Below are 72089 nucleotides of genomic sequence, written 5' to 3' on the forward strand. Positions count from 1 at the left end.
CCGCCAAACTATACATCTTGTTTTCATAGGTAGGAATGCTCTCTCTTTCTCAGTGCCCACCAAAGCACTCTTAGCTACATGTATCTAAGAAGTGTATCTAGGATGAGTACATATCCAGAACCTTACATTTTTAAATACTTTGGGGTACTATAGCAGTCACTCATGCTAAAATATGTGTATCTCAGACCTTAGGTACAAGGCCCAGTATAGATGCCAGAGCTTGCTCAAAGTAGATAACTTGCCAAATATATCTTCCACAAGTCTCCCAATACATTGCTTATGTCTACACAGTGTTTCTGGTTTGGAGTTAGCCTCCTCATAGGAGTTTTCACTGCTGTTAGCAATATATGACTATAGGTTTTGTGCTGCTTAGTAAATGTATGTGGATAAACAGGTTGTGGAAGGTGAATACGGTTGATGTTGACTACATCCACCAAGGATTTTGTATTCAGACAGGCTACACAACCTAGGGGTAGCGCTCAAACATAGACCTGTTGAAACAAAAATGAATGAATACTGCAAACTGTTTTTCTTCTGCGTGTATTGTCACTGGCAGTTGCTTTAAGTGCATGTCTGCTGTTTCTTCGAATGTCTAAACCAAATATTTCATTGCAGTGGGCTGGCTGGAAGGCATTTCCAACTGCCAGCTCTCAGACATGACTGGCAGAGAGGTAGTTTTCACTTTGTAGGGGAAAGTGGCTTTGCGGGAGTCTCAGTATAATGCATTCAGTAACTGCATGTGCAGGAGCATAGTGAGGCATAAAGCTCTGTTGGAATGGGAGAAGTCTTAAATTATTGACAAGTCCATGAGCAAAGGTCTTGTCAAATGGAGTTTTGGCATCAAATCTGATGCCTGCTATCCTTCGATGCTCCTTGTTAATGGTTCCTCTCTGTATGAAACAGTAACTTGGTGATTGCTGATTTGATGCATCTGGTCCTCGCTCAGGATGAATTTATTTTTCCCAGACCTGCTAGTGCGGTAGAACGTTTTACCTGTACAGAATAGCTTCTTTGCATGGAAGGGTTTCAGATGATTTTTGTATTTGTATTGTAAATGAAGAGGGGTAAGACAGGAAGGAGGCACTGGCTTTGACCAGTGAAAGAGCAGTGCGACTGCCTCCAGTGAATCCAGCAGAGAGCATCTGGTAGACCCAGCTGGACTGCTATGTTGTGCCTAGATGGAGTAGCTGATACTTTGGCACGATCTGCTGTGTTTATTCAGTGTGGCCTGTAATGATTTGTTACAGTCCCATTACTTATGTTGGTATGCTATAGTTTTCATACCTTACAGACGTTACACGCTCCTTCAGTGTCACACTGGTGATTCAGGATCAATATGTAAACTGATCAGAAATTTGCAAAGCGAGGGAGGGGAGAAAAATGAAAAAAATCTTTACAATTTTTGATGAAAGCTTCTGCACAGTTGAAAAAGCAACTTCTTTTTTGTTTGTTCCCATGATAAATCTTGGATTCTGTAATGAAGCACAGCAGGTAGGAAGATTCTGTACAGATTTCAAAAGAGATTTTCAACTGTACAATAAAGCATATTTTTAAGCACTGGTGCATTGTATAATGTGATTACCTTCATAAATAAAACTGCTAAATGCCTATTTTGGAAGTCATTCAACTTTGACAGGAGTTGAACAAAATATAGTTGTTAATTAAAAGTACATTTGCTGAAGACAATACAAAGCAAGAAGGCATGCATGTGTAATTCCCCACAAGGTCTAAATCATAATATTTAAAGAAACTTGTAAGATGAAATAAAACAACAGAGAAATCTGTGCATCAGTATCCTAGTTTGGCTCCAGAATTGTTATGGTCTATTTGTTGACTCTTCAGGATATTTGAAGATGTTTTGTAGCTGCCATAAGATAGCTGTTTGATTATGATTTTAGACATTTACTGACATGGGGGCTGAATATCATCTACAACTCTAGTTCAGCTGGGCCTAAGTTTTCCAACTTGTTTTCAGAACACTGAATCCGTTGCTGCACTCAACACTAAATTGGAAAGAGTTTGTATCTTAGCACATAAAAGAAGGAGCTGTGATTCCAGGATATGTAAGTGGGTGTTTTTTCTGCACATCAGTTAAATGTCTTAATACTTACCTGTTATCTGTCAGCAAGGTATGCATGCAGTAACTTAGGAAGCAATTTGTAATTAATTAGGAGGACCTGTACTGTACACTACAAGTGAAAAAGAAGGAAAGATTGGAAAGAAGGAATTACCTCAATGTGCAACATTGTCCTTCTAGTTCTACAGTTCTTATCCATCACTTGATAAAACTAAAAAAGACCAGCTTCTTCACAGGTTAACTTTGCAAACTCTCTGTTTTCCTGCTCTCACACTGAATGCCTCCTGCACTCCCAGTTGGCTGTTGATTGCCTGTCCCTGCTTTTGCTTTGTCCTTACTGTAATTTCATTACTGACTAATTTTTTTTTTTTAATTTTGGGGCGCAATTTTCTTTGATGGTCATTGGGTTGTGGCAATATAAGAATTTTCACTGATTCTTTTGCCACTTCAGTCTGATTTCCTTTTGTTCTTTGTTAGTCTCCTAATGTACAGCTTTGTGTTTTTCCTTCAAGTAGCCCTAGCTGGTGTGGTCTTCCCTCACATTAGGCCATTTTTCTGTTTTATGTTTGGAGCACTCCTCTGACTCTAATTTTACTCTTCCTGCACAGGTTCCAGCAGCTTTCATCATGTCTTATGGTTCTTGTCTTCCATTTCCATTGTTCATTCCTTTTGTGATATTTAGTCAGTAACAATGCTCAGGTGTTAAAATTGTTTGATGATGAAAATTCACAGGTGTATCCCTAAGATACTGCAGCTCAATGACATATATTTGAATACCTCATTAATTAATTGGCTCAAGTAAATTAAAGCAGCTGTGTAGAGGTAAGATGAGTTAGCTGAGAAGATGCCTCCTGTTCCACTCTCACATTTTTCACTCAACAGTATGTTTCCTTTGGGAATGGTGAGCAGTGCCTAAATTTTTCTTCTTCCTTTGCTGGTTGAGTAGCAATGTATAGAATTGAAAAAGCTAGCATTGATTCTGGGTGTCATCATTTTCAGCGTGGTTAAGAGGTCTTTGCTCTGCTCTCATCACCTGCCACTGCAATTTGAAATTACACCTTTTAAAAATTCATCTGTCCAGCCTCAGTCCATGGCCCGCTGAAGCCTCCTTCTATTGCTTTGTTAATGTTCTTTGATCACATCCTTCCTTTCGTCTTCTCTGCATCCATTCCCTTTTTTGTCCTTTTAAAGTCTGTGAGTTTAGAAACTTGCTATTCTAAGGCATAAGATGCTAACAGAAGAAAGAGCTTAACAACAAGAACTAGATCACCCTTTTGAATTTAACATCTATGAATTGTATATAAAATGTGCTCAGGGAGAGAGAAACTAGCAAGATGCCTTACTTTTCACCTGGGTATTTTTCATGTACATGTGGACTTCCTTTCTGAAATGGTGCAAACATTGGGAAGGTGAACAGGCTTTGCACAAATGGTGCTAAGGCCTAGCTAGTCTTGGCCAATGGCCAAAATTTGTTTGTCTGCTCTACCAGCAGCATAATAAAAGGGTAAAAAACTAAAATGTCATGCTATTTTTGTTAAATGCCATAGAGCAAGGTAGCTGCCACATGTCCTTTCTCACTAATTGCATTTCCTTAGCAAACCCATGAGCAGGGTTAATACTTCTGCTAATAGCGATCTCACTCATGACAAATACTGCGTCTCAGACCTCTGAAGCTGCAACAACTACTCAAGCTCATGCAGTAGTCAGCTGCACAAGTGCACAGTGGTTTGCACCTTGGATATCATCCTGCCATGAGCCCACTGTCAGAGAGTGCAAAAAATGGGTGGCAGAACACTTTAGATCTGCTTTTAGGCAGCATTATTGTGAAACATGCACCAACAGTGTCCAATAACTATCCACTTTGGTTTTATCGTTTCTTTCCAACGGTATTAGTGTTATGTATCAAAATATTTCTTAGCTCTCTATTTAATCATCTTTATTAACAAAATAACTGAAGCAGGTTTGCTGCATGGGTAAAAACGATATAAATTAAATGAATACAAATAGATGTAATTTAAGGAATTAAAAAGCAAGTATTTGATCAAATGGCAAAACTGTAATGTTGAAGTTTGCAGCACGTGAGCTGAGCAGGAACATTGACATGTTCCACTCTCCACTGAAATGATCTAGGCTCAGTGTCTAGGTTAAAATTACACCATTTAATTGTGACTCTTTAGACTTACCGGGTTCTAAAAGCTCAAAAGACAGCTGCAGTGTAGAGTGCTCCTGCTTTTTGGAAACATCTGAGGCGGTTGCTGGGCTGCAGTGGGATTCCATAGGAAGGTACACAAGGTAGGTCCATCCTATCAAGTGTTCTAATAGTACACAAAACCATGCCGCTCTGCTACAGCTCTGTAGCTGCGTTAGTGTAGCACCAAACCCAAGATAATAACCCTAGGGGTGTAATTACCTCAAGTGCAATGTAGTAGAGACAGAGTTATACTGTCGCTGGCTCTGGACTTACTGTGATTTTTCTCTCCCTTTGCTCTGTCTTCACTGCAGTCAATAAACTTGTCCCCTTTCTTTTTTGCTTAAAGGGAAACTTTGGTTAATTGGCCTGAGTCACGTTTCTCAAGGAGAGCTTTCTATTTGTACCTGTAGGTGGAGCTCTAAACTCATCTTCTACTAAGACAAATAAACTAGCGTTAACAAGCAAATCGAAACGAAAACCTTAAAAGACCACTTCTAAATACAATATCCAAATTGTAAAATTTTACAGAAGAAAATACTTAAAATTTTATAACAGAATGCTTTCAGTTTTAGAAATAATGAGAACTGATAGCAGTTTTATGGTTAAAAAATCATATTCTTTGTTTCCTTTAGTTGCTCAATCATCTCCGTGGAAGCAATTTCTTCCTGTTCAGGCACCTTATTTAGTCGTATAAAATTTTAAATCTTACTCAGGAAAAGGTATTAAAAAAAAAATATTTTTTCCTTCTTTTTAATGAGTGCTCTGTTATGAATGTCTAGTGTATTAAACATAAAGCTATGACTAGCTTCCTGATAAAAGGATGTGTCTGGGGTCTGCTTTTGCCTATGAAACTGATCTGATTTTCTGCTGTGAAATATTATAGATGTAGCAAACATCGAAGCCTGAATCTGCCCTTTGCATGATTGTCCATCATTCAGCAGGAAGTAATTTCAGAATCACCACTGTCCCAGTGAGCAGTGTGTGAACTACTTCAGGTTTAATGGAGGGATTTGGATTCTGTCATGAGAACTAATGCAACCATGCTACAGAATGGCTGTTGTTAGTCATTCTTGTGATTAGCTTAATTATCTCTTCCTGTGAGGACTGGGAGAGTTGGAATGTTGTTATGCTGAGAACTGAATTTGTGTCATAACATGGGAGTTTTCAGGTGATTCCTCATGTATGTGTGTTGCAGGTGTTCACTGAATGCTTTTTTTTCTTATTGTTTAATCAGAGGAAATAAAAAGAAATCTGTCTTCTTAATGGGTATTACTGGAAGAACTATAACTTTGCCTTGTGTGTTTTCTAGTGACATAATTTTTTCCATTCAAATATAGACACAAATGCTGCAGCTGAAAGAAATCTCTTCTCCATACTGACTTTATCCATTCTTCTCTAGAAGAGTAATGGCGAAAAGTAGCTGTTAGTGTGCTTGGAAGAATGGAGGTGAGTAAATCACTAGTATTCATGAAGACAGACCAACAGAACACCCCAGGTATTGAACTTGTACAGTGTAGGCACTGTGCAGGAAGATGCATTATTGGTTCTTTTAATGTACTGCCAGTCCATTTTCATGTTATACTATAAAACAAACCAATTTTTTTTCTGGGACAAATGGATTTTTAAGAATGGACACAGGATGTATTTTGAAGCAGGTTTCGTTTTGCAGTGCCTTTTATATAGAATGTTGATATTGTCCATTGACTGAATTATGCTCTCATAAAAAATGCATTCTTCTCATGATCTGTTTTGTTTAATTCTTTACAGAAATGTCATTTCAGTATATGGTAGTATATTTATCTGGGTTGAAGGACTACTTGTGTGTCTGCAATAAAGATTTGTTAGAAGAAAAGGAAACTGTCCACTGGGTTTAGCTATGTGGCAAGGAAGGGCTAGCTTGAAAGTAATCACCTAAAAATAGAAAAGCTGTAGTCAAAGTGGTAACTGAGAAAGATAGGGTAAAGGCAGAATAGCTGCAAATGAAGGGAGTGGTGTAGAATGACTTAAAGCTCCATGAGATCTAGGAAAGAAAGTATGTCATATTTTGCATTGCTAAATTAGATCAGCAAATAAAGTATGTTTTGTTCTGTGATATGAACGCAATATGACCATTAGGCATTTGGACAATAAACAATAAGAACACTAAGAGAGCCATTAGTACTTATAATCTTGGTAGATTTTTTTTTCTGTTTAAACTAGTAAGCATTCAGGTGATAACTGTTAACTGCTGCCTTTGAGCCATTTTTATTTATTGAAACAATGAGATTGTTCAATGTCAGTGAAACAGTTCTCATCAATTAGGAAAGAGTAAAATGGCTGGAATAAAAAAACCACCAACCACTATTATTGTTCTGTCATGTGTCTTGCCTCTATATATGAGCTAAAGATTTAAAGTTCAATCAAAACCCTCTGTGATAAGTTTCAACCCATACCTTGTGAATTAGGGCTCTTTAATAAACTTTCCCAAGTCCCTGCATCTGTCCTGAAGTCAGGGAAACAGCTTCAGATTGCTTGCAGAAGTTGTAGAGTTGCCTGGAGGTTGCAGAGTTAACTAACAAAACATGAGGGAGGGTTAAGAGCTGGAGATGTTAAGAGACTGGAAAGACAATTGAGGACTTTCCAAGCAGAGGAAAGGTGTGTAAGATGTTGTCAGATGATACAAAAAACCCCACAACCCACTACCCTCTCTAGTGTTACAGTTTTATTTACAGTGATTGTTCCAATCTTTTGAACATCTGAAATAGAGCCCATAATACTGCTAGGAAGATGACAGAGCTCTTGTTTCTTTAAGTTTTGAAGGGCACTAAGATTTCCTTAACATCAATATGACGTAAATTCATAGTGTAATGAACAAAACTTAGAATACAAAAGTCCCCACAAAACAAACAAACCAAAAGCTTCTTATGAAATTAGTGGCTAGCCTGGTCTTGTGAAAATGAGGGAAACTCGAGATAGTAAGAGGAGGAGGGAATGGCTTTTCCCAACTAACGGGTGATAGCGTGATCACATAGCTGAAGTGCAGTGTGATGTTTGCTTTCACAGGTATGCAGACTTGTTACTCATGTGGTTTTGACATTAAAGAAAAAAAATGTCACTCTGGTGCCACTAATGTATTTTGGGTTTTGTGGGTTATTTGATATACATAAAATACAGAGAAATGCGTATTTCATGTTGAAATGACATAGGCAAAAATTTTAGGATCATAGAATGACTTAGGTTGGAAGGGACCTTAAAGATCACCTAGTTCCAATGACCTGCCATGGGCAGGGACACCTCCCACTAGACCTGGTTGCTCAAAATCCCATCCAACCTGGCCTTGAACACTTCCAGGGATGGGGTGTCCACAACTTCCCTGGGCAACCTGTTCCAGTGCCTCACCACCCTCATAGTGAAAAATTTCTTCCTAATATCTAATTGAAATCTACCTTGTTACAGTTTGAAGCCATTACCCCTTGTTCTATCACTATGTGCCCTTGTAAAAAATCCCTCTTCAGCTGTCTTGCAGACACCCTTCAGATAGTGGAAAGCTGCTATAAGGTTTCCATGGAGTCTTCTTTTCTCCAGGCTGATCAACCCCAACTCTCTCAGCTTGTCCTCATAGGAGAGGTGCTCCAGCCCTCTGATCATCTTTGTGGCCCTCCTCTGGACCCGTTCCAAGAGGTCCATGTCCTTCTTATTTTGGGGGGTCCAGAGCTGGACATAGTACTCCAGGCGTGGTCTCACAAGAGCAGAGCAGAGGGGCAGAATCACCTTCCTTGCCCTGCTGGCCACACTTCTTTTGATGCAGACCAGGATATGGTTGGCTTTCTGGGCTTTCAGTGATATGTGTCTGCCCAAAGGATGATTTTAGGGAAGGTTTTGGCCAAAACAGTTTTGGTAGTAGCACGGAGACTAGGAGTAACGCTTGCCACCTCAGCTCTGTTTTGTTTTCTTTTCCCTTTCTTTCTTATCCTATTTTTGTCTTTAAGGAGTTCTCCTGTACCTTGCTCCACTGCAGAAGGAAATAAAAAACAAGGCTCCTTGTACTTCAAGGCAGAAGATATAATATCTTCCCTTCTGCCATCTCTGGACTACAGGTTAGCTGATTCTATCTTCACTTTCCTCTGGTCTAAAGTTCAGGCTGCAAAGCCTCGTGATTGTTGTAAAACATGCACTGCTCTCTAGATACAAAATTCACCTAGCCTGTCTACTCCACCAAATTCTTAATTTTGGTCTGTATCTTACATTAAAGATACGGATATTAGGGATTTGTGAACTTTTTTAAAATCCTAGAGACTGATTAGGTCTGTTGAAATCTGTTCATGTTCATTTGTAGTTTTTTCAATAGGGCTGGGACAGGGAAATGGATCATGTCAGTGTGTTTCACGCTGATAATATCTGGAAGCAAATGAATGCTCTGGGTGCAAAGCCATGTCAAATCTGTCTTATGGGACTGATGCTTGACTGTTAAAATGCCAGTTTTACTCTTCCCCTGTGGAATGCATGTTTCTGAGGCACTGTGGGGAATGGATGTATCGATATATGGCTGACTTGTGGGAAAAGAACAGGAGCTCCAGAACTACCATAAAATCAAAAGGAAAAAAAAATACAAAAGAGTGGGGAGATCCTAGAAACTAAACATACAAATCAGATGAAAAATAAAAAAAGAATATTTATTAAAAGCATATTGGTGAGATTCTTGCTCTCAAATAAATGTTCCCTTAGTTTCAGAGTATGTGATAGAATAGTTATAGGAATTTTCATTCTGAACGTTTTTCCCCAAAAGTACTTATAAACCCCAAGGTTACACAGTATAGCTAGTTAGTCTTTTTCAATTTATTTTTTTTTACCAAATCCAACTGACATGCTTGTGATATTCCGCAGACTTACTGTAAGCTTAAAGTGTGTGATTTTAACTTTGTAGTATTGATCATGTTGTAGAAACAGAAATAGAAGGGGTTTTTTCCCTCTTAATCTCTAATTACTGAGTATTGTACTTTGTCAGTACTGCTTCTTGAAAAGGTGAGATTCTGTTATTGGCTCAACATGTTTTGAATGGAACACTTAACTGTGGTTATTGTTTGTGTCCCTTTGCATTGTGGTATAGTTCCGTGTATACATTCTAAATGTGCTTGGCCTGTAGCAATGTCATGTTAAATAAAAGTCACAATGATATCAGCAAAACAATTAAAGATCTATTCCAAAGTCCACATAAGTCACCCAAAAGACTCCCATTCAGCACAGCTGTCACTGCATTATGCACCACCAGCATAAATACTTGTTAAAATAATTTCCCTTTAGAAGTCTTTATGATATGAAAATCCTAGAAAATGTAGTATATATGCAGTTCCTTTAGGTAAGTTTATAAACTAGTCTTTAAAACTTTATGGAAAGGAGACAGGTTATTCACTATTAATCTCTTCATTCTCTAAAATAGTCACTGCTGGAATCCTGTTGCAGGGTCTAAACCCTATGAAATTCTGTGACACTTTTCCATTTGTTGTACGCTTAATACAAGATGCTAGTCATTTTTGCTGATATCTTCGTGTTAAAACTTGTAGTTGTAGACCATTGTTTTCTAATGACAAAAGTAATTAGCACTAAGACATGTTAATGGCTGTGTTATAAGGTAATGATGTCTTCATTAATGCATGGCTCTAATCTCTGAAATAACTTTGTCAGTAGCTGCCAGTGGAAGGAATGCTTAGGGAAGAGTGAACGCTTTGATGTATCAACTGTCCAAATTCATTAACTGCATAAAACTCAATCCTGTCTACTTGATGGTGAGGCTACATCACAGGTCTTTAAAGGCCAGGCTTGAATTCCCATGAATTTACACTAGAAACCCTCAGTCATATCTGTTTTGGTTTTGTATGTGCACACATTTTTTGAATTCAAATGCCGTATAGCTGATCGGTGGGGGGTTATTTGAATATCTAAGGGTTATGGAGACTAATGTGCTAGAAGAAATCTTTGGGTTCTGAATTGAATTTCGTGTAAGCACCTTGTCTCTGCAGTGGACTGAACCAGACTGTTATAGCCTGGGCCCTAGAGACAAGGTGAAAGAATGAAATCTGATTATGGATTACAAATGGCTTGGAGCAACTTTTTTTTTAAATAAAAAAATTTTCTAGAATTATCATGGAGACTGCATGGGATTCAGAGGAACCACTAATGTTGTTAATGTACCAGTGACTTTTCGCAAGTTGAAATGGTTTATGGCCTTTAAAAATATATACGTGAGTGAGGATGTAGGTGTGTATTTCTCCTAAAGAGAACAAACATTTTGTTGAAGATACTGTGGCTAGGAAAGCAACAGAATCCTGTAAATTGTAATACAAATAAGCCTGTACATCCTATGGTATTAATCCCGTAGTTGACAGAGGGCAACAAAACAGGGAAATCCTCACGTAACTAGTTTTGCGATTCTTTGTTTATGTATTTTTTTTGTTTTAGGGCCCTTATATACTTTTGTTCCTTTTCCATTTTAACTTACAGCTCTTGGCCATTCTCCTGCAAACTGTAAGTGTACTTTAAACACTAAAATAAGAGGGAATTTTTGTTTGCAGTTGCCTACATAGTAGGTATTTATTAAGCTGGAGCTACATGATGGAATTTGCATAACTTTTCTCTAGCTGCATGAACTTGTTTTCTAAGTAAAATAGTCACAGCTTGCTGTTTATAAATAACCACATTTTTATTTCTGATGCTTAAAATGAATAGGTTTCCATTGTAAATACGTTTTTGATTGCAATGTGAAAAATATGTATTTGCTCCTATTAAAAGTATGCTTTCTGAGCATTTCATTGGAGGTGTGATACTCTAAAGGAATAGCTTAAGGTGAAAGCAACACTTTTTTGTTTTAGGGTTGGGTTTTTTGGTCAATCTGGAGCCCCCCCTGCCTTAAGTAAGGAAGTGGTTAGTTATCAAAGTATTCTGTCCTTTCACCCTCTATGCCTAAATGCTTTCCCCCCAAGCTTTGAAGAAAACCCAACCTGAAAGTCTAGCATCCAAGGCCAAACGGTAGAAACAGCTTGCCAGGAAACAGATGTAGTTGTGAAGCTTTGTTGTGTATTTTTTCCAGTAGTATCATCTGTCTTGGCTAGTTTCCTCGTAGTTATACGGAAAACCAGTGACCTGTCATTGTTTTTGTTCACGGAAGTGAATGCTACCACTTGCTCCTGTGAATTCTAAACTTGTTTTTTCTCTCATGTTGTCAAGTGAAGCGTATGTCAGCTTAAAAACTACTCTATTATCTTTAATGTGAATCTACTGCTGCTTTTAAGATTGGGGTGTTCTAAGACTATCTATCTGTGGATATCCGTAAAAACATTCATGGATTTGTAAAAAATTATCACCAGCTGTTGAGAATGTGCTAGTTCCCTGTTTAGAAATGTTGATCTGTGAATGGTTCTGAAAATGTAAACCAGTGTTTTAGTACTGATGATTACTGTTTTGCCATCTGGCTGTAGTAGAACACTCAATTTTCTGAAAAGCGAGGCAAGCTTCTATTGTTTCTCTTTCATAGAAACATCACAATTTCAAGACTTCTCTAATGAAATAAAAAAAATGCACCTTTATATCTCAACTATCCTGTGTCTGATGATAAAGAAATGGAATCCTATGTTTTCTTTTCTGTACCTTTTATAGGTGATATTTTCAGAGGTAGTCTTGGGACTGTTTTACTTCTTCTTACTATGGAGTTTCATTTGCGCTTGACCAGGTAAACACACAGCAAATGGAGATTTTTGATAGCTTAAATAATTCACTGGGAAGGCAATGAAGGCTGTTGGCAACAGCAATGTTATACCGGACTGGAAGATTGTTTTCCCTGATTTGTTAACTTCCCTTCCTCTAAAAATTAATAATGATACCTCGGCCACTGTGGAGGTAGTGTGACCCACTGAGGCATTCCCTTTTAAGACAAAATGTCACACCGGAACTTAGACATTCCAATTTTACAACTCTCCTCATGGCTAGTAAGTAGTATGAGGATAAGAATGTCTAAAAATGTATTGTGAAAGTGATTAAGATAGGTTATAAGTCATGTCTGTTAATGTGCTGTGGAGGGAGTGAGAATAGCTGTAAAGATGAGAGAGAAAGTAAAAAAGAAACTCAATGTGAAGAGGAATTATGCCAGGTTTGTGCTTTATTAACTGTCAGGAAGCACCTCTCGCACTTTGTGGACATCCTTAAAAAATATGGCTCTATTGGGTGAAAGTTTCACATGAAAAGAGCTTGTTTCTGGTTTGTTCAAATGTTAAACAATGTTAAAATTGTGTAGTCCCTTGAAATAACTGAATCTGAGGACTGGAGTTTAATGTCATGTGAAACTCACTGAAGAAGATGTTTGCATGTGGTTTGCTGAGGATTCTTTCATCAGTTTCATGATGTTCTAACCTTATAAAAGAGATTTCTTTATGGCTTGTTGATTATTTTGCAGTTGAGAGACTCCTTAAAATAGTTTCCAGGATCATTAGATCATTTATGGACCATACGTTTGGTCATTGGGATCAGTGGTAAAAATCTTGCTGTTCTATGCAACATTATCAATCCGTTGGAAAAGGTTTTTGTAATGTAAAATGACTGTAGTTTAAAACAATAGAGGCAATCTGCACAGTGTATTCAGCACACAAATTGTTCTTCCTGTTTTGGAAAATTATTATTAGTGAAAATAGAAGAGTGAATGAGAAAAAAAGGGTTTTTGGGGAAATTGGGAGAATAACTCAATAATTTAAAAGTGCAATTACATTGAATGTTTTGCCATCAGTTACTGATCTCCATGTAGATTTTTTACACCTTTGTTTTGCATGTATTGTGTTTGACTGGCAAACAAAGAACAGTTGTCATTTTTGTTCCTTGAAAGCTTTTTACCTTTAGAGAAAAACAGAGCACTCCGTACAACACCATCACTATGTGTTTATTTTTAAAGTTCTTCCATATAGCAAAGATTTACTAAGTGTTTCATAAAAGGCTCTCTTTCTTTTAGAAAGCTTGTCACTTACATATTTTTCTTAATCATTCACAGGCTTTTGGGCTGCACCTTGCTGCACTGTTGCACATGGACTTAAACATTAGCAGTTCTCTGAAGACAGCCAGATTTATTTTGCCAAAGTATTATTAGCCAAAAGTATTATTAGGTAAATGCTCAATGGTATGTACATCTTTTTTACTCTTTGTGGCTATGGAAGCATATGTTAGCCCAATTCCTTGTGAAATTTCGCAGCGAATTGCCATTTTCTTGTGGTGAATGACCTGTCTTCATATCATGTTTTTTACTAATCTTGTTTGGTGTTAGAAGATAAACCAAAAAAAGTGAAGTCCTTCTCGTATTTCAGACAATATTTTTCTGGTGTTTAGAGAATTCAAACCCAGAGATTAGTTTCATAAAGTCTAAGATCTAATTATTTTGTGTTTTGCCCTTTTAATTGTGTAGTTGGTGACTGGAGCAAATGTGGTGGTGTTCATGGTCCGTGATTAGATAATCTCAAATTTCTGAATGGAAGGAATGCCCAAGAAGAGCCATTAGGATTATAACTCTGAAGAGAGTACAGGGTGATTTTTTTTTTCAAGTCTAAATTTTTAAGTAAGCTCTAAATCTTTTTTTTGCTTTTTGAAGAAGCAGAAGTATGTTTAGCAATGCCTGCAGAGAGATCCAGACCAAATTAATCCAGGCTGTTTAGCAAGGCTCACACTTCATCCTCTGTGGTCACGATTACTGCATTTTTGTGGTCTTAGCGTGTTTGTTGCCTGTATTGTTACATGTGCCTTTTTTTTTCCGCACAAGGAAACAGAGACAGGAAAGATAGGTTCTGTCAAGTGTACCTGCCTCTCTGTAATGTGATCACCAGGCTGCACCTTTTAGGCAAACTTGCAATAGTAGCATCATTTCAATTTTTCTCCCTGTTAAGCCAGGCAGTGCTAGTAGCAATTGTCCTGTAGGAAAGAGCTATAAATGTCAAATGCGCTTAACAGTTTAAACATGAACTGAAACTCTCTGTGTAAACATTTCTGGTTGACTGAAATAGAGAACAAGAGGGATGACAATCCAGGTGGTTGGGCATGTTCTTTGCATGCATAGACACACAGTCTGTCCTTTGGTCAGCCGGGTGCACTCTACTTCTAATTTAAGGCACGTGAATGAAAAGAAAGAGGTGCTAACAGAAAACCAAAACTTTTTCTTAAAAACCTGCTTGTAGGCACCATGATGCTGCATGGATCATGTGCTTCTCCTTGAGTGCCCAACGTACTTGCCACTGCTACCACTGGAGTGGCTATACGTATCCCTGGACCAGGGTACATATCATGGCTTAGTCCTTACGGCTGAGCCAGTGTCTCTGCCAGGAGATGGTAGGGGCTCATACTCGATTCCTGTGATTAAGATGGATAAGAGTCTCAGTGAACCTCCAAGGCAAGTTGATAATGTCCAGAAAAAGCAAGTTAGTAGCATTAATCAGACTTAAAGGGCATGAAATCAAGAGGAGAAACATGACAATCTTGAGATGAGAAACTGTTGTAGCAGCAGATAAATACTTGCAGCTAATCCTTTAATGGACAGCATGTCAGGAAGACTACATGATGGCTTTCTCTGTGTACAACCTTTGTGTTTACCAAGTTCCCCATCTTATGCTTCACAGTTGTACCACATGCCACACTCCAGTGCCTTTGTTAGTCTACCACGTAGAGAGTCATTGGAGATTTATCTTTATTTGCAGCCTGACATTTACATATTTTTAGATGTCTTTTCAAGCCTTTTCCTGCTTTCCAAATTCTCAAAACTGTTGATTTCAGTATGTAGATGCAACTATATAGTTGTATTTGCTGGTTATGACATTTTAGAAAACAGTATCTCGTGTTTTTTTGTTGTTTATTTCTCCCCCCACCCCTTACTGCTTTATACTAAAAGAGATTATTAATGCTTCATTAATCAACTGTTCAAAGTGTGATTGCTCCTGAATAGCTCTCAAAATCTGGCTTTTTACTACTTACTTTCATTAGTGCTTAATTAACAGAGGAGATGAAAATGAAAATCTTCAGCCCTCTCAAGGATGAGATACTGCTTTTCAGAAGAGGGTTTCAGAACATGGTCTGGTTTGCAAGTGAGTTGCAAAAAAGCTGTAAATTTAGACCAACATTTTCTGTATAGACTAGAAATATCCTTGAATTACTGCAAGAATGAAATAACATTTGAGATCAGCATCTGGAATCTAGCTTGCTTAATGTATTTTATACTTATTACCCTTTGAAAGAAGAAATCTACGTATAATGTACATATACACATCTACATATAATGTAAAGTTTAAAACTACAAGAATACAACTAAGATATTTGAGACACTGATGCTGGAATTTGTGCATAAGTTATAAGGTGTTAACCTATTGTGGAGATACTGAGTTGAATATGTTTCCTGATTGTTCTTCAGCGAAAATAACTTTGAGTTTTCTCTGATGCAGCATACATGTGTGTTTTTCTTTGAATCCTTTTGTTCATATAGCGTCACCATAACAGCTGAAATCCCTGTAGGTCACTAAGTATGGTGAAATTGAGGTAAAATTTATATCAAACCTATTACAAACTAGTTAGTCACACAGTTTATTTTCCCATAAATGGGAGTTTTGGTTATCCTGGTTGATTACATCATAGATATATGACAGTCTTTTTAACATGGGTAATGTCTTTAAGTATGAGGGAACAGAATATTTATTTCACCATTTTCATTGTTGCTTGACACTATGTAACTCTTTAGTTTAATGAAGAAAACTGCAAATACTGTATCTAAAAATGTTACCGGACATTAGAATATGCACTAGTGTTTAGGACTGACTTTTGTGTTGTTGCTCCAGACGTTTAGGTTGAAATAAGTACTTAGGTTTCAAATACTTGAACACTTTGCCTTGTGGGTGCAAATTGGGAAGTGTCCTTAAATGTGGTTTGTTAGTGTATTTTATGACAATGCATTTTGTATTTTTCTACTCCTCTGTAGGTGTATACACATATATATTGTTTTCCCCTTCCCATAATGTTCTAAGGATTACCTTAGCAAGTGCTTTACCACGATGCTAATAGTAAATTTTTTTTGGTCCTGTTCTAGTTCCCATTATTCAATATTCTAATGCTTTAGATATGCGTTTAGGAGAGAATGTCTGTGAAAAACTCTAAGGTGTCAGACTATTATAAAATTTACAATAAGCATACGATAGCCTCCCTGCAAATAACTCCAACAGTTTTTAGAGGGAAAATGAAGATAATGCTTCAACTTATGGACAAACATCAGAACTGGTTATGGCCTCAGATCACTGAATCTGTAGGTGTTTAACTTCCTTGAGTCTGTGACGATTAGATGTGAAAACAACTTTAAAGATTTAGCCAGAAATTTGGAAGTGATGATTCTCCAAAGGTAACCTGTCATGCGCATGAGCATGTGCTCTCCCTGCCCCGCTCCGCCCCCTCTAGTTCTGTTAGGCATGCATTTTTATTGTAAGTAACAAGAAATCCCCAGGCAAGGGTAATTTTTGAGAGTCGTGAAGACAGATTGGAGAAACGGGCTGCCGAGAACCTCATGAAGTTCAACAAGGGTAAGTGCCAAGTCCTGCACCTGGGGAGGAACAAGCCCATGCACCAGTACATGCTGGGGGCCCCCCATCTGGAAAACAGCTGTGCAGAAAAGGACCTGGGGGCTTTGGTAGACATCTAGTGGAACATGAGCCAGCGATGTGCCCTTGCTGCAAAGAAGGCTGATGGCATCCTGGGCTGTGTTAGGTAGAGTATTGCCAGCAGGTTGAGGGAGGTGTTCCTTCCCCTCTGGTCGGTGCTGGTGAGTCCACACCTGGAATGCTGGGTCCTGTTCTGGGCTGCTGTTATGTCCCAGTCCGACTACATCAGGCCAGGGAGAGGTTCGCAATAATTCCAAGTGTGAAATTAAGATGCAAACGAGGTCAGATGCCAGTCACTGCAGGTCTGCAGGTTTATTGTTATTCCCCACCAAAAGTCACTGAGACAAGCAATAGAGTAAAGGCAGAAGAAGAGGAAAGGCAGAGAAGAGAAGCAATGTTACAGAGCACAGCAAGAGTATAGTCACCACCACAGGCCTGACGACGTCTCGGCGGTCCTCCATAAGTTCAGCAGCATCCCATTGATCCGTGGTTGATGGTGGTGGGGGTCTTGGTCCCGATTCCCAAATTGTGGTGGGCCGCCGTGCCAGTTATAGTCCAGGTAGCCCAGGTCATTCCGTAGCTTGACCAGTCAGCGTGACGGTGGCCTTTGCCCAGCCAATTGTCATTTTACATGATTGCCATATAAACTTTTCCTGCTCCCTTGCTGTTTGGGCAGTGCTTGGCACAGTCATTGTGCTTCAGCAATTTGGGAGTTAACAACAGAGGCTCGGGTGGGCCCCGGGCTGGGCAGGGTCTGGCCACTCTGACAGCCAGAGGCCTGTACCCTTTCCAGCTGGGGGAGCAACACACCCTCCTCAGCTGCTGGCCATCTTGGGTGGTGACTGGCAAGCAGGAGGGTGGTCTGCAGAAGATGCTAAATAGATACAAGCAGGCTTCTTATCAGCCTGCAAGCCTGCTGTTGATTTGCAGAAGCTTAAGCAAGCTTTGAGACAATTATTTTAAAGTTCCAGTCTTTCACAGCTGCCCAGTACAAGAGAGACATAGACATACTGGAGAGAGTCCAGAGAAGGGCAACAAAGATGTTAAGGGACTGGAGCATCTCATATATGAGGAAAGGCTGAGCGAGCTGGACTGTTCAGCATGGAGAAGAGAAGGCTCAAGGGAATCTGGTTAATGTATATAAATACCTGAGGGCAGGGTCCAAGGGGGACAGAGGTTCTTTTCAGTGAGTGCCCAGTGACAGAAGTAACAGGCACAAACCGAAAAACAGGAAATTCCATCTGAACATCAGGAAATACTTTTTCACTGTGAAGATGACCAAACTTGGGGATGTTGTGGAGTCTCCATCCTTGGAGGTATTCCAAAGCCATCTGGAAATGGTCTTGGGCAACTGGCTCTAGGTAGCCTTGCTTGAGCGGGGTTTGGAGCAGATGAGCTACAGAGGTCCCTTCCAGCCTCAACTCTTCTGTGATTTTGTGAAAATTCTTGTAGAATCCATTAGCTGTTTATTCTTAAGAGACTTGCTGCCTCTTTACAAATTCTCCATCAGTAACCCATAGGAATGCTGCTATGGATCAGATGTTCTTTTTGACCTTCCTGTGTGATTTTTCCTTTCTGAAATTTTTGTGATTTAAAGCTGCACAGCTGTCGGAAATGATTGACATGCGTAAAGAAACCATATGTCATGGTTGCAGAAGAAACAAGTATTTTTAAAGTCACTGGAGGTCAGATGATGTAGGACACTTGGGCTAGCCCTTTCTCACTTTAAATGACTTGAGCATATTTTTCTGTACTTAATTGATACTGTGAGGTTTTATGGGAAATTTAATCAGTCAGGCTTTGCCAGTTTTCGAAAACAACCCTGTGGAACAATATTTATGTGATACTAAACCACTAGGAGTTACCAGAAATGCTAATTAAAGCAGAATTATTTGCTAGTTTAAAGCTATATTACATTTTTGTATTTCATTCATGTCTGAGCAGTTAAATATATGTATAGAGGAACATCAAAACAACAAACTATGTATATGTGTATATGTTCTATATATTTAACTTGTGTAGTGTATCATGAACCAGAGTTAATTTGATGTCTGAATTTTTTGTAAATTAAGTGTGAAGTATGTGCACCAGACAGGATCACAGGTAATTAAACAGGTACTACTTGGCTTGTTTACCCCCAGTGCCAGAAATATTTCCATATCAGCTGATAAAGGATGGAGTGTGGTTCATTATGTATGTTTGTTTTAACCAAACATTTTAAAATACAAAATTAATTTTTACATAGCTCAGTAGTATTAAAGCTCTTATTACAGAATGAGAGTACATACTTTGCAAAAGATGACAAGGGGTTAATGTAATTTGTGGCATTTAAAGTATGATTTCCAAACCTCAGGATTTTTTGGGTTATTTTACAGAAAGGGATGTTTTTATTGACCTAGAGATGGAGCAATAGGAAGACCAATCTCTGCACTGTGGACAAGTGTAGAAATGGTGATGGATGGTCTGGCAAGATGCATTTGGCTTTCTGGGGTAAATATACCTATAAATGCCAAATAATTCCTTTCCTCATGCTGTAGATGTGTCATTCAGTAAACCATATATTCCCGTCAAGCATGGTAATTTTGCAGCAGACTAAAAGCCTGGTGTGTGATGAAGACAAGTGAGCTTATTCTTAAACATCTTCCCATCATCAATAACAGAGGTGTAAAAATAATAAAAGTAAAAAGCTGCCTGTAATATATTTTTATTTTTGTGTCGTTTAAAAAGAAAAGAAACAAAGAAAAACCTATGTTGCTACGAGAGATTGCTCAGGTGAGGGTTGATGTGTGTACGCCTATAAATCCAAAGAGCTCTTGAACTCTTCACTGGCCAGAGGAATGCAGTTTTGTACGGAAAACCTGATAGGTTTTACATTAAGAATGCAAAGATGCTGAAGTCAAAAATAAGTCATGGTGACTTCTCAGACAATTAAGGGATTTGTCTCTTTATTTTTTTTCTTTTTTTTTTTCTGCAGAACAAATGCCAATATCCTGTTTTGATCTCTTTTCTTGGGAACATTATAAGTTATGCACTGCATGTAGTGCATCCTTTTATATTGAAGTGAAGTCTGTATGAATAATGTATGCTAACTTGAAAACTGTGTTGATATTGATATAATCACTTTAATGCTCTATGTTTTTGGCGTTTTAAGGCATGACCCACCAAATGTTTCTCAAATATTCACATTTGAAGTGAGGATATGTCATACTGCAGAAAACATGGAAAATATTTTATTAATCACAGAGCGCCAGGTAGGTAGTCTTGAACCGGTTTCTTTATCTAGCTTGAGTCTTTTCAGTGACAGTGTTGCATGTCGTGACTTCAGGTGAGAAGTCCTTTCATGAAATTGATTAAATTCAACCTGAGTTTAAGCAGGAGAAACTCCAAAGATTACAGCTGGTGTTATGCCCCACTTATTCCAGGGCTTGATGTTTATTTGCTGACTTTGTCACAGCAGTAGTTCAAGTCATTTACAGTAGACAGCTGTGCAGATGAGGATCAGATGTCTGCTAAAATAAACATTTGCATTTTTACCCTAAATCTGTGCCAGGGTGTTACAAAAAAAGTACACTAGAAAATACTGGTTTATGAATTATTAGTGTCTGTTAAGCTGATATTTCCATGAAGTTTTACAGGTTTAATCTCTGGAAAAAAATACATTCTCGTCATTTGAAAGCGTGGTGGATTGGCACTGGCCAGCAGCTAAACCACCACCCAGTCACTTGCTCGCTTTTCCACAGCGGGATGAGCAAAACCAAGAAAAACTTGTTGGTCGAGATAAAGACAGTTTAATAAATGAAGGAAAAAACCCAACAAACCAAGTGGTGCTAAAGCAGTCACTCGTCACCTCTGGGCAGCAGACCGATGCCCAGCCAGTCTCAGAGCAATGGCTACCTCGGAGAAACTGGCCTCCGCCAGTCTTATAGCTGAGCATGATGTTAAATGGTATGGAAAATCTCTTTGGTCAATTTGAGTCAGCTGTCATGGCTGTATCTGCTCACACCTCTTGCCCAACCCTAACTTACTCCCTGGAGGTGGCAGAGTGGGAAACTGAGGCTGCCTTGGATATCCTGGAAGTTTTTATTGGAACTTGTGAAGAATTGGATTTGGCCTCAGAAGGCAAGTGCTCAAGTCTTTTTGTCAGGCAATGTCTGTGAATTCTTATTTCCTATTTCCAGTTAGCATTTCCACCTTTAAGAAAAAAAAGAAACTCAGGTGAACACAAACTCTTTTAATTTAAAAATATGCAATAAATAGGAAAGAGGCATAGTTTAGCAGAAATGTAAGCAGTAATATTACTGAACTTCTTTAACTTGTTCAGATGCAACTTCAACGTGAAGTTGCAAATATGGACTAACATATACTTCTGAAAAACACTTACTTTGTATGTTAATCTTGATCTTCCAGTATCTTTTTAAAGTCATAACCTTGTTCTAGATTGGTAAAATTAAGCTCAAGTACTCTGTCACAAAATAAAGCACAGTATAGGTTGAATGGCAAACCCATTTCATTGTGGTTTATAATAACCAATATTGGTCTTTTTATATTACAAATTCATGAAACAGTTGAAGGAAAATTCTTGCTTCTCTTCTGTACGTTGAAAAGTCTTTACTTTTCTAAAATAATGAGGTAAAATCCGCATAATTTCATTTAAACTTGTCTCTCTTTGTCCAGTGAGTTCAAGGAGGTTTTGCATAGTTTAGGTAGGCCTTGTACTTTCAAATATCTTCAGTTTGATGCTTTTTCTATTGGATCCTTTAAAACCTCCTATATAGGGGTTATAAAACTCTGGAGATTTATTTAATGCAGCCACATTAATTTTTCTCAGTTTCTTTTACGGTTACTTCTCCTTTGTCCTTCTTTTTAAAAGTAGTTGCTGAAACGTCTCTCTTCCTAGAAGAACCAGCTTTTTTTGGTATATCGTAACAAGAAAGAAGAAGTTTTATGGCAACAATTTGAGAGAAAACTGTTGGACATTCTAATAGGTCTGCTCTCCACTGGCTGCGTTGAATGAGATATTTAGACAGTTCTTTGATAAAGAATCAATTTCCATTGTCCCTGAGAATTTGTTTTCCAAAACACCCTTGTGTTTCTTATTTCTAAATTTCTGTATGACTTACTGTTTTTTCTTTGTTGTTGTTTTTTGGTTTTGTTTTTTTGTTTTTTTGTTTTTTTTTTTTTTTTTTACTTATAAGTCTTTGTGTTTGAAGACCGCAAATTTAAATAGTTCGAATCATAAATTGTGGACTAGAGAAGACTTTTCTTGGTCACGATGACTTCATGTGGAGGAATTGTTGCATTGAGGTTTAATGGCAAGTCCTCAGTGGGGGATAACTAGACCAAAGAAATACCTTAGAGCAAATAGTGAAATGCAGTTCTCTTAATACAGCAATCATTACATAAGTAGCAGTATGGTATAGAGTATTAGAGTGATCAGTTCTACTTACTTGATTCCAAATGGTGATACGACTGCAGTGGGCTGTTTCTGATGTAGACTTACATATTCTTTAAAGGAAGCTCCACCAGTGCTATCAGTTACAGGCAGTTTCCATAAGTAGTGATTCTGGTATCATCCTATTTGAATACTTTCAAAGTGACTGCAGTCTTACACTCTAGGGGAGGGTCCTGCTGCAGCCTTGTGTCTGCCCACTTTTACATATATTCTTATTACAAAGTCATATATAGTTCACACTACACAACAGTGGTGTTCAAAAGCATATATATTTGTATGAATATAGATAGATATATGTGAACAAACAAGTATGGGTATAATACTTTCTAAACTGCTTTTTATTAATAGCTGTCTAATTGTAGCGATGTTACTGGTATGAACATAGAATAAGATTCTTTTCAAAGAAAGAGAAAAGAATGGAAAGTTGTAAGAAAATGCAATAGACTAAAGAGTTGGTGAGTGTATTAACTATGTTTTGCGAGTTCTGCTGGAGTTTGTATAAGTGTTTAGAAAATTTTTTTTTATTATCTTTTATTTTGAGAAAAGCTGATAATGTTGCTTGAGATGGAAATTCCTGGGAAAGTGGTTAAGGCTCTGGCAACAGTCAAAAACTATTATTAGACTCGTGTTTAATTCTAGCATGATTCATTTACCTATGTTTTTGTTTCAGAAGAATTTTTTTTTCCACAAATAGTAGTTGTTAATTTTTCTGAGTAAAGGCTGCAGTATTCAACATGTGTTACAGTTTTCCTGTATTGATAAGCTCACGTTATTTTCCATGCTGGTTGTTGCCTGGCAATAATGTATTCTTCGGTGTTCTTAGTAAAGGTGGCAATGCAATATTGGTTTGCAGCATTGCCGTCTGTTAGAAGTGTTTATTAAGCTGTGGGCTCCTTTTGCCTTCCTTTGCTAGTCACGTATCACTGCTGTGGTTTTTTAGGCCTCAAGAAGGGTAAGCAACAGGTTGTTTCTTTGCAGTTGCCAAAGAAACCCCTCAAGGTTGTACAATGGAACACCTGTATTACTGGCACCCATTGCACTATTCCACCAATACCAGAGCATACGGAGTAATTGAACTTTAGAGTTGCATTTCTTTGGTTCTTCATCTAGGCTGAGCATGATTTTTTGCAACCAGTGCTTATCAACAGGAGTGGCCTTATCCATGCCATCTTTCCATCTGATTGTTGGAAAGTCTGGGTCTTAATCAAGCTAATAATAATTTTGAGGCCTTTGTTATTTTTATTTTGTGAGCTCAGATTTTTTATGCAGGCTGAGGTGATGATTTGACTCCCTTTCCCCCTTTTTCTTTTTTTTCAGATGCATCAGAACCTTGAGAATTTTTGGCATTGTAGTTGCAAAGGTGATGTTTTGCTCAATGTCATCAACACTTCTACCACATTGGTGATTCCCTGGTAAGCAACTCAATCTTCAAATAATTCTATCCTTTTTTCCCCACATCACCTGTAGTCTGTTCACCATCTGAGATCAGTGTTTTGCCTTACCCCCCCTTTCTTTTTTTTTTTTTTGTTTTGTTTTCAGGGGGGTTTGGGGTGAAGAGTGGTAAGATTTTGGACCTGAGTAGTGGATGATGAAATAGTCTTTCAGTGGACATCCTCTTGGACTCTTTTCTCAGTGTTTTTTTTCTCTTGTGCAGTTGTTTGTGAGAATTATTAATGTCTGTCTTGGCCCATCTTATGTGTGTAGGCAAAGTAAAGCCATTTTAGCATGTGTTCTCCAGATTAAAAGTGACTGTATTGCTTTCTGTCTTGAGAAACCTCTGCCCGGCAAAAAGACATTACTGCACAAACGTGCAAACTGGAGCATGCCAGTTACAGCATGTCACCCAAGTAGTAGTAGCCCCTTAACTTAAGGAGGCTTTGAATTGATTGCTTTTGATGACAGGAAGATAATAGGAGCTCTGTGTTTTTAAGGAGAGAATTCATTTAGGATGTAACATTTGTGTTCTATCTCAATATCTGTTTATAAATTAGAGGAGTCAGTGTTTAACTGGAATGTATAAAAACATTATAAAAACATTAACATGTCTGTGTTTTGTTGGAACTGATCTGCTTTTCTGAAGATAAGTATGAATAAGTAATAGGCCATGTACTGGAAAATTTCATCCACTCATACTACATTTTGTACACTTTGCCCCTTGTTGTGTTGTGATGTGAATGGATAATCCTAAACATGATCTCTTTCCCGTTCATTTTATTCTTCCTATAGAGTGTTTTGCTTCAGTGTGAGATCTCCTGTATCTCATTTCCATCAGATTACATCCTGTCACTTAAATCCAAAGCGATTTATCTTTAGTGAGATTTTAATAACATGGTCTGGTTCTAAACAGAACATATTGGAAGAAAATATTGTAAGCTGTACTTTCCATGAGACTTGCACACATCTCCACATCCATTTTCTCACACAACAGTTATAGCACCAGCTTAGTAGGCGATTAGTAGTAACTTGTATTTTGTTGTATATTTTTCCACTGGGAGTGTTGGTGGCTGAAAATGATTATATTCCTGTTGGTAAGAAATCTGATGCATGGGTAGTTTTGTCCTATATTTCCTTTCCTTGATAAAGCTTAATTCCAAGCAGATGTTCTATGCCTTCAGAGCGATACTGTATAATTTTAATCATGTGGTAGATGCTGTGTGGGTTTTTTTGGGTATGATCAACACAGGTGTTGTAGAATGTGTTGCTCTCAGTATCTGTTGGCAGTGTTTTCCTGTTGGTGATATTTAGCTTGTCCACGTGGAGTGAAACAGCAGGCTTTACGGGGTAAGAAGAGAGCTATTACCACTGCTGTTGCTGCCTCCGGCAGTTTTGTTAATTCAAACTCTGGGTTCCTTTGACTTTTAGTACAAGTTCCTGAAAATGAAAGTTTTCAGCTTTGTTACAATGTGCTGGTTTTTCACTTCCCAAAATGTATAGTGTGTTTTGGCCTTAGTTTTGTCTGAATCAAAAGGGAATGCAAACTTTTTGAGAAACAAAGGGAAACAATTTTCAAGATCTATCTTTTGGTTTAGGAGGTGAACCAAAATCCAAATTTATTTTTTTGCTCTTGGTCATATGTGTGGAAAGACAGTAAGAAAAATATACTTTATTTCTTCCCTTCTTCTCTACAGCCTATAATTTGAGATTTTTATACTTTTTTACTTAAGACCAGGAAATTTTTATCACAAAAGTGATAGCTTCGAAAGGAGGTACACTCTAAGAGTGGGAATTGACTTCCATAAAAGGCCACAGGGCTCTGAATTGATATTTTTGGTAATAATGCAAGAACTATGTCCTGAGGGTTATATTCTCCTCATGTTCCTTTCTCTATAAGTGTTCATTGGGTTTGACTTGAATATAGGATGAGGGATTGGATAATATTTTTTCCTTCCTGTATGACTCTGACTTCTAAAAACCTCAGGGGAGGTATTCAACCCGCTGACATATCTTTTGAAAAGTTGAAATGTTTTATATAGAAAATGTCAAAAATGAAACATTTGGACTTTTCAGAGTGAAATGCCCTATTTTGAAAATGTTGCTGTAAAATGTGTCAATATTGTCAAATTCCTTCTTTCATTAAGGCTAAGCTACTCTGCCAAATTTGACTTGCATATGTGATTAGTTTTTTCTTTGAGACAGAGCATCTGATTAAATTACTATTCCCTGATGTGTTCTTTGAGCTTTAAAGAAAAAGTCTGTCAGGTTTTTTTACTTTTTTACAATTATATGGCATTTAAGATTTCATTTGGTCTCTCTTATTTTCACAATTAAGTAGTACTGGCAATTGTAGCCTACATTTATGCATATATAATTTTAGCCTTTAACAGTTGTATCACGACCGAAACTAAATTAAAGCATTAACAAGTAATGCTAAAAACTATCAGACTAGACACAGTCTGAGGGGGCTAGGTTGTTTGAACTCTTGAAACAATTTGTGTTTCTAAAGTCTTTGTGCAATCATTTCACACCTCCCATGACTTTGTTTTAAAATCAAACTTTTACCTGAAGCAATTAAAAACTGTTAAATGTTAAACTGCCATTTTGATTTCAAAAATACACGGGAAGTGATGTCGGACAGCATTTTCTAATGAAGCTATTTTTGGGGAGTTTGTGAAATGATTAGTCAGTGTATTGATGGTGCTGTTGCTGTTGAGGTAAAATGATGAGAAATCTAAGGTCTTCCTATAACTGTTGATATAATAAAGTTTACCATCTTTCCTACATATTCCCATTATATGCATGTCTGCTATTTACAATTGCTTTGAACTGATCCTTTAGATGTTTAAAATGTTTCCCCCAAGTAATTCAACTTATTGTGTTTTTTCTTCTTTAAAAAAAAAAAAAAGAAAAAGAGCTTGCTTCACCAATATTCTTTTATAATCTGTCTGTAGTTTCCCTTTTAACATGAAAAAATAAATCTGTTACATAGAAAAAAGTATATGAATATGGTAATGCCTGTGTTCTTCTAGTATGGGAAGCTCAGAGGTGACCTCTGAAGGCCAATGAAATCAAGGGAAGGGAGAAAATTTCCTACCAGAAAAGGGATATCTCTAGTCAGAGAAGGTATATCTGTGTAAATAACTGGTACAGTGTGAAGAAGGGAGCCTTGGAGTAGTGAAGGTTCAACTTGAACGTGTACCAAAAAAGAGAACTTACTGTGCACTTATTCACGTAGACTCACTCAGCGTCCCAGTGATGGACAGGTGTCAAGTGTTAAATGAAGGGACAGTAAAAATTTCTTCCTCGGGATGCTGCATCAGGTCTTCCAGTAACTCAACCAGAGCTGACAGATCCCCACAGTGTGCCAGTCCTTTCTCTGTCACTCAGGAAACATGCTGCAAGGTGGCAAGAGTTTTTATTTGCTCTGAGCTTGATGGGTATAAGTTTCTATACATGCCGAGGACAACCTCTGTTCTGTAATGGGGGCGCCTACCACCTGGCGTCCTCTATAGATCGTTTACCAATTGCAGAGCTTGAGAGACCTATAAAATGACAGGTCCTTTGTCCGTGCAGCTGGATTTCCTCCCAAAGGAAACCAGCTTATATAAGATGTGCACTTATGTCGTGTCCCACATACATTTAGGAGGTGCAAAGGGTGTGCTCAGGAATGAGGATGGTGAGTGCATCAGTGCTGCGGTACAGGCACAGCGTCTATTAATATTACGTATACATCTGCCTGCCTCCTTGCTAACTACTTCTTCACTATCAAATAATTCTTTTTCTCCGATGATTTGAATAATCTCTAATGAATGCTTCTCCTGTAGGAAAGGAGAGAGATTAACAGACGCTTCATGATGCTTATTTCTACGGAACTGTACTGTACAGCAGAATCAGTTCATTTTGCCAAATTTTAGAATTTTTATACAACCTAAAAACTTTCAAAAGAACAAGTTTGGCTGCTTTAGCTTCTTTGTAAGTTATATACATGTGTGGATAAGCTGACAAAATCATAACTTTGAAAGTGTTTATTTTTAAACCAGGAATAATGAAGTGATTGTAAATATTTGTGTATTATTGGAAAAGGGTGAGAAATGTTCATTGTCTTTCTTTTCTTCATATTGAAATTGATAATTTAGTTGTGAAGTTTGTCATTCAGTATTTCTTATTTTAGTAGTAAAATTTGCCATTTAGTACTCCTTTAATTGTAAAAGTATGAAACATTGTAGTATGCTGATTGTAAGAAAAAACACTTCTAAGTTAAGTTGTTAAACCAAAAGACGGGTTGTCAGAATTGGAATGGTGAAACCTATGTCCACATATTTTGTTGCCTATACTGTGTTTACTGCAGTTAATGCTGTACTAGAATATATGCTTTATGTACTTAATTTGAAACAAAACCCCCCACACTTTAATGTTACTTGTAAATGCCACAAATTCTAAGCATTTGGTAAGCTTGAATCAGATCTCCTATGTTTGTATTTTTGTATTTTATTTATGATGTAAACACAAAGTATTCACAAGTCAAATTTTTATTATAATTAGTGAAGCCATGCTTGTTCCTTCATGCCAAACGGTTGCCTTTGAGGGAAATGAGGGTATAAAAATGAACGTGACATGCATCTTTCATTGATTAGCTTGAAACTGAGGTTGTTATTGTGCTATGGCAAAAGTAATTTGACTTGGATTCAGCGTGTCTTTTAAGTATAATTTTTGTGGTTGCTCTTCATGTAGGATGTAACCTCAACCACTCTCTCCGTGCAGTTTAACAGGGTTGCAGGGTATAACTGAATAACTGACTGCAGAATTATCCACCTAATGCAAAGCCAATGGAAGAGGTCTGGATTACAGTAACCTTGAATTATGTCTTCAGAACACCAACTTGGCGTAGGGCAGAAAGCAAGATGTTTTTGTGTTGCTGGTGCCGTTCTGCAGTGGTCAGTGTGCGCAAAATTAATTGCTACGAGGTCAAGAGGCCATCATCATGCAGGCAACCTTCCTTGTGAGGAAATATTTGTTTCTTTTATAGGATGATTTAAGACTTCTTTTCCTCCTTTTTTATGGTAGCACTCACTCCTTCTTTCTAACCTCATACCTCTGTGCTGATGTAAATATCTTTTCCAGTTAAAAACAACTCTGACCTCTAGGGTAAGGTAAGCAAGCAAGGAGACATCTGGTAAACATTAGGGCTTTTATATGAAATCATCATGGATGCTGCCAATTTTTTTTTTGTAACTTTTTTTTCCATTGTGATAAGAAGGTCAGTGACATTTCTATATCAATTTCCATAGTGGTGAAAAAGGTATGCTATTGAAAAAGAGAATTATTCGCTCTTTGACAGGAGTCCCACTTGATGACAGGAAAGCATAAGAAATACCCTCCTAGCTCAGTGGCATCTGTCAGTCCTTGCACTCCATCTCCAATGGTGACAATGGGAGATGAGGGTTAGGGAGGTCTTGTGTGCTTGTATGTGTTCTCTAGCCCTTTCTCCTTGTACTTTTCCAGGTTCTACAGCTGTATTAGACATGTTAGAGAGTACATCGTCGCACAGTTCTTTTAGTACCCACCATGCACGGTGCCTGAATTTGTCTAACCTGTCTTTAAACCAGCTAGTTTAGTCTCCCTCCACATCCTCCTGCAGCAGCAAGGTCTACTAGTTCTCTGCTTGCTGTCCAAAGAAGCACTTTTATCTGTTTTGGGCTGTCGCCCACTGGTTTCATCAAGTGGCCACTTCATTCTTGTGTTGCAGGATTTGATGAATGGCAGTTTATCTATTGCTTTTGTGACTTTATAAACTGCAATTCGACCCTCCTTCAGGCTTCTTCTATCAAGATCTAGGGTCCCAGTGGTGGTTTTTGCGGTCCCCAAGCTCTGCGTGTGTATCCCGCTCATCTACCTGTGCTCTGTTTACGAACAGAGCATGTGTAGTTAGAGTCCAGCCTTTTGGTGTTCAACAGTCTTGAGGTAACGGGGCTGCTGGTAATGAGTTTCAAGTATGATTTCTGTGGTGTTACTATAGTCTACCACTTCTCAGATCAGCAAATGTTATTTTCCACCTCTGTAGAAGTTTCCATATGAAAATCTGGAAAAGTTTATATAAATCGTAATGAGTTCTACTTTAAAGGAGCCTTATGAGGGTTGCAGTAAGAAAGAAAGAGAAGCATAATATGTTTCTAAGTGGAAAGTCCTAAAATATACCATACTTTAAGTGATATTCTGCACTGCCTAATTCTTTTTACATAAACTATTAAATCTGATTTTATTACATTATCGGTTAAAATTGCTTCAATCAAGACATTGCTTTGGGATTTGAGTTTTTTTAACTATGATCTTTTGATTAGACCCATTAAATCTGCAGAGTAAAAGTGATTGAAATGTTATGTTCTGCATATGTCCCCCAAGTATATGGAGTTTTTACCGCTTGTTAAAATAGAAAAATGATGACATTATTATGAGGTAGCCTGTATATAACCTATTTAATATAAAATGATACTGAGAACACATAGATTCCTGTATTCTAAGTATTTTTAGGATTTCTTAGAAATTCGTATTGTTTAAATTATGAATATAATATTACCCATATTGTGGTTATTAAGATACAATAACTAAAATTTCCAGCTGATAATCCAAATGTTTTGAGAACTTCTTCTTGAAGCTTGATTAAATGCTTGCCTAAAATTCAGGTTTTGTCCACACTTAAGTGTAATTCTCGAATTTATCTGAAGTTACTCTAAGAATACTTTTACTCTAGAATAATAATTCTTAATCTGGAGTATCTATCCTAGAATTATTCTTATTATCCAGTGTCATGACAGTCTAAAATAGGTTATGGGAAAGAGGAACATACTCTGAATATACTGCTACTGCAAACTAACTTCAGATTTTGGGAGAAACGTTTCTCTCTAACTCCAGGAATGTTCACAATTGATGATGAGGAATACATTGTATTTTTTTTCTCTTTGCACACCATAGCCAACAGGAATGGGGTGATCAGGGAGGGGCACAAAGGTACTGCTGCAGTACTGCAATTCTAAATAAACCTGACAATAAAATTATTTGCTGCTATTGAAAGACACTACCTATGCAAAGTGGGCACCTGTTTTGTCCAAAAGGCTTAGTAGTAATGTCGCAGTACATTTCAGTATTGAGATATTTTTTCTTATATATTGTTTTGGAAGCTTTCAAGTGGCATCTTCCCTTTCAAGTATGCACTTAAATTTCTGGTGACTCGTCCGTTTTAAATTGGCTCCATGCACATGTGGAATAATGCGTGCTTCTGCAGTATGAAACTGTTCATGAAGCAGAAAACAAAGGTTATTTCAAGAAGAAATAGCTGTTTCTTAGGATGCATTGGTTTCCTGGCATTATGTTGCCCACAGATGCTGCAGATTTCTCTTGCTCGCCTTGTTTGATGACTGTTTACACACTGCAATTTTATTCATAGATCTGCTCTGAATATTTCTTTTTTCTTGGTAGCTTGCTTCTTTACCCATTTCAAGAAGAGCGTTTCTACATGTGATTTCAGACTCTGGACTGCACTAAATACAAATCACTTGCCTGTGCTCTGGGTTATAAGAAAATATTTGTTTGTCACAGGCAATGCTAAAAAGAGAATTTGCATCTTAAATATAGGTAATGAAGAGCTGACCCTCACCATTTTGCAGGGGAAACCATTTGGGCTTCATGGAGAGGAGGGATGAAGGAGGGCAGAAAGAAGTCAACTCAGTTTTAAGATATGTACTGCTTTTAAATTCCCCTACTGGCTCAGTGCATTAGCTGGCTTGTCACATCCCATTTTCTGAGCTTCTTTGTATTATGTCACATAATATGACAGAGATAACCCTTATGACAAATCACACAAGCCAGTGTGTCAGCAGGGAAATAGGAAACTGACAGTTTTCTGAACAGTCCCATAAAAACACTCAATAAAATTCTGTAAAAATTAACTTTTTGGAAATCTAGACCTATGTTTTTTCTTGCTGAAAACCTTCTCTTCAAAAAAACCTTCAGAGCACAAAATTTAAAAAAATTAAGAAAAAAGATGAAAATAACTGACATAGTAGGGTCTCTGGCTGATGCGTGGGAAAAGCTTAGACTGGGATGGTGGAGAGGGGATCCAGCCCCAGCTTTCTCTTCTGCTGCCACTGCCCAGATGTCTGAGCTGCTCGTCCCTCGCTCGTGGCCAGCAGTTTTGCAGTCTTAAAGCACAGTGCTGGAAATTATATTGACTCATGAGTAGCTCATGAGCAGCTTCTGTATGAGGAGAGCCAGGTAATGTTTTGCCAGCCATACTAAAATAAGCAGCTATTACTTGCCCTCATACAGACGTGGACTGAATTGGTAGATCCTCCCTCCCATCCCCAACCCACTTTCTGTCTTTCTCACTAAACGGTAAGGAAACTTTTAGTCACTCTTTTCTGTTGTAAGATGCTGATGTTGTCTGTCTGTTCATACTTATTATTTGTATTCATTCTATTTCAAAGACCCACCTTTTTCCTCCTTAGTTTTCTATGCAGCAAGTGGCTCTATAAATGGGGGGAAAGAGTGGTTTTAACAAAATGTCTTTGGGTCTTGGGTGGCACAACCCTGCAGCTGTTATTAAAAGAGAAAGCAATTAGAGGTGAACTTTCACATTTTGAAAAAAACATTTGTTGCTTTTTTTTTAAAAAAAAAACGTGTGATGTGTGCTTACAAAATAACCAAAGCAACATATATGTCTGGTCTAATCTAGCTGCAGCATTCTCACTGAAATTACATGGACAGTCACAAATTTAGAAGTTTGGGGGGAACCTTTGTCTTGAAATCAAGAAGAGGATTTCTGGGTAACTGGGAGCGGTAGTTATTTATTTATGAAATGGGCTCTGTTTATTGCTGTCAATGACTCTTTCCAAGTAACAATAGGAAAAAAACAACTTCACTATAGTCAGTGATAAAGTTAAGTTGTATATACAAATATAGGACCTAGAACAACTGATATACCGTTGCTCTCATTGGTTTCTCATAGTTTTAAAATTTAAAGGAAGTTGACTGATTGATAAAGCCCTCAGGCTGTCTTAAAAATATGATCATGTTTCTCTCTGCTACAATTACTTCTGCCAGTTCGTGTTTTCCGTGTTCCTGGACAGCTAAAGCAGTAGCATTACTTAGAGAGCTTTATGATCAATTTGACAAACTCATCTGTGGGTGGCATATCCCCATTTATTTTCCATTATTGTTTAAAATAAATAAAAGATAATGTAGTAGCTCCCTCTCTCAGGGCTGTGACTTATGTTCCCTAAAATAAAAATATTACAGTAGTTCGGGATGCTACTGCAACTGTGAATGCTACCCTCGCCTTCCCCTAAAAGTTATAATCCCCAGGGTAGTCAGCACTTCCATCAATCCTGTTACAAAGCAATCATCTCTGGCAGAGGGCTATAATGGACGGTTAGAAGGGATATCTTCTTAAACTCTTGCAATTAGATATATATACCAGGGTCTGTACGGAGTTCAGTTTAACCAGGTTTGTATGGATAAACAAAAGGTTTGTTGCTGTTATACTCTCTTGTTGTACTGAGACCTGAGAGGATGAGTAGTGATAGGGTGTTTGTTTTTGTAGAACTTCTGTGTGTGAATAATGTCTGCATCCTTACTCTGCACTGGGAGGAAGTAGAAGATGAGAGGGAGAGAGAAGTGGTGCAGGGTTCTTTCTGGAACTCAGTAAGAAAGACCTGATAACGAATGTTTTAATAAGATAGAATTAGAAGAGGAACACAGATGGCAAGTAAATCTTATGTCCATTCAGATGCTGGGAACCACAGTTTCATGCATCATCAGGCTGATCCTGGATGGACTTTCCCACAGCACGCTGCGCAGATCCTGTTCATGGAGAGGTTCCTCCTCCCTCACACACCCTTGTGCCTTTTATTTTGCGTAACAATCAGAATCATGCATCTTCTCCTGAGAGGTTGGATGTTATCTTTTCATAACATCCACCAGTGTGCGGCACAGGCTGGCACAGGGCATTCCAGCAGATTCCCTTACAGCAGCTACTTATGCTAACATATGGGTTTCTCAAGCTAGTTACTCATTAGCTACTTATGCTCAAGTACGTATTTCTCCCAAGGTATAAGGACGAGTACAGCAGACATGGCCTATTCAAGACCTTGAAGTCTTCTGCAAGGTTCACAGTACAATCCTCTAGTTGATGTTAGCTACTGGTTTTCAAAACAATGTTTTTAACTAGGACTATGTTGAAGTTGCATGGGGAGGAGAGGCTGGAATCCTGGAGAAAAGGGGGAAATTAAATTTTTCCTGGATCCTTCATGAGTGGTCATTTGTCAACTTGAAAAGCCATAGTTAAGTATTTTGCAATGTCTACTGTAGCGAATCTTGATGACGTGCAAAAAAAATCTCTGATGGAAACAGTTTAGGGATTATTCTCTGATCAGATAACTGCAAACATTATGAGTCAGAGATGTAGTTCTCTGTTCCCAAATTTATTTTCTGTGATGATAGAATCAATTGCATTTACTCATGCTGATTCTGAAATAGGAAAATAATTTGTTGCATGACTCTTGCTGTTGCCATCAATATTTAAATGTTGCTAAAAATTTGTAAAATAAACTCCTGTTTTGCACTTGTGGAAAACTTTCCTGTGCTTACAGAAGACTATATAGGAGGTCCTGTAGAGCTTGTTACTGACTTTTCTTTAGGAAGATATTGCAATCTGTAATCCAAACCCAATCAAATTCTGCACCTGTATGGACAGGAAATTCAATAAGGTGTATGTGCAGCAACATAGTCAATAAAAGAATTCAATACATTTTAGGGGGAGAAGGATCATTTAGTGTAATCTATTCTAGATCATAGGTTGTTAAACTTCAGTTATCTCTGTTTTGAGCCCAGCAGTTTCACTAAAATACATCCATCAGAATAGGATCCACTATTAACTTCCTTACTTCCATTAGCAATCCCATATACATGTTCCATAAGAGGAAGAAATAGAGTCTGAAATCACAGTTTCCCTGCATTCATGTGGTTTGGTGTGCCGTTTATGTGAAAAGGCTTTAGCAGTGTATCATCCTCCCTCCAAAACAGCTTAATCTCGGTTTTTGCTTGTTAATATTTATAAATTGCTCTATATAAAAAGATTGCTTGCAGTTGATGATGTGTGGTACTTGCATTGGTTAAGATAACTTCATTTTTCTTCGTTTTCGTTACCTGATGCTTAAAAGCACTATCAGACCTGATACACTTATGCAGCTGTTGCAGGAAAGCATGAAAATAGCGCCTTTCTTCCTGGTGTTCAGTGAGGATGTTTTGGGAGTCACTTCTATTAGACAATCTGCTTCTTGACCTCTTGTGTATTTCCCTTTTGCAGTCCAACTGTGTGCAATTCAGTGGACTTCACCTTCAGCTGTATCTTTCATTCTTCTGAGCCAATTCAGTCTGTGACAGCACCTGGCATTTGAAATTTATGACAATTCTGTACTCACTTTCAGCAGTGGTGTTATATTCCCTCACTGTTAACCATTCTGTTGTACATAAACACTCTTCCATGAAAATACTAGCTAGACAGGAGTTTTCAAAGTTCAGTGCTGTGCTGTATCAGTCTACAGGTGGAATAGTTATGCAGTACTGTAGAGTATTAGATAATTGTGTCAAGTGCAGTAGGTCCATCCATTTGTATGATACGCTATTATAACTAACACTTTCCTGGTCTGATTTTCGTGATTTTTCTATGTGGTTTTGTAGTATCTGTGGTACAGTTAATTCCTCCCAAAAGCGAGGTTTTGCACATTAATCCCTATTTGGTTTTAGTACTCGTTGCCTCTCCTACTTCATGACTGTTTTCATTTTTGTAGTTCTTACATGTATAGCTTTACCACAGCTTTTCACAGTAGTAACATGATATACTGAATACTGTGTTGAATTCACCCGTTCTTTTTTTCCCTTGGAGAGGGGCATTTTTTCTGGTGGCGATGCAGTGACAGAAAAGCATTAATGAATAGTTCCTTCACATAAATGAGACTGTTTAGTGTATTGCATACTCTGTACGCAAATATTACAAAATCAGCGTGCTTTTTTTGTATTATATAATTCCATGAAAGCTTGAGATCATGTGAAGGATATTTAGCTGACAAATTCATAGGAAGATAAACTGATGCTTAACTAAAATCTTAATCCATCTTTTGGGGGTTTGAGATAAGGGACAGTTAGTTGAAAAGCATCTCAGTAAAGGAAGGATATATATTTTCACTATTCAAAGTACTTTTATCAGTTCTTAGCATCAACATAACTGTGCAAGTGCAAGTGTGAAAATTTTAGTGTTTACATACTTGGTATTTTGGTTGTGTACCCTGTAGTGCATACTCCCAGTCTTCAAAATGCCCCAAATGAGGTGGGAGATCTCACATCTGTATGTTGGTTTTCTTGGACGGGCTAGAGAGTTGGGCAGAGAGGAACCTAATGAAGTTCAACAAGTCCAAGTGTAGGGTACTGCACCTGGGGAGTAATAATCTCATGCACCAGTACAGGTTAGGGGTTGATCTGCTGGAAAGCAGTTCTGCAGAGAGGGACCTGGGAGACAACAAGTTGACCATGAGCCAGCAATGTGCCCTTGTGGCCAAGAAGGCCAATGGTCTCCTGGGGTGCGCTAAGAAGAGCATGGCCAGCAGGTCGAGGAAGGTCATCCTCGCCCTCTACTCTGCCCTGGTGAGGCCACATCTGGAGTACTGTGTCCAGTTCCGGGCTCCCCAGTTCAAGAAAGACAAGGAACTACTGGGGGAAGTCCAGCGGAGGGCTACAAAGATGATCAAGGGACTGGAACACCTCTCTTATGAGGAAAGGCAGAGAGACCTGGGTCTGTTTAGCCTGGAGAAGACTGAGAGGGGATCTCATCAATGGTTATAATTATCTAAAGGGCGGTTGTCAAGAGGGTGGGGCCAGGCTCTTTTCAGTGGAGCCCGGCAACAGGCACAAACTGGAACATAGGAAATTCCATCTGAACATAAGGAAAAAATTCTTCAGGGTGACAGAGCACTGGAACAGGCTGCCCAGAGAGGCTGTGGAGTGTCCTTCTCTGGGGATCTTCAAAACCCACCTGGATGCGTTCCTGTCCAACCTGCTCCAGGTGACCCTGCTCTGGCAGGGGGGTTGGACTAGTGATCTCCCAAGGTCTTTTCCAATGCCTGCCATTCTGTGAAATAGTAGTGTACTTCAAGTAAGAATGTGCTGTTAAATATAAATTTTATTTAGGAAGTTTCTTGCTATTATTTCTTGCTCCCCCTCCCACTCCCTTGTTTTAATGAAACCCTGGTTGTTGTTTTTTTTTCAGGGATACTTTTACTGCCGTTTACTTCTTTAAGGTTATTAAACCCACAGGGTCTGACTGACTCTAAGCAGTTTATTCCCCATTTGGCTTGGTCTTTCTACTTTCTGTTTATAATTCTCTTCTTTCTGACAGATACGTGTGCTTTCCTTGCACTTGGCCAATTTGTTCTTTATTTCCCTTTTCACTTTGACAGTTCTATTCATGTTGTGAGCTTGCTAGTTCATTCTCTTTTTAATGATTATGAATAATTGAACATAGCCTTTTTAGTTTATTTTCTGTTTTCCCATAAGAAAATCTGTGAGAAAAAATATCTTGCTGGATTTATTTTGGTTTAACACAGTTATGTTTAAAGTCAATATGGAAGAGCTTTTTGTATGTGGTGTTCTCTGTTTGTTCACTTATATACTTGTTTGCCAGGTGCACAGAAGTCTGTCTTTTAAATATTGCATGACAGTTGAAGCTGGCTATACCTGATCCCACTTGTTTTTATATAGCTATGATATTAAATGTCATGAAAATTTTGCACATAGGAAATTCTGTACAGATTGTTTTCCATAATTTTTGATTTTTCAAAACCTATATTATTAGTAATTGTAAAGTTTCTGGTAACAATCATTAAATATATTGGAAAAGTTCTGTGTCCGTGGACATGTATGGATCACAAATATCAGAACAAACACACTGATTATGTTTGTTTTTACCAAGTTACATTCCTTTCATTGTCCATTGTCATGGATTTACTTTCCATGCTCGCAGATACTTTTTATTGCAGGGTTATCAGGAGAAATAACAGGAACGTGACTGTCAGCTGAGAATTGATTAGGTATGGTTTGGTGAAGTCAGTCACCAGAGGTGGATGGAAAAAATGGAACTGTTGTGACATGTTTGAAGATTTTGAAACTTTTCAGTCAGCAATGAAAAAAAAAAAATCCACAACAATTGTGTGTAGTTTCATGAAAGGGTTTTTTCCTCCAAGTTTTTTTTTTTTCTCTTATGTACTTTGGGCTTGCTAAAAAAGATATCCCCCTCTACCTTTTTTTTTGACAAAGTTTGACTGAAATTTCCAGAAGTTATACTGGAGAACTGCTGATTAAGCGTAAGCTTTTATTTGTTTGTGGTAAACTATAATTGATCACTGCAGCTTCAAAAGCTGGACAGATTGATTGTGTTCTTTTATCTCTACAGCAAAGCGGCCAAGATGGAGTTAGAGTGATATTGTGGTGATGGATAAGTCTACACATGTGACTGGCAGTTATCAGGCTTCTAGTATGTAGTTTTTTCCTCTACAGCTTTATTTAATACTTTTGTTTCTAAGCTTTTTCTAGCACATTGCTTCCTTTCTCTGACTGCTGGGTGATGCTTTTATGCGCGTAATGCTGTTCTTTTCAGGTTTTATTTTTTGGATATATGCCTTTACAGGGCATTTCTCTCACATCTTCAAACTGTAGATAGCAAGAATGATAAAAGAGCAGGAGAACCATCTGGTATAAAGCTTAAAAATGGTTTCAATCTTGTAGAATTAAAAAAATAAACACCAGGAAAAACAGAAAAAGATGAGATTCTATGCAGGCAATAGAGATATGTGCCTTGAGGAGCTGTATCTTGGAGTTATGAAGTGACGTTAAATTTTCAAGCTCTTCAGTTTTTCTTGTTCTTGGATCTTTGTTACACTGCAACTTACTTTCCCCTGGCATTGCCTATGTGCAGCTTGAGCACCTGAGCTGTGTCCTGGGCAACAAAGTCCAGTTAAGAATCTGGCACTAAAGGCAGGCCTTGGCCACTCTCCCCCTGAGTCATGTGTCAGGATGTTCAAGTAAAAACATCTTTATTGAGTTTCAAGTACAGAATTTCTTAAAAAAGTTGATAATGTTTTGAGTTGGAAGAGGGAAATTTTTCTACATTTATCAATTAACAAAAAAAAACCCAACACCAAAAAACAAAAAAACCCTTGCAAAATCAACCAGTTGGATGCTTTGGCTACTTTTTATTGCTTTTTTTTTCTGATGGTTTCTTTATTGTGTACTTCGTTAACTAGAAATGATCCTTTGTTGGAGATAATAATCCAACTGAACACTTGAAACAAATTTTATGTGTGAGACAGGAGTGCAGTTGGGCTTTTTTTTTTTTTTTTTTTATAGTGGAAGCAGTTTTAATCCTTTTCTTCTCTATCTCAGAAATCTGCCAAATAAGCCTTTTCATATTTGAACCAGCAACAGGAGGAGAGAAGTGCTGTGTAAAGGTGCAAGATAGTGACATATTGCAACGTATTTCTCAAATCGTAAAGCTGTCGGTGAGAAAGTGAAATTTCAAGACGCTTTAGTGGTAAAGGTGATATTCTGTTAAAGCCACTTTCTTATCAAGTTATTATTGCTAAATTATTACAAAGATATGTTGCTGGAAAATTTAGTAACTGGTGAAATTTCAATAAAAAATAAGAAAACTGGGAATAAAAAATTACCTTTCACTTTGCCTTGAGCTCGGTTTTTTTGTAATGATAGCTCATTTGGTACTGCTGTGAAAACTGTTCTGGTTATTCAATATAGTTAATATTTACTGAGTATGCTTAAGCATCAGCCAGTTAAATTGAGTGGTTTAAGAGTCAACAACCACTGGCTGTTCACTGTTTCCACATCTCTAAAATGATTCAAATTTAGGTCAAGAGAAACTGAGCAGGGGAAAAAGGAACAGAAAGTCTCCAGACACTGGGATTTATTTCTACACAGGAAATCATTACTGCCAAGCCAAAGTGGTAGGCCTTGTTAATCTTCAGGGATCTGCAGGGGGCACATTGATTTTATCAATGTAATTGGAATTGTGGTGTAATAATGTTGTCATGGTAAAACACACTGTAGATTTACTTAAATACTCATGAGTGTGTTAGGTCAGACTCTTACAATAAATCGAGCATGGTTGAAAATTTCTATGGGTATTTTCAATAAATACTTACCTTTTGTCTCTTTGTCAGTGAGACAGTCCCTGTGGGGATGTTGCTGGTTTTGTCCTTTGTTCAATGTTAAAAAAATAATTAAATTAAAGAAATAAATTATGCTAATCTCCTTGTGTACAAGGAGAAGAAGGTTTCAAGTGATGCAGACATCATCTGTCCAGACATTTACAGCGTGGAAAGAAACAACATCACTATAACTGATTGACTCCAGAACTAGTATTTTGTGGGCAAGATGGTTATTTTGTTGCTAAAGTCAGTAGGAGATATGCCTTTGAAATTGCTTGCTCTGCGTGTTTACCACTGTTCATGGAGATGGACTGTGCTGTGGAGTAACCTTGTTTTTTACTGTGTGCATAAATATGGGATATTCACAGTGCCTTGATTTTAATCGCTTACTGCAGGTTCCTGGGTCAGGCGCAGGGTCTGGGCCCTTTGGAGTCAATGAAGATAGTCTTCTCCAAATGCAAATTGGAGAGCGTAAATCAGCTCCTCTATTGAGCTAACAACAGAACTGGGGAAGAGTCTCTAGCTATGATCGGGTGGTGTGGGTTTCCAGAATGGTAATTTTACAGTGACCTATCTAAGGTCATTACAATGTATGTAATTAAAATTTTATTTTTAATTTGCTGTAGAAAAAGAAGAAGAGAACCTTGTGTTTTTATTTATGCAGTACAGCCTGGAAAAATGCAATATTATTTTGGTAATAGTTGAATTATTTGAAATTGGTCCTGGCCATATATTTTCTGTATGCTATTCTAAGAAGTACAGCAGAAAGTCCAGATTTTTTTCTGTTTTTTTTTTGTCTAAGAAGTTATTTATGCTGGGTATTTTTTAATATGTTCTGTGCTTTAAATAGTTGTGTGTATGGAAAAATAAAAAGGAAGTTTCCTCTGGGAAATGCTGCTGTTATAAAAGGTCTGGTTTAGAAGCTGTTTTTTTCTCTGACACCCTCCTTAGGCAGTATTAGCTGTACTTATTGATATCTGGATCTGGCATGTCTAAATCAGAAGCTGGATCAGAACCGAGGCAGGTTATTTTAAAATATTTCAGATCCTGATGAGCAAACAGGTTTTATTGTCAATTTTCTCACCGATGTCAACATTATTTTAGTGCCGGAGATCACTCTATTTATTTTTGTACAAAATCTTTTTCTGCCCTCTACACCTCTAAAAGTATTATTTGGACAAACAACAAGAAGAAAGAGATTTTAAAAAAAAAAAAACCAAACTTCTGTTGGTTTTGACAAAATAAAATTTCTTTATTTGTGTTATGGGAACCTGAGGGTCTTATCCCATTGCTTTCGCTTGAACCCTGTTTGTACCATGCAAAATCAGCACACTCTGTGCCAAGAGGCTTGTTCTCAACACTTACCTGAATGGGAAGCAGATAAAATGCTTAAAGACAAGTAAAGGGCAAGCCTGGTTATCTGAATCTTCAGCTTTAGTTCTAGGACTGTGTCTAGTAGCCTTGAATAAAGCTGGCTGTCTTGGAGGTAGACCTGTGCAGAGGGTACCTGGTGAGCTGTTTCTGAGCACACAGTAAAAAATGCTGGGAAGCTTTTTGCTTTCCTTGATGACTGTTGTGTTGGCTGTCACTCCTTGGGAAACTTCTTTGTTGAAGTTAAATGCTCTGCATGTTGCTGTTTGGTGACACTGCTTCACGTTCTTCTCTCCAAATAGTCTGGACTCTGGTCTTAAGTATCCAAACTGGTGTCAGGCATAAAAGGGACTGACTTTTGTAATGTTTACTCTTGCCTTACCACTGGGTGGGGATGGGGGGGGCGATGTCAGTGTGTGGGTGTCTCTGTGTGTGTAGAACGCATACCTGTGCTCTGAGTATACCATTTCAGTGGCCCAGTTCTAGCCTGATTGCCACAGGATAACTAAAGGTTTGTGAGGATCTGTGCTACTAAGTCAATTGGAGTTTGGATATGGGTACATAAACGTGTGTTCTGTGGGCAACGTGGACATAATGTGAAAATGTCACGGGATAGTTCATTAAATATGAAGCTCCAGTCCTGGAGAGAAGGCACTGGTGAAGCAGGACAGCCAGGAGGGGTGGAATAGAGTAATAGGTAAGAGTAAGACTGGTTGGAAAACACAAAGGAAGAGAAAAAGTAGTAACTCAGAGGACAGATGGTGCAGAATTCCCACTAAATTCTTGTTTATGGTAGAGAGATTTTGATAAGTTCTGTGAAGTGCAGCACTAGATTCTGAGGGCTTGTGTTAACCTGCAGCTCATTAGCTAAAGATAATGCATAAGACCTAGAAAGAACTCTAGCTTGAGAAACAAACAACATACATGTTGGCTTGCCCTTTGCTCTGTCTGCTGTTATGCTGTCAGCTAGTGTATTGCCAATAGATTTTTACCTCTTTATTCTTGAGTACAAGCTCTTATATTTGTACATAAGCAGATGATCTAAAAAGAGCTATAAATATAGATTGGACTGTGTAAGAAGTAAATCCTGAATTACGTGGTCAGGCAAGGAAAAGTTCTTTTAGAGCAGTGCTTTATTTTATTGCAAATACTGGAAGAGGGTAAAAAAAGGAAGGAAAAAGAAGGTGTGAAAAATGGAAGGTTTACTTGTCCATATTAGTTTAAGAAGGGGTTTTGTTTGTGTTCTCCTATCAGGCTTTGTCTATAGCTATGTAAGCACAAAAGTTTCCACGCAAAATACGGATTTCAAGCTGGTTACAATGCTTTAAATCAAATTACTCAGATTCAAATTAAATTGAAAAGTTTTGCTATGTTTTGTTCAAGGGCAATCCCTTCTTACTAAGTGTCTGCAGGTGCTCCAGTAGGTATCTGAGCCATCTTCTGCCGACCATCTTCCTATTTACCCACTTAATGAGGGGGGAGCATGGAAAATAGTTCCATGTTCTGCATGGAACTTTGCTGGATGTTTTCCCCAGCTATTTCTCTGTGTAAGGAAAAGGCAAGTAGGGCTCAGTTCGGAAAGGATACAAAATGCTGCTTTGCCAGTTTACCTGGGGGGATATTTTGAGGTTCCAACTTTTATGATGAAAGGGAACCACTCAGGATCCTACCTAAGAGATGGCTTATCATCATTGTGCTGCAGTGGGTGATACTGCATGGTTCATGCTCTGTGAGACCAGATAAGAATGTTCCACGTTCCCAGGTAACAGGGCAAGCTTGTTAAAGTAAATGGCATTCTACCCCTCTAGGCAATAAACATGCTAGAACAGCAGTCAGTTGAGAGCCAACTTCTATTGCAGGAGGAGAGGTTCATTGCATGAATAGTGAGAAGCTTTCCCAGATGTCTTCAAAACTTCTGAACTCTCAGTATGAGAGAGGTCAGAAGCTGCTGAACTCTTGTTGTCGGCATGTAAACAAAAACAGACAAGATTTCCAGCTAGTTTCAGTAGACTTGTGATCTACTGAAATGGAAGGAATGTATAGGAAATGGAGATGTCTCTCTTGTAGTAGAACTTGCCCTATCTGTTGTCTGTTCTGGATTATAGAAGCAGCATGGAGGTCTGCCTGTGAGCAAATAATCACAAATGGGGAATTGGTATCAACAGCACATTAAAAGAATGTTTTTTTTTTTCTTAATTTTTCAGTATGTTCTTTGTGAAATAAGGACAAACTTGCACACAAACCTAAAAAAAAAATAAATCTCTCACCAAGGAAAACCAGAAGAGAAGATCCTTCCCTCTACCCTTACAAAGCTGCTGTATATTATACTAGACAGTGTTTATGTTCACAGACAGTACAGACTAAGCACTAGAGAAATGTCAGTAAATAACTGAAACAATAATCAGTGAACTGCCTGAGAGAGTCCTTTCTCTTTTATTCTGGATGTTTGAAGTAATTTTCATATGGGATAACTCTGGTTTAGTGGTGAAACATTTATGCAGTGCCTCACAATAGATGTAACTGAAAAAACCTGTAGGCTGCTGGCAAGGATTCTGCTGTCTGTGTAGAAGAATAAAGGACATACTTCAATAAAATATTCAAGACGTGGCAGATATATTTTGTTACTATGTTTTGTGAATGCACAAAATAGATCCCTACGGAGGTGGAGAATGAGATGAAGGGAAATCCACAAAACTGATTATGCTGAAACCAGTGCTGTAAATGCATGCTTGAAAGGACAAAGGGTAGGTACTCGAGAAAGCCTGTGTGCGTCCACACTTGTATACTAAAACAGTGGAGGCCAAATCTCAAGAGCTTTGGGTGACTGAAACGATATCTGGTTTTGATTCTATCATGGTGTCCCTTATCACGTGTGAGAGAGGCATTTTGTGAGGATGAAGCTGTTCTCAAGTGTTCTGAGGTCCAGGCCTGGGTTTCTTTGCTACTGCTTGCCATGGTGCTTACCTTTCCGCACAAACGAGCATGACAGCCCGGTATTTGAGAGGTGGAAACACATCTTCCTCCTTGGTATTAAGTGCTGTGCTTAGCTTGCTGCACCTGGCTTGGCTTTTTCCCTAAAGCTTCTCTGGATTCCGTGTATTTGAAATTTGGAATAAATTAAATCCCTTATATTAAACAGATGGTTTTAACAAGCCCAAAATATTAAAGGCACTCATTTCTCCAGTATTTTGGTGGTGTTTTTTTTTTTTTTTTTTAAAGACTGGAAGCATTTATTATATGCCGTGCTTATTTATAAGCAGCTTCATAATCCATATGCTTGAACCTCCCAACCAAAAGCCAGAGCAGCTCTCAGAGTCCTCCCCCATTCCTCTAAGGACACATTAATAATAATTTTTAAACTTTTTTCTTAATCTGCCAAGAATAAAGTTTTGCTATTAAAGGATTACATGTAATAATGCATCAGTATTCCATACTTCCCTGTCTTGACATTCTTAGCATTACAAAAATCAAGGGACAGAGCCTGTGCATTGTATGCATGCATAGGTGTGACAATAATTCATTTGGCTCTGAAAATATATATTTTTTCCTTGGAACGTGCACTTCTAAAACCTGCATTTCACTCTAGATACTTGTCTACCACTGCATACAGACCTGTCCTTTCCCGTTCATCCTTTGCATAGCTCACAGCTGTTATTCTCTTGTTCTTCATGCCCTTGATGAAAATGTAGCACTTACAGTTTAAAAAGGGAACTCTTTCTTGTTTCATTAGGATCTCTTTAGTTTGCCCTGTTAACTGGTTGAAGGGGACTTTTGTCCTTCAGCTGACTCCCTCTTCCTTTTGCAAAGGGCTTGTGTTTTTAAGGGCTGTTTTCTGTCACAGCTGGCTTCTGCGGCCATTAGCTTCAGAACTGGAGTGAGGCACTTTGACATCCAGAGTGCCATGCTGCTCTCTGCCTCCTGAGACACCTCTTCCCTGCCACTGCAATGGACCAGCAGCCCATCTCCCAGAACACTAGCAGTTAAGTTTGCCCTCGTTTGGCCTTCTCTTGCCTTGCTCTCTGCTCAGTTCAGTGTTTTGTTGTTTGATTAAATGCAGTTCTTTATTGTCATGAGTTACATGTTAAGTGAGATAAATTTTATGTTTTGAAGAAATTGCAAAGAAAAAGAGATGTCGAGCCTTGAACACATAAAATGTGTCAGACTCGTATATGATGGTCTTGAAAAAATTGTTTAGGGAGGAGCAAGTACATGTTGACCTAACTGTCAGAAATGGTCTTTTGTGGTTTTTTTTGTTTGTTTCCGCCCCCCCCCCCCCCCCCCCCTTGCTACTAACCCAGAACTGGCTCAGGCTGATGAAATACATGTTCTTTGCTGTGTGATTTGACAAATAAATGTGTGACTATTTCCAGTGCTAGCTGAGGTCAGCCGTGACTTTGTGTAGGCACAACAAGTCTTGAAGTGCTCCAAGGATGGGGATTCCCCAACCTGTGTGGAAGAACTAAGTATGTGTGCACGTATGTCTGAAGGAAGCAGCAGAGAACAAATCACTTTGAATAGTAGGGCTGAAACACTTTAATAGACCTGAGGTTTATTGCTGCTACAGTTACTGGTGCTAGCAACTGTCATCTTTGCAATGGCACAGCACAGCTTTGATTCATTAGCTTTTTCCTGGCAGGAGCAAACTAGATACTTCTGCAATGTTTCACCTCCGTTGGCTTTTAGGACGTGCATAATAGCTTTCCTTTTTTTAACATGCAGCCTTTCTGCACTTAGTAGGTTGCTGATTATAGTCCTTTTGTTTGCTTTTATCAGTGTTGTTCAGTCACTTGTCCTTCAAACAGTGTAATCGTCCTTAGAGGTTTGTGCTTCAACCAGTACATCAGCGTCTGTCTCACTAAACGCATGATTCCATAGCCACCCGGTGAGCTCTGGGTAATCCCTGTAGTCAACATCTTTGCAGAAAAAAAGCAGCACAGTACCTTGTTCAAATGAAACACAGGTGCAAGAATCCAGCACCATACCTGACTTCTGCATCTCATTGAAATTGTAAAGTCTAAGCATTTCTGCTGCTGAAAACAAATGAACAAACAAAACACCAGCTGAGGCAGGGAGACAGCAGGAACTGAAAGTAGAAAACTCTAGTGCGAAATTGGTAGCAAAAAGAACCAAATGTAGTCAATCGTCATAAATCTGTTTGTATGACTGACATAAATAACATAAAGATGATTTTTTTATTATTATTTTTATGTCTAGAAGACCTAGTTGTGAACAAGGACTCCTTGCAGTATTGTAACAATATGCTACAGAACAAGGAATCGCTGCCTGATAGCAGCAGAGTTACGAATGTACAGACAGATGCAAACCCTGAAATTGCAGCCACCAGAGAGTATCTGAAGACTCGTGCAGCACAGCAAATACACTGGACACGGTAAGGAGAGAGAGTCCCACCCGAAACTCATAGAATAGCAAATCTCATCTTGGCTTCAAAAGATTTTTGTGTTTTGGGGAGGTTTTTTTTAGAGCTGGCTGGTAGAAGTCAAATGAAGTTGTTTCATGAATAGCAGAACTAACATCCCTAGGTTTTCTATGGATTTTTCCCCCATCCCCTAGTTTTTCAGCCCTGTATGCACTGTGCTCCCGTACCCAATATGTTTGGCTGACGAGAAATTGCATCCCATATGTCAAGTTACAAACTAACTGCAGCACCCTGATTTAGAGACTGGGCGCTGCCTCTTGATTACATAAGGACTGAAGTTACAAATTGTTATTTAATGATCTACTCAGCCACTTATTTTTTAAATGAAACTTGTAAGAATTTAATTAATATGTTTAAGGCAGCTTCCTTCTGTCAAACTCAATCAAATGTGGCTAATATATTCAAAAGTTAGAGGAGAGTGCAATGCTGCACCGTAAGGTCAATTTGAACGAGAGAACATTTTACAAAGCATCGTATGAGCGTCATGGTGAAGTGTGCTCTTGTAGGCTAAAAGTGTACAAGTGCAAGGTCTCTGGGAAATGAGAGGTAATTAGTGGTGCCGCATTCCACAAGGGCTTGGTAGCCTCACAAAAGTGCACCTGCAGGCACCAAAAGCAAAAGTTGAAGTAAAGGAAGAGCAGCAGCTCATCTCTGAAATGGAACAGAATTATCTTTTCAAATAATAAAAGACTGTAAACAGAGGCAACTGAGGGCAAATCCACCATATAGCAAACTGTTTTTTTCATACGTGCAGGTTTGGATTAATGTTCTGTCAGACTGAACAGAATAGTTTGGATTTTGACTAATATTTGTATTTTCTGTAGTAATTCTTTGTGTGTATTTGCTGGCAATAACGGACAGAAGGAGCTTGGAGCTAGATAAACCCAACATTGCACATACTTACTGTCATCATCAGAAAAAAAAAAAACAGTTAAAGTTTTTTTTTCATTCATAATTTTCACTTAAAAATAAGCTAGTGACATGCTTAGCCATGGTCTGTGGTCTGATGCAGCATTTTAGAAGTGTGTTGTGTTCCTCTAGCCTTTTGTATTTTGAGTAGCCAAAATACAAAATAGTAGTACAAAATACTTATTATTCCCACACATTTAAAAAGTAACAATATAGTGAGACAGATGATCAGACTTTAATGTAAAATGAACAGCAAACAGTGATCATTATGTAAACTCCTCCTTCACTTTGAGCCTGGGTCAAGTGAACTCTCTTGGGCTTCATGATTAAAATATATATTTTTGTAGCAGGAGAAAGCCAGAGTAATTCGCAGTAAGTAATGGTTTGTGCATTATTTGAAATTGCACAACTTGATTTCAAGCAAACAAAAAACTCCAATACTCCCTTCAACCCTCCCCAGCTGAAGTGCTTTTCTTTAAGAAGTGAGGGTTTGTTTTCACAATAATTTTGAGTCACATTGTTATGTTTATATAATGTATAGTTTATTCAAATCATCCCTCATCTGAATAATACTCTGTAGTTCATTGTGGATGTGAGTCAAGCTGCCTACAAAAATTTCAAACTCTAGCTTGCTTTTGGTGTCACTTTTTTGGCTTCTTTGTTCCATTCTTTTATTTTTCTAAATGTATCTTATTCTGATTTCCTTGGCTTAGTTTTTGTTTCTCTGTTTTCTATTGTTATAATTCAAGCATTTTCTACTGTCTTTTTGAAAGCAGTGTAATCAATTCAGTATAGCATTAAAATAATTCACTGTATAATTAACTTCAGGTCTTTCAATACTTGCTTTTGATATCATGTACAAAGTTATTTCCCTTATGAATTTCAATAAGTTTAAACTCTACGGAGCTTATTGAAACTTTAATGAAATGATGTTTTGTCACACTAGTAGTATTTTCTACCATCTTCAGTTTTGAAATGGGTGACAAATCAGTGAATGTAACTCTTGCATTTCCTAAATATCTTTGTGGAATATAAGGGATAAATACAGGCTCAATCCAACTGCATTAATGGTTACTGGTTGATGATTGTTCCTTGTATAAATACGTGCGAGTAATATTTTTTTTTAGTTTTATTCACATTCTTTTAAACTGGAACATGTTCCACATGCTTTAAAACAAGCCATAATGTTGGAATTAGATTCATCACTTGCTCAGTGTGTTCTTTTGCTGTTGATCTTTTTTCTTTTTTTTCTTTCTTAACTATCATAGAATCTTAGAATCACAGAATGATAGAGGTTGGAAGGGACCTCTGGGGATCATCTAGTCCAACGCCCCTGCCAGAGCAGGGTCTCCTACAGCAGGTTGCACAGGAACACATCCAGGCAGGTTTTGAATGTCTCCAGAGACGGAGACTCCACCACCTCTCTGGGCAGCCCATGCCAGTGCTCTGCCACCCTCAAAGTAAAGAAGTTTCTCCTCATGTTTAGGTGGTGGAACTTTCTATGCTCAAATTTGTGCCCATTACCTCTTGTTTGTGCCCATTACCGCTTGTCCTGTCCCCGTCCCCAATCCAATCCAATTCCTTGATTAAAAAAACCCAAACAACCCACAAAAAAAGCCACCCAAAACCAAAGCAACAAAAACATCCAGCAGGAAGTGGATTAAGAGATGGCATACGTGAAGCGGCTGTGGGATTTCATTTGGTTTTCTGGTATGTGATATGTAAGGGATGTTTCCTTTCTTTCCATAACCCCATAATAATAGAACTGTGCAGGAGTCCCACAAAGCAGTGGAGGGGAGGAATGAAACAGAGAGCTCAATAATACAAATTGCAAAAAGAAAGGTGATTTATATGAATTGACTGATTTGCTGGAGAGTTTCTGAGGGACCTTACTAGCTAGCATTTTTTTGTTTTTATAAAATGTTATTTCTAGCATCTTGTTTCTTCTTCCTGAAGTGTTTTCTTCAGTGTTTTATCACCATTCGATTCACGCATGTTTTTCACATTAACAATAAATAAATCTGTAAGTTAAAAAATAAAGATAAAATAAAGAAAAAAAGTGGTAAGGAACAAGGCAGAAGGAGAATACTCAATTTCAAGGTACTATAAAATCCACAATTTCCAAGGAGGTTTATGACGTTGGCTGGAAAAGCTCTTCCCCCCTAGTCCCACCCCTCACTTTTTTTTTTTTTAATAAAATTAAATCTTGCATTGTCTGTAAATCCAAGGTTCTTCTATACAGCTACATTTGATAAGACAATAGGTTCATTCTTTTGGCACAGGAGGAGATTAATTTTTCCATTGCCAAAGGAGAAATTCTTGCTTTCAGTTTTAATCCTCCATAATCCCCTCACCACCTCCGTGCAAAAGTACACAGAATAATTTAGATATGTTTCCAGGCTCAGAAGGGCTGAAGGTGGATTTGGGATTTAATTTAATTTTTCATCACGACTTTGTTCTGAAAGCCTGAATGATAATTAATTGAGTTGTGTGAGCCCACTCAGTGCTCTACTATGAGGAAAGGCAGTCCTTTCTACAGAAGGTACTGGTTAAAAAACTGTGGACTACACAATTTAGATTTAAGGCTCACAATGTTTGAGCATGATTGGCAATACCTGAATTTTGATCTATCAAACCAACAATTGCACCAGTAATTGAATGGAAGTGAATCTAGACCAAAAACATATCCAAGGAACATTAAACTCTTCATGAAAATTTGTTGTTCCTCTGGCAAAGATATCCTTTCTGTAGCCAAAGTTAGAAGGTAAGTAACAGTGTGTCATCCACCCTGTTAGTTTTTTATTTAAAGGTTTGATCTTGGATTACTTACTAGGTAATACTAGGTGTGTTTCGGATAGTGAATTATTTGTAGAAAGCAGAATAGCTCGTAAATTATCATGGAAAGACACACCATCAAGAACAAAGAAAGGAAACTATCAGGGGATGCGTAAAGGTGGAGGGAGTTTGCAGAAGAGATGTTTGCAGTGTACATATGGAAAATGGGGAGGAGAAGGTAGTTTGGAGTGCACAGTTCAAAAGAACTATTGTAGGAGCTCATGAGCAGGCCAGGAGAGGGTGCGACTGCAAGAAAGCCTTTAGCACCAGTGTTCTGAGTGAACTGTACAGGAAAAAGATTAAAGCAGATAAGCAGCGTGCAAGGAATGAGTAATTTAGTAAGGATGGTGTTAGTCTTGAACTTCTTTCTGTCAAGAAATTGCACAAGTGGCTTAGTATGGTTTGCCTCGACTCCCTTAGTGTGCAGTGCAACTCTATGGAACAATTCATCCTATGTTTTTTAAACACCTCTCTTAAAAAGTAGCCAGTTGTCTCTTGGAGGTGCCTGTTTCTCTTCGTGAAGAGGGAGGTCTTAAGTGGTGGCCTCAAATGGGCTTCTTAGCCTGTATGCAGCTGGAGCCAGGCGCTTCTTATCCTAAACAAAGGTAAAGAGCTGGAGGAATGCCACAAAAGCACAGGGACAAGGGAGTGTTGGTGAGATTCCTGACTTTGCCAGAAACCTGAGTTCAGTGGTCCCCAACCCGTGCTTCCCTGCACATGCAAGTATCTGTCCTTCTGGCCACAGAAAGATCAAGTTTAAACTGTAACTCCAAAGACAGAGCCAATTGTGCTATAACCCGGAGCACGCTGCTTTCTCAGGAGGCTTCCCCGCCTTCTGACAGGATTAGGCATCCTTGCTTCAGTTAGCCTGAAGAATCTATCTCTGTGTTCAAGAATTGGTCTTTATGCATTTTTAAGCAGCTAAGATCTCACTGCTATTCCTGACAGTTTTTCCAGTGGAAAGAAAGAACTATTTATTGATTTCTTGCAAATCACCTGACTCTTAAGATTCTCTTTCAAAGCCAATCCCTAGAGGCCATAGAAATTGTAAGTAATACACAGTTTTCATTCAATTCAGTGGGCTCATTTCTGTGAATAATGAAAATGGAACTGTACCTAAAATTTAGAGAACTATACTGTATGTTTAATTAAGGAAGTTTTCCACATACTGCATTTTCTCTACTGTTATTTAAAATGTTTGTCTTTTAGACAAGATTTAATCCCCTGGGCCTTTTTAAGTCTCTAGAGTTTTCTGTCCTGGAGCTTAAAGCATTGCATCCATCATACTGTTTTTCCTTTCAAATGGCAATTGTTCTTTTGTAATTTTAGTGCGTTTTTTTAATGGCACTATCATGTTGAATAGCAGTATGATGCAGCACATTTGTATTCAATGTGCATAGTTGTATTAATGAGAAAACACATTGAGAAACTTCTCAAAAGCTCAGCATTGGAAGGAGGTAAGTTTTTCTTATGTTCTGGGAGAAAAATTCCTAGTGTAGCAGTTGTTAAAAATCCAACTGCCTTTATGTGCAGAGACAAGAATTGATCTATTTATTCTGAGCATTTTATCCTGGACATTTGGGAAGAAAGACATGGGGGAAGGAACATGTCTTCACTAAGACCATTTTCAGTTGTCACCTGGGATAATGGAATGTTAATGCATAACAGAATGATGTTCTTGTTCTTTTCTTCATCTTTTCCCTTTTTTGAAAGGGTTGTCCCAGTCGTTTCCCTTTTAATAAGTTTCCAGCCTGTCACAGGACTTCTGCTGTTTTCCCTCAAAGATGCCATGCCTTCCTGTGTAAAGAAGGAGACATTTCAAAAATTGTCGTCTATTCTGGACATTAGGAGTCCTGACCTACAGTTTTCAGATCCTCTAGGAATTTCCCTCTAAATCCATTACCTTCTGTGTTATTGGAAAGTTTTATCCTGTGAGCAACTTCTACATGCAAATATATTATCTCACAAGTAAGTAAATGACAATTTAATTAAGTCTTGTTGAAGTCAATAGGAATTCTCATGCACATGGCTTTTGCAGGTGCTAAAGGGTAGGTCATTTTGTATTTGGGAACAGGGACTAGAAATCAAAAGCAAACATTCATAAAACATGCTGGAGAGTTTGTTATAGTTTTATATTAAATGCTTGTCAGTTCATACGCTATACTCTATTGGAATAACAGTATTGTATGAAAAATGGTCGTTCACAGACATTTAAAGTATTTGCTCTTCAATGCAAAACAGAGTCAGCAAATGTAAGAATTTAAAAAATATATTATGAATATTCAGGATTGCACTAGCCAATAAATATAAAAATATATTTTTAAAAAGGCACACTTATTTTCAAGAATCTAGAAGATTCCACACCGAGACACAGTGGGTCTCATAGAATTCTTCTAAAAGATTGATTTAAAGCTGTTTCCAATTCAAATATGAGTTGATGTTCTTTGTGCCATTTTTTTTATAAAAGCTTTGCAGCAAACCATTATGCATATGTTCATCCCTGTATTTTTCTAAATGAATGCAATTTCTTATTTATATAATATCTATGCTTTTAGTATTATCCTACTAGGTATATTAGGAAGCTAACCTTTGAAGGACACTGAGTTTTAAAGCATTCCAAGACTGTTGATTATTTTAACATCAGATAAAAGTTAACGAGATGCAAATCAGTCCTTCTGTATTCTCGAATCAAAGTTCTGTTAAAAGTAAATGTTTTCTTCACAATATTACAAAGAAGAAAAGCAGACTCACAGACTCTAAAGCAAATAATTGTGCAGTACATTGGATTTTTTAAACAATAAGTACAAAAGGTTTTGCTCCAGGGAAAGATGGGTCCATTTTGCTGTCGTAAGAATTAGAAATTAAGTATTTTTTTGGCATAAAGCCCTGAGGCTCCACAGATCTTCCCTTGTCTCCTTTATCCACCTGAGTATGTGGACTTGGGCTTTTTGTATTAGTTAACTGTTTGTACCTTTGTTTCTGATTTTTGATGCTATCTGGTAAGGTAAATCCTGATTTTTTGTTGTTGCTGTTTTAAGACAATGCTGAACTTCACAAGTTTTAAGTTTGAAGCTTCTTGCCAGGTCTTAAGACTCGTGTGCTTTTCTGAACTAGTATTTAAACTTAACTCTTTAAGCAGAGCTTTTCACCTCATTGGAAATGTACCTGGACATCCAAATAAAAACACAGCAAAATCAAAGCCAATAGCATTATGTATTTCAAAAATGCCAAGCCTAGTACTGTAGAAACAGTATACTGGATCTCTTATTTAGCCAGGACAATTATCAGTGCTGTGTTAGATTAAAATTTCCTGCATACAATTCCAAAGCACAATTTGTTCAGAGCTGCCGCTGTTTCACAGGTAGGAATAGCTCACCCTCTGCGGTACTTGGGCTGGCATGTTGAGATTCTGTATTGAGCCAGAGTGTGTTAGTACATGTGTTCATAGGAGCTGGCTGGAGTAGTTATGCTAGGAAAGAGATCTTGTGTCAGCTCACCTAAAACATGGGCTGCTTATTAAGCAAGAAAGTCTTCAGCCAATCAGTCCAGTTAATTAAGTGATGAACTATTTTATTAATAGCTAAGAGCGAAACTCAAGTGAGAAAAAAGTAATAAAACAGCAGCTGGAGGAATTACTTGCTCTTTGGGGCACGTTTTAAAGTTCAGCTAATTGGAATATTTAATCAGAAATTGGAGGTGGCAGTTGCAGATTTGATTAAGGGATGGAATGAATAGGAGATAGTTAGAAACTCATAAAAAGAGACTTCAGGTCATGGATTGCAGGTTTTTGCTGCAGTGCATGGGCACTTTTTGCATTTTTCAGTAATATTCCAAAAAGAAGCAGTAGTAGAAAATTAGTGAGCAAGTAATAAAGAATAAGACAGAGACCAGCGTAAGAATTATGAATACCAGTGTTTATTAAGTATCAATATTGCGTAAGTATATGCGTTTGTGTACACAGACACATATTTGCGCTACATGTGTATAAAATAATATTAAAACCCATAGAAGTGTAAACATCTGCCAACGGCTATCTCATAAAACTATTGACTCCGGCACTTTTAAGAGCTTTGGGTGTGTATGAAGTTGTGTAGAGTGTGTGTTTGTATGATCAATGAAATACTGAGCAAAATTAGATATTTGCTTCGGCAGCAGAAGTACACATTGTTGAGGTGCTATGGAACCTGCCACCACCTGGTGAAACACTGCAGATTACAAAAAGCAGATCAGATGTGGCAAAAAAACCCCTGCTATTTCAGTGTTTCTCAGCCTCTCTTCCTTTTTAGTATTAGATTAGAGTTTAAATGTACATACATTTATGTTGTTAAATAATGCAAATGAAAATGAATATGCTTTGAAACTCATTGGAAATCTGCTCATGACAATGAAAGGAAGGCTGTTAACAGTGACTTGGGTCATGCTTTGCATTAAGAAACACTGAAAATGGAGCCTAAGTCAGCTCATATTTATTGAACTAATTCCTAATGCTGTTACTGGTTCATTGAGAAATACAGTCTCGCTCAAGATATTTCCCAGGAAACTTTCAGTCTTCAATTTAGTTACATTTAAAGTTTGGAACAAGGAAATTATTTTTATCATATCATACGTATGCATGCATGTGTATGATAATGTAAATGCCTATTTAATGTATCTTAGGAAGCTTGAGGCTTTAATGGCATTGGTGTGAATTGATGCTTAAACACATAGTAAATTATGTATCTGATGAACACTATTTAGTGAAACATAATTAACATAAAGTTTTTAGTGATTTAGACTCGAGAAATGTCCATCTTAATCTTCAATAGCAAAAGCCTGAGTAAGGTCCAAAAAGGTACATGTGTAAATGATCAATGGCCACAACAATTTTGTAAGTGCATTATAAGCCTCAAGTTATTCCTCTATCTAATTCCTAAAAAACAGTGTAAGTGGTGGTGGAAATGGAATGTCACTGCCATTCTCCCATTTGTGCACATTGTACACTTCCTTCTTTTGTGGTCCTTCTTTCATGCTTTTGTATTGACTGTGTTAAAACCAAGATGCTTATTTATGGAGACTCCTGATCCGATTTGGTATTTAATTTCTATGTTTCTAAAGATATTTTTAATTTTCAGTGGTTGTTCAAAATAATGTGTTAACTGTACCAAGCTGTCAAGAGTTTTGGAGGGAGGACTCTGTGCAGAGATGCATGCAGATATGACAACTGGGACTGCCTAGGGGCAAGTTTTAAAGACACACCTACACATAATCTGTTTAGTGTGGCTCAGCCCTAGACAGGTAGAAGCAGGTTCCATAAAACCAATGGCACAAATTCTTTTCAGCTGGATGGGTGTTTCAACAAAAAATTTTCTGGTAGACTTGAGGTTGTGCATGTAAGACCTCGAGGGATGCCTTGGCTACTAGGCTAGTTCACTGGGCAGGGTTTTGTGAGCAACCAAGAGGACCTAGTTGGTACCAGCCCTTATTCATATGGGCCAGATTTAGTCATCCTTGCAGTACTTGAGAGTATTTTGTATCGAAGGTAAATAAAATCCCCAGCAGAGCTGAACTACAACTGTAGAATTTAAAAACTAGTGATTAAAGTTGAATTTAATGAAATTACTTATGAATTTGTCTATGGAAGACAAGCCCTTGGCACATTGTAAGGTTCATTTTTTAAATCTATATAACACAGATCTGATTTCAGAATATTGGGCAGCCTTGTCGTTGTCACCCATCAGCTATCGTGTGCACTATATTGATATCCGTGGCTCTGTTTATTCTGTGCTTAACTGTTACTTTATTTGAAAGATGAATCTGTGGTGAAGCATCATCTCATCTGCAGCCTAATATACGTCTAGTTCTGAATACTGTTGAAGCACTCATGTTGAGATCATGGTGAATTTCTACCCTATGGAAATCTGACTTGATTAAATTAGCATTTTCTTGACAGCTTTATAACTTTCAGAATCTGTGACTGCTGCCTCTGATAAATGCTCTCCTCTTGAGAGAGGGAGAAGTACTTTTAGCAAGCTGTAGCTGTATTGTGGATTCATTTTGGTGTCCAACATGCAGTGATCATAGAATCATAGAATCACAGGGTTGGAAGGGACCTCTGGAGATCATCTAGTCCAACCCCCCTGCCAGAGCAGGGTCACCTCCAGCGGGTTGCACAGGAACGCGTCCAGGCGGGTTTTGAATGTCTCCAGAGTTGGAGACTCCACCACCTCTCTGGGCAGCCCGTTCCAGTGCTCTGCCACCCTCCAAGTAAAGAAGTTCCTCCTCATGTTTAGGTGGAACTTCCTATGCTCAAGTTTGTGCCCGTTACCTCTTGTCCTGTTGCCGGGCACCACTGAAAAGAGCCTGGCCCCATCCTCCTGACACCCACCCTTTAAGTACTTATAAGTGTTGACAAGATCCCCCCTCAGTTGTCTTTTTTTCCAGACTGAAGAGACCCAAATCCCTCAGTCTTTCTTCATAAGAGAGGTGTTCAAGTCCCCTAGTCATCTTGGTAGCTCTCTGCTGCACCCTCTCCAGCAGTTCCTTGTCTTTCTTGGACCGGGGAGCCCAGAACTGGACACAGTACTCCAGGTGCGGCCTCACCAAGGCAGAGTAGAGGGGGAGGATGACCTCCCTCAACCTGCTGGCCACACTCTTCTGGATGCACTCCAGGATGCTATTGGCCTTTTTGGCCAGAAGGGCACATTGCTGGCTCCTGGTCATCCCGTTGTCCACCAGGACTCCCAGGTCTCTTTAAGCTGAGCTGCTCTCCAGCAGGTCAGCCCCCAAGCTGTACTGGTGCATAGGGTTATTCCTCCCCAGGTGCAGCACCCTACGCTTGCCCTTGTTGAATTTCATAAGGTTCCTCTTTGTCCAACTCTCCAGCCTGTCCAGGTCTCTCTGTATGGCGGCACAGCCTTCTGGTGTGTCAGCCACCCCCCCAGCATCGTGTCATCAGCAAACTTGCTGAGGGTGCACTCTATCCCCTTATCCAGGTCATTGATTAATATATTGAAGAGGACTGGACCCAGTACTGACCCCTGGGGAACACCACTCGTCACTGACCTCCAACTAGACTCTGCGCCCCTAATCACTACCCTCTGAGCTCTGTCTTTCAACCAGTTATCTATCCACCTTACTGTCTGTTCATCAAGCCCACTCTTCCTAAGCTTCCCTATGAGGATGCTGTGGGAGACCGTGTCGAATACCTTGCTTAAGTCAAGGTAGACCACATCCACTGCCCTCCCGTCATCTATCCATCCAGTCACGCCATCACAGAAGGCTATCAGATTAGTCAGACATGATTTCCCCTTGGTGAATACATGTTGAGTACTTCTGATAGCTTTCTTTTCTTCCACATGCCTTGAGATGACTCCCAGAATGAGCTGTTCCATCATCTTTCCAGGGATGGAGGTGAGGCTGACTGGTCTGTAGTTCCCCAGATCCTCCTTCTTGCCCTTTTTGAAGACTGGAGTGACGTTGGCTTTCCTCTAGTCCTCAGGCACCTCGCCTGTTCTCCAGGACCTTTCAAAGATGATGGAGAGCAGCCCAGCAATGACTTCCGCCAGCGCCCTCAGCACTCTTGGGTGCATCCCATCAGGGCCTATGGACTTGTGAATATCTAATTGATCCCTCACTCGATCCTCCTCAACCCAAGGGAAGTCGTCTTCTTTCCCCGTTACTTCCCCCAATGCCTGGGACTCCTGGGACACCGACTCCACTGGTCTTGGTGCTGGGGCCGGTTCTCTTTAATATCTTTATCAATGATCTGGATGAAGGGATCGAATGCACCCTCAGTAAGTTCGCAGATGACACTAAACTGGGCGGGCGTGTTGATCTGCTTGAGGGTAGGTTGGCTCTGCAGAGGGATCTGGACAGGCTGGACTGATGGGCTGAGACCAATGGTATGAGGTTCAACAAGGCCAAGTGCCGGGTCCTGCACTTGGGTCACAACAACCCCATGCAGCACTACAGGATTGGGGCAGAGTGGCTCGAAAGCAGCCCGGCAGAAAAGGACCTGGGGGTGCTGGTTGATAGCCGTCTGAATATGAGCCAGCAGTGTGCCCAGGTGGCCAAGAAGGCCAACAGCATCCTAGCCTGTATCAGGAATAGTGTGGTGAGCCGGACTAGGGAAGTGATCATCCCCCTGTACTCAGCACTGGTGAGGCCCCACCTCGAGTACTGCGTTCAGTTTTGGGCCCCTCGCTACAAGAGGGACATTGAGGTGTTGGAGCGTGTCCAGAGAAGGGCTACAAAGCTGGTGATGGGTCTGGAGGACAAACCTTATGAAGAACGACTGAGGGAGCTGGGGTTGTTTAGCCTGGAGAAGAGGAGGCTGAGGGGAGACCTTATCACCCTCTACAACTACCTGAAAGGGGGTTGTAGAGAGATGGGGGCTGACCTCTTCTCCCTGGTGACAAGTGATAGGACGAGAGGAAACGGGTTCAAGTTATGTCAGGGGAGGTTTAGATTGGATATTAGGAAACATTTTTTCACTGAAAGGGTTATTAAACATTGGAATAGGCTGCCCAGGGAGGTGGTGGATTCACCATCCCTGGAGGTGTTTAAAAATAGGGTAGATGGGGCACTTAGGGACATGGTTTAGAAGTGGCTTTTGTCAGGGTAGGTTAAAGGTTGGACTTGATGATCTTAAAGGTCCCTTCCAACCTCAGCAATTCTATGATTCTATGATGGCTTGTACAAGCATGCTCTGATGACAGTGAGCAAAAGCAGTGACGAACAGTGAGCAGCCCTGAACAAATGTTACATTTTTAAGTGGAAGTCAAGGATGTGATGGCTGGTAGCTGCTTGGTTATCTTTGGCCTTTTGTTCTACAACTAATAACATTACAAATAACATTTTCTGTTGATGTGTTCAGACATGAATTTGGTTAGCAAGCTGACTCTAGATAAGATAAAAAATTGTAAATGACTATTAAACATGTTGTTTCTGGGCATTGTTTTAAATCACAGGGCATAAAAGAGAGGTGCATACACCCAGGTGATAACTCAGTCATGTCATTCTTACTGTTGACAGGCTATAGCCATCAGGCATACAGTTGTCCTGACCAGCCTGTAACCATCAAGTCTACCCAAGTCACACTGATTGGTCATCAGCAATTGCCTGGCTCTTGGGGATGGTGCAGGAGGACGTGATTGCAGAGAAGGAGGGCTAAAGCTGGCCAGGGCAATTGGGACCTGCTGGCACATGTGGGCCCCAACGGTGAGATGGAGCCTTTGGAGTTAATCCAGATAACACACAATTCAGGGCAAAGGTTTCCTGTTGACTTCAATGGATTTTGAGGCAGGTTTTGAGGCGGTTACACCTGGCTGTACTTGCTCACTTAGCCCTCTTAACAAATACATGATCCCTCTCACTACCCATCCCTTTGTTAGCTTCAATGGCCAGCATTTCCATAGGAGAGGGAGGCCTTGTTTTTCTCTTTCTGCAAACAGGTGTGTGTATTGCCACTTTTGACATTTAACTCGTACCTGAAGTTCATTTCATTGCTTCATAGAATTTTATTTGTGTTTCTTTACATTTTTATGAAGTCCTGTGTCAGGCTGTTAATAGATTATCAATCCCTTACCTCTTTTTAAAGGAGGCTGCAGACTCCTCTAAAAGATTGCTTGCAATACTAGTAATTCGATCTGCAAATTAATTAAGTGCTGCAGTTCTGGTTTTTGTGGGTTTTTTTGGTTTTTTTTTTTGTTTTCTTGTATATAGCTGTCTCATATTCTGAATTTGTAAAAATGGTAGAGAAGCATATTACAATCTTCTGGCTATTTTTATGTTGTCTGAAGGACATTCTAAAAGGAGGTTTATTTATGTTTTCAAAAAATAATGGGAAAAATTAACTGATGGAAATTTCTTATTGAGTTAATGACCCAAAAAACAATCTGTGATCAGATTTCCTCCATTGCTAAAAATGGGTTAAAGAGTTCTTAGAGGGAATTTACAGGGACTACAAGAAATTATGTTCTGTATTTTTAATATCATATGGTCAGCTTATTAGCCTTGCTTGTAAAACGTCTACATTTGAAGAATTAAATAAAAACATGGTAAGTCTGCTGTTTATTTCCAATATAAATTCATTCTGCAACTGTATTAATTTTAGTAATTGTTAAGACCTTGTAAGAGTTCAAGGTTGTTCTCTTGTTCACTGTCACACAATTCTTTTTAGCTTTGTAAGTTTATTTGTGTTTACTAACTACATATTTAGCATAGAAGGAAATACTGTCTAACCTTTCATAACACAAAGTGTGATCTCGACCATTGTCATCTGCAGTTTGAATAAGGAAAGGATAAAATAATACCTGATGGTACCAACTTTGGATTGGTTAAATGGGGAATACTGAAATGCAGCTTCATGTGCTAAAATGTTTTCAGCCACATGCAATCCTTGTGATTGTTGCTGCATTAAGGTTAAAAGAAGTCACAGGATTTCAGAGTGGGTTTAGTTTGTTGGTTTTTTTTCCCCTCTAGGAGAGCAATCTAAATGCAAATTCTATACCTGAATAAAATCCAAGAAGCAAGTATAAATGAGGCTTGAGGGTAAAAAATTCAGCCGTGATGACACTTGGTAAGTTAGTCTGCCATGCACTTTGAATGTGAAAAGCATATTATTTTTTTCTTGATTCATATTGCATTTATAAAGCAATAGAACAAAATCAGCTTTTTATGCGTTGGTCATCTAAAATGATACAGATGCATACTGGGTGAACTAGTCTGAACTAAAATGACAGAGAAGTCTACTGTGATGCCAATAGGTTAAGAGTTCTGAATCTGTGAATTGAGTGTTCTGTTGTTTTCATTCAAAGTAAGACTGTAGAACACAGTTTCAATGACAAAGTCATAATAAGAAAGTGTAAAAATGAGGAAAGGGAATTCTTTGAGTTCTAGAAATTTGGAGAAGATTAGAGTATAGTAATCCAATGCTGTTGATCTGTTACTATTACATTGAAAAATATACTCTGAAAATTGCTGATGTCCCCTGTTTCTTCCTGCTCCTCCCAGTCTGATACCAAACTCTAATTGAATAATGTATCCTTGGCCCCTGGATCTCTCCGACAGAATAGTTCAGTGTTTTCTGAAAGACACTTTTACAGGCCTGTTAGTATTTTTGCCACATTTCAGACATGAGAAGAACTTATGCAGTTATTGCTGGAAACCAGTATTTTTTCTTATGATCCCTATTAGTGAAGCTCTCAAACCCAACCAATTAAGTTTTGAGCAAAGACCTGTTTTGCTACCTTCTGCATCAATACCTTCCACATCAATTTACTGGAGAGTGTGTAGGACGTGTTAAGGATTACCATGTGCGAAGGACTGGAATACAATCAGGTTGAAGTTACCAGGAGAGCATTCTTAAGATTAGTCAATTTAAGATAAATTGCCAATTTAAAATAGTTGCTTACAAGATTTGATATAGCGTATTTCATTTGCTATGAAATATACAGATAAAGAAATGAAAGAATATCAATCTACTATATCGGGATCAAACTTAAATGAGTCACAGAATCACAAAATGATAGGGGTTGGAAGGTATGTGGTTCCTCCCTTCACTCTGTTCAGTTGTGTTGCTGCAGGTATCGGGAAACCACTGTGTTTTAACACTGTTTACTACTTAAATCACATTCATTAGACAGAACAAGTTCCCGGTGAAGCATGTAGTTTTTACAGCTCGTGTTTCTTGGAGTCTCTGGGAGTTCTGTTTACATCTGTTTTGTTTTTTTTTTTTTTTCCTTAAAGCTTTTTTGCTTCTGAACTTCTCAGGAAGCAGTCTTGCTGATTCTCCCCTGATCTCGTGAACTGCCCTTCTTCATTTGAAATACCAATGTTGTTTTATCAGATCTGTTGTAATACCTGAGTCAAGACTGGCTGATTGATGCCTTCACTCGTGGAAGTAAAAATTTCTTTATAGCAATGCAATGTATGAATATATCCAGCATATTTATTTAATGTCTCAACCTGCTGAACTTGGTGTTTCATTTTGACGTGTGGACTGTGAAATAGTTTATGTAATCATATAAATTGCACTTAATCACTGTTTTTTTTCTTGAGATCCGATATGATAGTAATTGACCACTGTGAGCCGTAACAGTTTTGGGTGTTACTGAATGCAAACTGTAAATGCAGTCTATTTAAAAAAAACCAAAAGAAAACAAACAACAAAACAAAACCAAAAAAACTCCGCAAAAAACCTTAAAAACCTTTTACAGAAAAACTTGGGTGATTCTCAATCTTCAGGTCTGTTCCGAAAAGTTACTTTACAAATGGCATAGAGAGCCTCTTTACTTGTTCCTACAAATCTGTTTGAAGATCAGAAAAATTTATAGCTCTTATTTCATATGTACACTTGGTGAACTGGAGTTAGAAACTTTCACTTCACCTTTCACAGAATCCCTGGGAGACCAGCTGATACTGGGTGTGTATGCTAATATCCAATGATTCAGATAAGGATCAGCTACTCAAGCTTTTCCATTTTCAAAGTGCTCATTAGGTGATTGGAAAATAAAGGAGGAATGAGGGTGTGCATCTCCCACTTCCTAGGAATGTCTGTGCCCTTTTGTTCCTAAACATATTTTTTAATCTAAGAAATTTATTTGGTGGTATGGCTTGTGAATAAAATATGACAATCTGCCAGAAATATATTTTTAGAGGACTGGATATAAAAACAAGCAATGCTTTCTACCCGGTTCCTTCCCACACACAAAGGAAGAAAAACCCCTATCCAAACTAAAACTCTTACCATGCAAACATTATCAGTCCCAGCACTGAACACTGAAGATTGTTTTTGTTCCAACTGTAAAGCTCTTCTCCTGCATATAAGTAAATTGTTGATCACTGAGCATACATGAAAAAGAGCAAGGGCAGGGAAGATGCATCATAGATTGAGATTCTTTTTTTGGATGTTCAACACATTTAAGTTAATTAGTCTTTTGTAAAGGACAGTATATTAAGGAGCAGAGTTAACGTGTCTTTTTGTTTCCTGATAAAGTTAGGCTGGCTGAATGTAATTTTTGGGGTTTTGATACTGATCTCAAGTTCCTTCATCTTTGCGTGTCTTGTCATGTATTAATCTTCCAGACCTGTGCCAATGTGTTAATATACACATTTGGTATTGGGAGAAAAAGAGACTTGGTTTTAATTAAATTGTTGATGGATCTCATTAAATAATTAAAAGGTTTTTTTGACTCTGAAATGCAAAACCCCCATATAGTAACATATAATGTAAAAACTTATAGTAAATTATCATACTAGTATTCATATTTCCTTAAATTGTATAACATGGTTAAAGCTTCTATGCATATTTCCATTTTAATTTTGCATTTACCTACTAATCTGTTTTATATTCATTAGGATTAGAGGAGTTTCCACCATATCTTTAGTTTTGTTTTAAAACTTTTCAAAATGGTTGTCTGTCATAGTGGTATTAAACCTCTTGGTGCCACGTATACCAAAAGAACTGGTGAAAACAGATTGGTCAAGCTGTAGTCCTGAAAATTAAGTGGCTGGTAGCTGGCTTTGTCATTGCTACCTGTCAAAGTATCCATCTTTGACATGACATGATGTGATATTTTGGCTGTTGTATATGAATAATCAAATGTCAAATGTTCTTCCAAAGTTTTTGCCTATGGATCCAATGATAGGAATATATCTCAAAGATGAAAGTCCATCCTGTATCACACCAACCTGTACCTAACCTCACTTAAGGCTTACAATGGATTTATGAGGGATCCTGAAGGATTCTTCCAGGTGTAGAGCTAGGATTTGACCAAAGATGGCTCATCCCTGGCTCTATAAGAATGGAGTGTTATGTCACTTTATCTGCTCATCTTGATTGGTTTGTATCCTTTCCAAATAGACTTCTCTTCCAGTTTATCAGCTCACAGTAAAGATGATACCAAGTCAAGAAGCAGCCTAGTTTCTTGGTTAATGGCTTAGTTAACCCAGTGTGCCGGCATAGAAACAATTAAAATTATATCTTCTGCTTTTTTTTTGTTCTGACAATCATATAGAGAAATGAGAAAAGTAATTTTACATCTGAATAAACTGAAATATAAACATGAATAATAAAAGTTCTTACAGTGCACTTAAATCAAGAAAAAAAACATTCTGCCTCTGAACCAGTTGGTTATAGTCCTGTCTCACCAGGCTCAGAATCTGGCGCCTGGCTTCAGCTGAAAATGAGCTTCTCTGATATCTGTTACTTGTTTTTTATTTTTAAGGGCACTGTGTTCATACTCTTTCCTGTCACTTTGAGCCTCAGCTCTTCCCACAGTGACTTATGGTGCCAAAAGGTCAAAAATGACCTGCTAGTCACTTTGACACAGTCTAATGCTTAGTGTGAGATCCTCGTTGTTCTGGCCACAGGACAGGAAAATGTAAAGGAAATGTGCTTTTCACTATATGGCTGCAAGCAGTGTGGAATGTAGGTCTGATTAGCTTCAAGGGACATGTCAAGACTCAGTTTTATCTTGAAATGAATTAAAGGAAATGAGTTTTAAGGACCTTGGAGGGGTCTGAAGTGCGAATACGGGCTGTGAGCCTATCTAATACTGTACAACCGGTCAAAGCTTAAAGTCATCTGAGCTGCAGAGTGGCTGCCCAGGAACAGAGCAGGAGGGTGGATACAAAACTTGACTGGAGCAGAAGATATAACTGAAGGATAAGCAATATGAGTTCACGATCAGACTGAATGGAAATGGTGAGAGTAAAAGTCACTGCTCTTGGTGAAACTTTCCAGTAGTAAACAGAACAAAGCTTTTAAGCAAAAGTGTCCTTAGCACCCACCCTGCTTTTTCCTTGTTTGTTTTTAAGGGATATAATTGAAATCTCCAGGTACGTGAAAATTACAGGCTGTAGTTGATCATTTCCTTTCTTTCAGGAAACAAAGGTGGAGTTGAAGTTATAAAGTATCTGGGGCTGTTGTAGAGCTTGGGTCCTGCGAGATTCCAAAATTCCTGTCATCACTGTCACAAATTGGTGCTTCCCTTTTGCTTCTTTATCTTGAAGGTACAAAATAGTGACATTATGTGTTTCAAAGCAACTTTCTTTTGTATAAGGTGTTTGCTGAGAGTGAGTGTACAGCTAACACTCCTTTACCCATAGCATTTTGTAGTGCACATGGATTGTTAATGGACTTGAGAACTTGTGCCACTTTAGTCATATATTTTTTGTTCTAGAAATGGTTGGCTGTTTCCAGTGCGTTTGGCAAGACAGTGAGCCCTACAGTCAGTATGTTTGTCAACAGCTGCAAGTTTACTGACAAAGATGTAATTAGATTCATGCCTAAGTGTACTTCCTAGGGAAAAGTACAAATGTTACCTGTCAACAGAGATGTTGTTTTCCCCAGAGACTATTGTAAAGGGACAGGTTTCCCATGGAACTGTTGTGCTTTCCTCTGACAATCTGGGGAGAAAAGGGCTTTTATTAAAGAAAGTATCATCTGCATGCCTAGTAATTCTCTCTCTCTCTTGTCAGTGTGAGCAGCATTCTTAACCTGTAATTGGAAAACAGTGGGGGCACTGGGAGACTGAGATGCAGATCCCTAAAGTTATTTAAATCCTGGTACCACTGAAGTAATTTGCTATTAAAAGCTTAGATAGGAGTTGGATGGTTAAAATCCTTTGCAGGTTACCTGTGTAATTTAACCAAGATTTTACATAAAGACCTAAAACCTAGTTTTGTATAATGTTGAGCAAAAGCACAAACAAATGTGATGATAAAAGACTGCTCTGGTGCTATAAGAACATATATAGCATGAATATTAAAATTTAAAATGATTTTGTGCTTGCTCTGATATTACTTTAATATATTTTAAGAAATACTAGGTTAGGGGAGGGAGATCCTTACCTGCTTCTGTCCTAGAGGAAGTACAGTTATTGCTGTCCTGATTAGCTATTTCTGAGTCTTACCCTCTCTCTCGGAGATTTCCCTTTTCTCCCACACTCACTTGAATAGCTGGAATTGAGACTCTTAGGGCTGAACAACTGAATGAAAATGTTGGGGTGCCCTTGGCACTTTTTGCACTGCCAAGACATAGAAAATAGCCACGCTTTAATGTATTTTCAGTCTAGATCAGAGTTAAGCAGACTGACAGTCTGAAAAAGATAGAGTTTTAAACCAGTGTTTTTCTTACTTCGGAAGTATGGATTCCTACTGGTCCAGAAATTTTATTGTTTCAGTCAGTATACCATGTTGTGTTATAATCTTTTAGGCCTTTCCTGGAAAAAGTAGGTCTAAACTTATCAATACTATGATGTTTCTTCAAATGTAACATTGGCAATCATATGAGGCACTTGGAATTGCCTGGCTTGTATTTTCTAAATCTTAAAAGTGGTGTCAGTGAAAAGAATTTTTAAATGTAATGTTCTACCTAAGTGGTAAATATGCAAGATGTATTATTCATATCATGACTTTAGGGCATGTTTGGTACTTGATAGACTTAATAAAAAAAATAAACAGTTGCTGGACATAATATATACTATTGTTTTCTGTTACTAGCAAAGGCAAATAATTACTAGTAGCATATCATATGGCACAGCAACAACTTTTATGTTTAATTGTATTGCTTAGAGGCAAAATTGTATTCCTGTGTAAGCCAAGGATAGGTGGATGAATAAGTAGATGGATAGTCACATGAAAAGCTAGATTACTTCATTTGATGACTCACACACTTGGAATAATCAAAAGAAGGAAAGAAATGCACAGAAAAGGATGGCAACTGTATCACTCACAATTTGGGATGCTACAAATTTCTGATTTTTATTTTAAAAAAATTGAAAGGAAAATTGCTGCAATATTCTGTATGTATGCATGGTAGGAAACCAATTTTAATATAAATAATGGGAAATGTTTCTGCAGGACTTCGAAAGGGAAGAAGAAAATCCCTTGGAATTTTCGTGCCTTGCTTCATTTTATGTGCTGACAGTATTATTGGAATCTGGAGATGGAAAACAATGAACTGTGATTTTACATTATGTTTTGGTAAATAATTAAAAGAGGACATGTGTTTTGTCAGCTTTGAAGATGTTTTGGACATCTTGAGGGGAAAAAGAAAAATTTTGGATTTACTTGTACCCAAGGGGTTTCTTGAAGATCAAGAATAGTTAAGAGCAGTTAAAATTTTATTCTAAAACTTAAATTATAATTAAAGAAATTTTCTAAGAATTAAAACTTAACCTTGGTGGAGAGCTTGTACAAGGAGGAAAACAAGTAATTTCTGAGAGCCAAAAGAAAGTTATGTCAGATCTTGTTCCTCACATTTGGATCTCTGACTCAGCGAAGGATTCTGTCTTGGTGTGCCAATTAACATCCTTGTTAAATGGCAGAAGTTTGAGACAAGTTTTTGAAGCAAAAGAGAAAGGAGGTAGAAAGTAAGTTGCAGTAAAGTCAAAAAGTCAGTGGAAATGTCCACACTATAGGACATTGTAGTGTTTGGTAGGAACAATGAAAATGAGGTGGAAGTGGAAAAGGACCATAAAAGATGGAAAAATTACTTTTTTTCTTGAGTTTCACATAGGAAGAGAAAATTATAAGGTATGGAATTGTATATGTGAACAGAGTATCTCTGTACAGTAGACTTTCCAGTAGATTTACATATGTAAAAATCTACTAAATCCCACAAATAATAACAAAGTGTAATAAATGGAGAATGTTCAGCATTTTTTACTGTTGGCATAAGGTGTAAAGGAATTCAGAGACAAATACTGGAGATAGATCTTCTCTTTCCTATCCTGCAGGTAGGAGACCAACTGTGGTGAAGGGGAGAAACTTTAATTTGGCCTCAACTGAATTGGTTGTATGGTCTGGTTAGTAGTCTGGTCTTACTTGTGATCAGAAGCAGATTGTTTGCCTGCAAAATAAGTGAGATATTGATGAGCAGACCAGCATTATCTCAGTACAGCCTGTCACAAAATGAATAAAATTGAATGGGATTTGAATGGCAGTTAAATGATCCTTGCATGCAGATGAGGTTATTTGGGTTATTTTAAATTACATTTGTTCTTTTTTTCTCTTCTATTACTGATACTTCTAGATACCCAGTTTTATACTGGTACAGATTTGGAATGATAGTCACCCATTTTGGCAAAATTGGATATCAAGCTATGGGAAAGAAGAGCAAACTGTTTCTCTTTAACAGAAAATAATTTGGAAGAGACAAGAAATGAGATGTAATTTTCAACTTTAACTGTTTGTGAATTGGAACATTGTATGGGTAGAGCAGTTTTAGGAAAGCACCATGAATTACCTAGGAAAAAAGAAGAAAACACTTATTTAAGAAGAAAATTTATATCCTGAAACAAAAAGTTGAAATGTTGAAAGACTGACTAAAATGGCATTATGAAGAAATAGCTAAGAAAAGAAAAAGATAATACAACTGGGTCAATAAATAGAAAAAAACAGAAAAGCTGGAAGCTGGAAAACATACATTGGGTATAAGTGTGCAAAAGTGACTAGAAATTCTGAAGGTACTTCTAGTCTGGTAGAAGATAGAACTGGAGAATGGAGGAAGATAGAAAAGATTAATTTGAGTGTTTTTCAAAAGCGATTTCCTGGTGTAGCTGCAGGTGGTTCCCTGAATTCCATAACTGGCACAGTAATCAAATTTTATTATAATACCTGTATGAAACAAATTATGATATTAAGTAAATATGCAGATGAATAACACTAATAACACATCGGGAGTTCATACCATATATGTAGGGTTCCTGAAAGTTCCTCTGTTCCTCTGTTATGAGACTTTTTAATCCTTGGGTAAAAGAAATGTAGAAGAAATTAAGCTCTGGAATTTGAGTGACTTGTTACACTACTTTAATTCTCAACTCCACTGGAGATTAAGTTTTAGATGGTAAAATTTTGACGGTATCTCCTACACCACATCTTGACAATAAATGGTCTCTCAAAATCTGTTCTCTTTTGAGAATAAATTTTGAGAGATCATTTATTGTATGCATGTATTTAGAATCCGGACACTCAGATTACATTTTGTATACTTTCTTTAACAACTACAAGTCTGATTAAGACATGTCTGTGTGACTCGTTCAAATATTGAAAATAAAACAATTTTGAGAGCAGTTTTATACAATTACCATAATACTTTGCTACAGAGTGCTAAGTATTCAGAACAGAAATTAAACTTTGTGTATGTTTATTAGGAGAAGTATGGAAAAGAAATAGCCAAAAAAGACCTAAAGCACACAATGAAAGTCGGGAAATGGGCATGTCAGGTGAACAGCTTCTTGAGAAGAGCAGGAAATCCTAGAAGAAAAATGTTGAGGTATCTTTAGTGTGCAGAGGCCTCAGCTTCAGTCTTAATCATACTAAAAGCCTTGTGAATACACTGTGTTTCCCAGATGTTTTGGAGTAGGTTTGAAACTTGGTGTTTGTAATTTGGTTGCTAATACTAAGTGGAGAGGATTCCAGAGTGCAGCCTCTCAGGCTTTCAAGATACATCTACGGAAACTGTCTTGCACTTGCTAAAGACCATGAGCTGTGTAGGTTCAATGATACAGCTGTCATAAAACCATTATGTTTGGCTGTTTATTTCTCCTTGGTTATGTATTTAGCTTTCTTAGACAGAAACTTTTGAAGATTTTTTTTTTTTAATGAGTTATCACCAGTACAGGCTAAACTATTTTGTAGTTCTTTTTTCTACAATTTGCATTATTGCTAACATATTTCTGCTGGAGTACTTAGTTTTGATGGCATGGTTTTGTTTGATAATATTTTCTTTTTTTATGCAGCATGTAGAGAGGTCCAAATCTGTTCTGACACCATTTTTGCAGGGATATCAGCTTTAACAGGTATTTCAGTAAATATAAAACATGAAAATCCTCACGCTATAAGCTTAGACATCATTTAGTATGTGCTACACAGTCATCTAACCTGCAGCGCACTCATAGCTATTAGAGTGGTGCTGTGTGTTACCTCTTGTAGAGAAAACAGAATTTTTGAGACACTCTGACCTGCGTAAAATAACAAAGTTCAGAGAGAATATGGGTGCATTTTTAAGCAGATGATAGTTGGCTGGAAAGACAAGCATCAGTGTTTTTATGCATCAGTAATGATTCCTAAGATTTCATTGTAAATCAGCCCAGGAAACAAACAGTAGGTGCAATGCCTGATGCGCATCAGGGGTTTGATTAGTCACAACTTCTTCATTCTCTGAGCACGCAGATTCAGCTGGTGGTGCTGTATAAGCACTACTAAATCTGCCTAGAAACACATTAATGTAAATACAGAGAGGTAATTAGCCCTTATCAGACAAGTTACCTGAAGTAAATCATCACATGCTTGTGATCAAAAATGAAAGACAGAATTTATCTTCTGGCTTACAGGGAAGCTTCTGTGTTATATTTCTCTCACTGACACTAAATAAGACACTTTTTTGTTCCATTCATGTGTGTTGCTTTCTGCTGCTCTGAGGAATGGAAAAGGTGTTACAACAAACTTGCATTCTATTGTTATGTAGTCTCAAATGTCTTCCATAGTTGTTCTTTTTGTTACTGATCAAGTTCTTTACTTCTTTTTACTATGGTCTTGATTCTAATTAGAAGCCTTTTCCAAAAGGAGTTTGCTAGTTTCATTTTTCTCTAGTCATAAGGCTCTTCTCTCCTATTACCTTCTTTGGCTACAGGGCTAACAAAATTAAGCATAAAAGAATGTATGAAAATCATCATGTTTAAACAATGAGACATAATATAGAAGAAAGATATAAATAATTATGCATAAGGAAATTGTTAGTTTTTTGCAGCTGCTTACTGCTACAATATTTGAAGACAGAAAAAGGACTGCTTCAGTTTGAATGTGGTGATTGAATATAAACTCCCCCACATGTATGTGTGTGTGAAAGGGCAACTTTTGAATTACTGAATGTTAAGATTTAACTAGAAACTAGAAAAATGGATTTTTTTTTGTATTCAGTCTCATCAGTTTTAATAGAATAAATTAAGACTGACTTTTATATCGTTCTTAAGGAAAAGATCCACAAAAAGGAATTAAAAAAAAAACCTACTGCCTATGAAAGAATAGGTTGATACTTCCTCAAAAACTAATAACAAAAAGAAGAGCTTAAAATTATCATGTTCTTTTGCAGATGATGATGATGCATTTTTGCCTATCTACTGTTTCTTATTCCTATTTAATGTAGATAAGTGTATTTTTAAACAGGTTAAGCTATACATGTTTCAAATCTTAATTCCTGTAGGTCCACTAACATTTCTTTTTTTAATATGTCATACCTTTGAAAATATTGCCGTGTGTAGAAGGAAGGCTAAAATTGTTCTGTGTTGCTTCAAATAGTCTGGTGCATGCAATGATTCTGTTCTCAATTAAGAAAGTTGATAAAAATTGTCATTGGCGCATAACAGATGCTGGGTAATTTTGGGTAAACAGTTCACTTCAATCTACCGTACACTGGGGAGTAATTAGCATTCTTAGTGGCTCAACATAGTAAGTGCTTAATAGAACATATTTTTCTTATTGGTCTCTGTGTGGCTG

Source organism: Rissa tridactyla, chromosome 2 (assembly GCF_028500815.1).
Source record: "Rissa tridactyla isolate bRisTri1 chromosome 2, bRisTri1.patW.cur.20221130, whole genome shotgun sequence".
In the NCBI taxonomy this organism is placed as follows: domain Eukaryota; kingdom Metazoa; phylum Chordata; class Aves; order Charadriiformes; family Laridae; genus Rissa; species Rissa tridactyla.